A 72,089-nucleotide genomic window follows, 5' to 3' on the forward strand; every position below is an offset into this window, starting at 1 on the left:
GAATCACCACTCCTCAACCTGGTAAAAACTTTCTTTATGTCAGCCATGTGGCAAAAATATGCAACTCCTTGCCCACCTTACTTTTACATTTAAACACTCTCAAACAGTTCAAACGTAATCTAAAATCCTGCCTGAATGATTCATGGTTATACCATTAATCACAACCACTTGACTAAAATGTCATCTGATAAAACTACTTTCCTCATATCATCTGCCCTCTCCCTATCAGGCAATGACCCCTGGCTGACTCCAAACTAGTCTTTTCTGTTGGCTGTTTCTTAAATAACTTAATTAAAAAAAAACAAGTAATCTCCATGGCATCCCCGAAGTCTGAAACAACCCACTAAATAAGTATAATGGGTCCAAAAACATAACAGTGTAAAAAACTTCTCTGTGCAGAAGATTTTCAGTCCATATATCTCTAGAAATACTATAATAAATAATCTCTCTCTTTCTCTCTCTCTCTATATATATACTATGTATATATATATATATATATATATATATATATATATATATATATATATATATATATATAATGGATATACTAAAGATATATGGACTAAAAATCTTCCACCCAGAGAAGTTTCTTACACTGACATACCTTATCAAAGTTCCTGCTTTCACACTGGCGTCAAACCCTTCTCAAACTCTTTTTTTTCACTCATTTAACCACTATGTCCCTAAACCTCCTGTTTCTTCATGTTGATAAATTCAGAGTTCACTTCCAGCTTAAACAAAATCAGTATATTCAGGTCAATCTTACTTATAGTGCAGATGCAGCCCATTTTCAAAGTCTGTTCTAGACATACAACTTCAGATAGTCCACCTCCTTGCTACTCTATCTTATATCAAGCTGCATTGCAATCGTCAGGCACATCGGTAATCATGTTTCTGGTTTTCCTTGAATATCCACAGGTAGACTCCTGGTATTTCTTGAACAAATCCAAAAACAGGTTCCTGATACTCCACAACTCCCGATTGTCAATGTTTCCCAATGACAGTTGTCAAGTTTCGCAGGTGGGGGTTGGCATAATGGTTAAGGTGTTTACCTTACAGACACTAGGTGCAATGTTTGATTCTCAAATGGAGTGATTGCCCAGGCATACAAAGGCAGTTAGCCTAGTACTAACCCCACCGTATTCTGTTCTCTTTAACCTTTTCTGCAATTGGAGTTACTCTGGCTTCTGCTCTTATGTCGCCACTTCTTTGTCTGTCCTAGAGTGTGCATCCTACCACCTGTCTCTGGCACTTCATCTCCTTCAGCTCTGGCTTCCTCAACTGCTCCGCCTTTACTGCCCAGATTTCAACACATATGGTAGCACTGGTTGCACCAAAGGTTTGAATACCTTACTTTTCAGCTTCTTTGGTATTCTTCTGTCATACATTACACCTGACACTCTGTGTCATTTGGCTGCAAACCCTCTGATTCTAGCTTTGACCTCCTTATTCAGACTTCCCATCTGATGTTGCCAATCTTCATTAATTTTTGACTGATGGGTTCGGTACCAAACTTTCAGAACCGACTTGACCATTATACATAGCTCGTGTCAGCCAAAAACTCTCCACGTAAGGCTCTACCCACAATGCCTCTCTTCCCATTACCTCAGATCTCGTTTGCCGCATAGAAAATTGGATGTGTCAGCCGATGCTCTCAGCTAAGTGCTTTAACATTTCTATTTTTCATTGTTGTTTTTAAAAAAATATTTGGTTAAAGCTCTTTATCTCTCTTATTGGATATTTTTATGACCTTGTTTTTGAGCAAGTGACTGTTTTTCTGACTATTTCTACCCACCCCCTTTTACCTTATGGTAACTCTTATTAACAACATTGGTAACAGGCCTCCTTCCTTTCTTTATTACTGTTGGTAGTCTCACATACCATTGTTGGTATCCTGTTTCCCCTTTTCTCCCTTTATTCATTTGGTATTTTCTCTATGCTATTGTTGGTATATCTGTCAAAAAAAGCAATTATTTTCTTTTCTTTCCTCTCTTTTTTTGCATGAGTGTGTGTATCTGTGATCCAACTGACCCAACCATTTTTTAGATATAGCAGAGAAACAAAAGGGGATAACCAAATTCAAGCAGTGTCAGGACTGTGGCAGAAAGATGCCAAATTCTAATGAGCATTTTTATTGCATGTACTGTTTGGGTGCCCCTCACTTGGAAATAACTTGTACTATTTGTCAGGCCTTTAGTACCTGCTATTTAGCAGAAAAGCACAATAAGCTTATATTAAAAGGCTTATTGAAATGTCCTTTTACTGAAGCCCTATCTAAGGCAGAGACTTCAAAATCTCCTAAACCAGATGTGAAGAAAAGAAATCACTCTCTGCCAACCTCCCATATGGCATATGAAGCAAAGTCCCAAAAACTGCAGGTTCCAATGGTTTCTTTGGAACCAAAAGCCAAAGTACCAAAAGTGGCAATATCATCACCTCTAGCACCGAAAATGATTAAATCCACATCAGTGCAGTAAGTCATTGAACTGACTCAGACTCAAACCTCTTCAGCACCAACCATTGCTTTGGTGCTGATGACCTCTTTGGCATCGACAGTAGTTTGTGTTCAACCACAATTATACCCTCATTCAGTTCCACATTCCTCTTCCATACAGCAGCTTATGGTGTCGAAAGCCGATCTGACAATTATTCCCAGGACTAGATATTCCCCTTCAGTAGACCCCTTTTTGGGTTAACAACCAAGACCATTTCTAGATAGACCTGAGTCCCATTTGGGAATGTCAATCTGTACCTCCAGGAGTCTCTCAGAAATAGACATAGTCAGATTAGTGGACCAGCTTTTGGCAGCCAGAGGCCTCCCTGCACCTTCACAAACCTCTGTCCCACCTGGAGCTGAAGCTTATTCTCCAAGGACTCCACCAGTTTTTCCTCCTTCAGCCTCCTTTCAGGGCTTGGAGCTCCCACTTTGACTCTCTTGGTGCCAGATACTTTGGTGGTGACTGTGGATCTCACCTCGGTGCTGGAGTCCACTCTGTGGTCTTTGGCTCCTTTGGATCCATCACACACCTGGGACTGTGGTTTGGCCATCAGTTCTGAGATCCTTGGACTGGTTCTAGTGGCTTCCATGGTGCTATCTATGGTGCTTGGGGCCATGGCAGTTTTGAGTCCTTTCTCGGCTCCTTCTCTGTGTGGCAGCTCATCTGAGCAGGGTGTGACCCCAGTTCCAAGGTTGTCTTTCTTGGTTATGGGCTTCCATCCTTCTTTGGGTGGGCTTGCCTTCCAGATTATGGAGAGAACTTTGGCCTCAGCAGACTCCTAGTTGGTTCCATCCTTGTCAGAGTGCCATATTTTCATTTTCTCTGGTTTGCAGCTGCTGCAATCTGTTAAGTCTGTACAGCAGACACAAGGGCTGCAAGACAGACCAGTTGAGGGTCCCCCCTCTTCAGAGTCCTCCTCAGAACCTGCCCCTGAGAAGCCACCCTGTAAGAGGACATGCAAAAGAAAGCAAGTGGATTGTCCTGAAGAATCTTTCACTGAAAACACAGATTATGATGAAGGGAAAGGGTCCCCATGGTCACCCCCAGAAAATGTCTCCTTTGGAGACATCCTGGAACATTAAAACAGAGGGGTGACTGGAAGCTCTCAAAGCCATCCTCTGAGGAATATATGTTCTTGCAAGCTTTTTGTGCCCACCCTTCGACTTCTTGGGTGACCCCACCTGCTGATGCCCTACTTAAGTTGATCATTCAGTGAGCATGGAAGGCTCCTGACTCCATATGGCCTTTTCCTCAGAGACCAGGTAAGATTATTTCAGCCCCAGAAGATCAGCCCCATTGATCTAAGGGTCTAGCAGTGGATGCCATGGTGGTGGTACCGGCCACCAAAAAGGAACTCACTGAAAAGAGTTCAACTATCCGTCCTCCTAACCAAGAGTCTCAGACAATGGATAGATTTGGGAAGTGGATTTTTGCTTCATCAACCTTTGCTATTCGGTCCTTGAACTTCTTGGTAGACTTTACTAGACTCCAAAAGGATCTGATAAGTGAGCTTTTAGACACCTTTTCAGGAGCAGTATCTGATGATGTTTGAGATAAGGTTGCCTCTCAGTTTGTCACCCTGGAGTCGATTTCAAATTTGTCCATGCAACTTATTGCTCATACAGCCAAAGGGACATATAGAGCATCAGGCACAGGCATTGCCATTAGGCATCATGCCTGGATGCACTTGTGAGATTTCGCAGAACCCTTTAAGTCTTTCATTATCAATGTTCCTGTTAATGGTACTTCCTTGTTTGGCCCAAAAGTCAGAGACACAGTATCCAGGTGTGAAAAAGACAGAAAGACCCTTTGCTGTTTTGCTTAATTTTTCCACTCCACAATGACTTTACTCCAGGAATCAGAAAAGAGATAAAATGTGGCTCAAGAAGACCCAAGGGCCTTTTCAAGACACACATCATGAGTATTCCTCCCGGGACAGAGGAAGAAATTCTTCTGGAAGATGCCCCCTGAGGCAGAAAAGGTCCATGTAACCAGGGCTCCCAAGATTCCTTTCCTGGGCAACCCTATCAGCACTCCTGAATGGAGGCCCAATTGCTTACCTCTGGAAGCAGCCAGGAGAAGATTCTCTTTGTACCAGTCAGCCTGGCGTACAATAACCTTGGACACCTGGGTGCAGAAAATAATTACCAGAGCGTACCAAATTCCCATCAATCTCTTACCAAAATCCCAAGAGTGAATCCCCAATGTTCCACCCAATCAGAGGGATCTAGCAGCAGTAGAGATTCAAAAGCTGCTTCAAAAACACTCATCCACGTAGTCCCACCAGACCAAATAGAATCCAGATTCTACTCAAGATTCTTTTTAGTGCCAAATAAGACAGGGGACTGGAGACCAATCTTGGATCTCAGCCTATTGAAAAAAAATTCCAGATGGTCATGGTTCAGTCAATCCTTCCTCTTCTAGAGAAGGATGATTGGATGTGCTCTATAGATCTTCAGGACGCATATTACAACATAAAAATGGACAAATGCTGCAGAATATTTTTCTACTTTACCAATTTTCAGCGCTGCCCTTCTGTCTCACCACAGCTCTCAGGGTTGTCACCAAATGGATGGCAGTCATAGCAGCTCATTTGAGACTACAGGGATTCCAGGCATTTTCATATCTAAATGACTGGCTCCTCACTGCTCCCTCCTGGCATCTACTGCTTTACACCATAGACTTTGTTCTACATCTTGCCGAAACACTAGGTATTTCAGTCAACAAAGAAAATTCACAACTGACTTCCATGCAGGATCTGGAGTTCATCTGAGCAAGGTTAAATACAGTAGCCTGTGCAGCTTCCATTCCTCTCCACAGAGTGTTGAAACTAAGATCTTCAAGTAATCATCTCCCAAAACAAAGTTCATGCTCATCTGGTAGTACAAGCCCTGGGAACCATGGCAGCAATGATAATATTAGTTCCCCTATGTGCCTGCTTCTGTGGCTCTTGGTGTCACATCCAGTCTTGATAACAAATTGTTACAAAAAGGATTTATCTTGGTGGATGAAGCCATAAGAGAATCTATGGTGTCATCCCTTTTCCCCCTCTATGTCCAAGGCCGTAGTGACCATGGATGCTTCTCAGATAGGGTGGGGGTACATTTTCTGGGAAAGACTGTTCAAGGCACTTGCTCCCCACAAGAGCCCAATTTGCACATCAATATCCTAGAATTGAGGGTGCTGCTTTTAGCGTTGCAAGCATTCTAGTCTATCCTTCCTTTGGGGACAACTGCAATCCAATCAGACAACATGCCAGCAGTCTGATATATGAACAAACAGGGGAGGAACTAGGTCCTACCCTCTATGTTGGGAAGCTCTAAGAATTTGGCAATGGGCAATTGCTTCCAGCTGCTTTCTGACAGTAATGCATATTCTAGGGAACTCCAACATGATTGCGGACAAACTGAGTAGATGTATCCTCCTGCCTCATGAGTGGTCTCTCAATCCCAATGTAGCAACAAAGATCTTTCATCAATGGAGTCAGCCTTGCTATGCACCATTCTCTTCTCTCAAAAACCACAAATGCAGCAGCTACTTTGCCCTAATCCCCCTTGCTGAGAGTCCCCAAGAGACACACTTCTTCTCAATTGGCCCCTGGGTCTCCTGTATGCCTGTCCCCCAATTCCACTGCCCCCAGTTTCTGAGGAAAGACCAACAGTTGAGAGGCAAAGTGACTCTCATTGTACCTTACTGGCCCCATCAAGGCTGGTTCCCCTTTCTTTGGCCTCATCTGGTTCACTGCCCATGAACTCTGGACCCAACTCCAGACCTACTGTCTCACCCTCAGGACCTGGTGTATCCCAATCTTCAAAATCTCAAGCTGATGGATTGGTTTCTCCAATTCCTGTAATTTCCAGTCAAAAGATACTTCTGGCTTCCCATAGACCATACACCAGGAAGCTTTAGCTAAGCAAATGGACAAACTGCATAGACCTTTTCTCAGTGTCATTTGATAAGGTCCTTGAATATTTGGTTACCTTGTTTGAAATGGGGGCCTCTACGTCTGCAACTGAAGTTCATTTGGCTGCCATTTCAAATTTTCATAATGGGTTTGATGACCATTCCTTGATGTCTCATTGTCTATACAAAATTTTTGTTAAAGGCCCTCTGCATTTAAACCCCCTTTCAAAGACCCTGTAGTGCTATGGGATTTGATCTTACCCTTACAATGACTAGTTCAACAGTCATTTGAGCCAGCAGCTACTTGTGACCTCAACTTTCTATCTTGGAAGATCCTCTTCCTAGTAGCTATCACATCTGCTAGGAGAATTTCAGAGTTACTGGCTTTATGTGTGAACCACCCTATATCATTTTTCACAAATAAAATATCACTCACAACCAATCCCATCTTCCTTCCCAAAGTGGTATCAGAGTCTAATATCAACCAGTCCATAGACTTACCAGTCTTCTTCCCAAATTTTTTTTTTTGCTTGGGCAGAACAAAATCTTCTAGAAAATCAGACAAACTATTTCTATCATTTTCAGGACCCAAATTGGGCAAACCTGTATCAAAGGTCACCTTGTCAAAATGGCTAAGAGACTGCATTACCTTTATATACAACTAAAAAAGCTTAAGCTGTCAACTACAGTTAGAGCTCATTCTACCAGATCTGTGTCCACGGCAGCAGTCTTCTATTCCAGGGTTTCTATGGAAGACATATGTGCAGCTGCAACTTGGGCTGCTCCACATACCTTTATCACTCATTACAAATTAGACATGGCCTCCAGGGGAAGAGCATCTTTTGGCTCTATTTTGCTCAGGAATATCCTTCTTTAGGGCTGTCCAGGACCTAAAGTAGCTGGGATCTCTGTCCCATCTCCCAACTGTGTCCCATCAGTCAAGACTGAATGAAGACTGGCAGCATCAGATAAAGAAGTTATGCTCTTACTATAATGTTCCATCTGTGTTGTCAGTCTTCATTCATTCTTGACATCCCACCCTCCTGTGACCCTCCAAAAGACTCCTGGAGGTTTGGACCTAGTCCTGGGATATTATAGGGTTATACGTCAGACAGAGCTTCTGTATTTAATTAACTACTAGGTAAACTCAATCTGAGGTAATGGGAAGTGAGGCATTATGGGTGAAACCTCAGCTTGAGAGTTTTTGGCTGATGCAAACTATGTATAATGGCCGAGTCAGTTCCAAGAGGTCAGAACTGAACCCATCAGTCAAGCATGAATGAAGATCGACAACACAGATGGAAGATTATGGTAAGAAAATAACTACTTTTTCCCCTCAACCAACCCACCCAGACACCTCTCGTTCCACTGTCTTTTCCTTCTATCTCAGTTTTCAGCTTCTTCTGCTTTCCTCTATTTGCTGCCATTACCAGTGTCTTATCTGTACTTAGTTTCATCCCATGTGCTTTCAGTTTTGCATTCCTTTTCCCTATCCTTTGCTGAAGTTCTTGCTCAGATCCTGCATGTAATGCAACATTTTCTGCAAGTCGAGTCATATTTGTGCTGTCTGCACCTATGTCTTTGGGGGCTTTTCAGTTTTACAAAATGTAATAGTGAGTTAGCAAATTAACTATAACTAACACTTTGTCCCCAGTTTGAGCTCAGTGAGTCTTATTATGCACCCCCTGTTACATCTCTTGTCCCCTTTGAATATGCTCCTTAGCTATTGGCATGACAATTTTTAACCAGTCTTGCAACTTTATAAAATGTACTATCATGTTTTTTTAAATAAGAGGTTGTCCTTCTCACAAGTCTCCTTTGCTATATCTAGCAAGCCTTACAGAAACCCACCATATAATAATTCAGATGGTATAAATACTGCTGAGGCTTGGTTCACTTCTCTTACAGCAAAAAAGGACAGACAGAAGTAACTAGTCCTAGTTCTTACAATCTTGTTCTATGGCCTACTTTATCATAGACTTCAGAGCTTTATTAAAGTGTTCCACTAGTCCATTGATTTGAGGGTGGCACTTTGAATTTCTTAATTATTTCACTTTTAAACACTGACAAAACTGGTGCATTGCTCTGAAATGAAAGTCAGAAATCTCAGAAGATGGTACAGCATCCTGGGTTTAGATATCTGGTAATACTTATGCATGTTATGAAAGCCCCATTTGAGAAGAAAGCCATGGATCTTGTAGTTCTGTCTGTCTATCTATCTATCTATCTATCTATCTATCTATCTATCTATCTATCTATCTATCTATCTGTTTATCTATCTATTCATAAATAAATATATTTAGGACTAGGGTATATTTAGGACTATGTGCTCTTAAGAGTGTGCCTGACTGCTGTTTCTACCCTCCTCCATTTTTACTAGAGATATATTCAGCCTGCAGAGTATCTAACTTTGCTCCCTCCCCTTATAATTTCCGCAGTGCCCATGAATGACAGAAGTCTTGACCAATTATCACATTGTGTGTTAAATTAGCTACCACAGCTATAGAATGAAGTACTTACCCAACAGAGTTTGAATTTCTGCATGTCATAGAATAGCCCTTCCTATCCTCATAAACACATATTACTTTGTGCCGCTGTGGCGACCCCTAACCAGGAAAAGCCGAAAGACAACAACAACAACAACTTCTACCTTCCTCTTGACATTTATTTTATGTTGACAAATAATCATTTCTTAAAACCTCCTTGCCATCCAATATACTTGGTTTACTTGACAGTGGTCCAGAGACATTACAGGGATTCTACTCTAGCAGTTACTTTTTCACATTCAACTGGGACATTCCATTTATCTATATATGTTAGCTATCAATCACATTTTTCATACATAAGGCAATTATACTTTAGTAAAATGTTGGTTAAAATTTACATTTTTGCTAGACACAGAATTCTCATTACAACTTAATGTAGCCATCTTCCTATATCTAAAGCAATGTATTTCTGTTTCTGACACTTTTTGTGGGTTCACAGATAGCTATATATTCTTGGCTACATGTTTGGATTGCTCAGTTAGAAACAGTGTTTCATGAGCTAGAAACATTTCAGTTAGCACAATTAATTTATTAATATTCTTGGGGTCACTCTGAAAATCCCCATTAAATAAATCACCCTTTTGAATCCAAGAACTGCAAAAATGTCTGTTATTTTACGTTTGCAGTTCACTTTTGGTTGGAGCTATAAATTTAAGATATAGTTTAGATGAGACATTCGTGATCTTACAATTTTACTTGAATTTAATGACTAGTTATGAAATTTCACTGCTTGTGTTTCAGAAGAGACACGGGCCCTTGGTATCCATTATTTTGCTTTTTTGTTTTTGATATCCTGTACCATCAGCACCTTACATGTTCATATATTTTAAGTGATTTCTCTTTAAGTTGAGACCACAACACTTTAACCCAGTTAGACTAAGCCAATTTCTTCTGGGTGGCATACATCTTGCAAGCAAAAACAAATGTTTCAGTGACATAATCCTTGCTGAATTTCTTCAGTGGTGTGGTGGTATTTGTGTTGGTCTGTTTCTGAAGCATGACTAAATGTCTCTCAGTAGTCTCTCTCTCTCTCTCTCTCTCTCCTTTCCTGAAGAGTCACACTGCTTTCCTGAGCAGCTCTGACACATTGAGTCACATCTGTGCTGGTCTGCATCTAAGTTTCTATGATGTTCGATTTCCAAAAGTGTAAGTCACAGAACTAAAAAAGGAAAAGAAAATATTTTTCTCTCAGTTAAGAGATGGTACAAATGCAAAATAGCATCAGTTTTCTTTTAAAGGTGTTTTAATTAACTCAGACATATTTTGCACTTGCAAATTGTGAGGCAGAAATGAAATATGCAGTGGGATTTCTATTTGTTGACTAAACTATACTCACCAAAACCAGTACTGTAGCAAGTATTGCACCTTGACCACAATGCAGATGCGAGGAGACAGCTGTTCTTAGCATCAAGGTAGAGGACTGACTTTAATTACTTGTTATTTGTTAGCAATGAAAAATAAAAACACTAAAACATTACAATATTAAGCAACAATAATTAACCATCCAAAACTTCAGATGTTAATTCGTCTTCTGTGAAGGTACTGAAGAAACAAACTGAAACAAGTTTAGTTACTGGAATAACTCAGCTTTAATTCATGATAAGTGCTTCTGTTCACCAAATGAACTTCATCGGTTCAATTTTTTAATAACAGCTTTAACCCATAGAAACTCTATGTACATAAAACACAAAGGTTCATAAATCATGACTGACAAACTCATACATAGTAATGAGCCTCGTCTACACCTAAAAGTTAGCCTGATATAACACGTCATTTTTTACAATCCAAACTAAAATATGAAACAGAAAGAGTACTAATAAAACAAAGTCCAGATAAACTGAAGTGCAGAACTATTTATTAATTCCTAGTCTGTCTTCAGACAGGAACAAGGTGTCACAAATTTCCCTTCACTAAAGGCCATTTAGTACCAGGGTGAAAACAAGATCCTTGCAAATGGAGTGATAAACTAAAATAAATATAAATAAACAAAAAAAAAAAAAGATCAGAGATCTGAAGGGAAGAAGTGTGTTTGCATCTATCTGTATATGTAACACATGGCACAAAACAAGCATCAAGAAAACAGCATCTTGAAAAAAATAAAAATGAAACAAAACATCAAAAATAAAATCAAATCAAAATAAAAAAAAAATCATAAGTGTATTAAAAACAACATAAAAAGAAAAGGGCTTTCACCCACAGGGTTTCATCGGATCACTGTTAAAACTTGAGCTACCATAAAAACAATCACACACTAAAAATAGGAAATCAAAAAAAAAACCTCAAAAAAATGTGGTGAAAAAATACAAATGACTATGTATATGTATATTTGTAGCAGAACAGAAAACAAGCAGAAACCACCAAAAATACAGGCATAAAAATGCCCAAGAAAAACGAAGAAAGGAGCAAACATGTCATGTCAAAACCATTAATAAAATAATGTGTAGTTCAGGTTCATAAGCTAAAAAATGCATTTACTTGAACAAGCAGAATTGAGTCCAGGTGATTTGTAGGTGTTAAGGTAAATTTGCCATTCCATAATGTCTAAAATGTGAAAAGTGAAAAAAAGAATGAGCTGGTGATTGAGTGCTCTGCTCGCAAGAGGATTCTTGCTTAATCTATTTCCAAATTAAGATATGTGTTGGGCCATCCTCCTTTTAAACTTAGGCAGGATTTATTAATGCCTACATTAAGTGTACACTGTTCTGAGTGAATACACAACACAAGTATAACTCCCACCTTCCTCCTCCTAATTTTAGCTTTCCTACTGATTTTCTTACCTTAATATCAATGGGGATTCAAAAAAGTTACTACACTGTGTATACTATGTAGTTTAATCTTTCTTTTTTTTTCCTCAAAATTATTTTTTATTTTTCAAATACATTTGAATGAATTCCATAGTATTTATACATAACATCTTAAATAACTATGTACACTATTTACATTAGCCTGACACTATAACAGATCTTAGTGTATGCAGTTACTTTATAAGTATGTTCATTCCAATATCAGAGTATCTGATAAATTATTATATAGTGTCAATCAATGATAAGACTTTTCCCCAAGGGTTGTTGATAAATGGCTTTGGATAAATTCTTAGTTTTTTAATTTTAATTTCCAATAATGTTGTGGTCTTTAGTAGGCTGTAGAGGTCTTCTAAAGTTGGTATTGTGTTTGTATTCCATCCTCTTGTTATACACTTCCTTGAAATTGCAAATATAGTCCATACTAGATACACGCTTGACCTATTCAAATGCGGACCTCGTTCACATATAAGAGCTTTAGTTAAATAGAATGATTCATTAAATAAAACTTGTAGAAAGTTATTAATACCCTTCCAAAATGGCTTAATTTTAACACAATCAAAGAAAATGTGGTTCCAATCTGCATTGTGTACTTGCTCACATCTTCAACATATTCCTTATATGGAAGAACACATTTTATTGATTCTATCTGGGGTTAAAAATGCTCTGTGCAAGCATTTCCAATTAAAAACTTTCCAGTATTGTATAAAGGATGTATATTTTATCAATAATAAGATATTTGTTTTAATATCTTCAGTTAACTGTATTGATAGTCCTTTTGTTATATATTTCCAATATGAGGTTTTGGGTGTTGTTTTATAATTTATCAATATTTTGTAAAATTTTGAAATACTGTTTCCCATGTCAAAGTCATTATGTATGATTTCATATATGTATTTTGTAAATTTAGGTATTTCTTTAAATGAAGAATTGTTAATTATTCTACTTAAATCTTGCAAATATGACAGAATGCTCTGTAAAGTTAGCCATTCCTGTTGTGGAATTTTGTACATTGTTTTTATTACTTGCATATCTAAAACTTTCAGTTCTTTGATACATTGCAGCCAACAAACAAATCCTTTCTGTTCCAAGGAATTAATAATTTCTCTATATAATTTATGTGGAAAGTTCTTTGCGACTGCAAATGGCGTTAAAAGATCAAATCAGATTTTTAAATCTATATTTGCATTAATAATTTTCCTAAATGAGTCAATGTAATAATTAATCATACGACTTTTAGTGGGTTTAGTTATGTTATATTGCGTACTAATACATATGTGTCATGGCAAATTGTTTTTATCTGTTACTTGAAAATTTTTTTTGTAAATCAAGTTCATTTATTGATATTATAGTTAGTAATTCTTTCCAATTTGCAGAGTAATTTGGACTTATCCAATCTGAGATTGTTTTAGATATTGATGCTTTTATATATGTTTCTATATCAGGAAAGTTTAATCCTCCCTGTTTCCATAGTTTGATATAATGTATTAAAGCTATTCTGTTTCTTTTGAGAAACCATAAAATTTTTATTAGCCATGAATTTATTTCTTTAAGTATATTCCTTTCTGGTAACAGTTGTATTGCCAAGCTATATATAGGATCTTGGGCAGTAAAACAATTTTTATTAACTGTAGTCATTCTTCAAGTGTTAATATTATTTTTGATCCATTTTTCCACAGAGATTTTAATTGCATTGATGATATTATTGTAGTTTTTGAGACTAATTCATTATTATCCTTGCATAACTCAATTCCTAGATATTTTAAAGTAGAGTCTTGTTTCCCTATGATGTGATCCCCCTTAGTCTGCAGTTCTTATTTTTTTTATTTAAAAATAAAAATTTTGATTTTGATTTATTAAAATGGAGTTTGGACTTTCACCTGAAGTCATGTGAAATTTGTCAATTACTATATCTAATTCTTCTAATGTCTCTTTTGTATTAGATAATGTTAGTAATATGTCATCAGCAAATAGCATTACTTTAGAATTGTATTGTTCATAAACATCTATGCCTTTAATTTTTATATTGTTACAAATTGAATCTGCCAATATTTCAATAGCCAGAGTGTTTAGTGCCTTTTGTTATATGTATAGATTCAGATGTAAAAGGACCTAACTTGACATATGTTAAATTATTTGTGTATATATATATATATATATATATATATATATATATATATATATATATATATATATATATATATATATATATATTCTTTAGGAGATGAACAAAGGATGCAGGAAATTCAAATAGCATTAGGATTTTGAATAAATAGTCCCAATTTAGGGAATCAAAGGCTTTCTCTATATCTAAGCCAATTATGGGAGTTTCTTTATTTTCTTTATTAACATAATCTATAAGACAAATTTTCCTTTTAATATTGTCATGTGTGTGTTTATGATATATAAATCCAGTGTGATCATTATTTATTGTTTTGGATAGTGGTACTTTCATTCTGTTAGTTAATATTGTCATAAATATCTTATAGCCATTATTTAATAATGATATAGGTCTCTATGAGGTACAGAGGTTTGGGGATTTGTTTTCTTTTAGGATTGGTGCGATTAAGGAATATCTCAAGAGGGTGGTATTAAAGCTTGTGACTGAATTTCTAATAGAGTTTTATGGAAGAGGGATATTATCTTTGAAGGAAAAAGTTTATCTATTTCCATAATTATGCCATCTATAACTGAAACTTTATTATTTTTACCCTCTTTTATTGCATCTGTAATTTTTTTTTGTAGGATATAGATGCTTGCAGGTCTAGTTTTAATTTTTCTGTTTTTTTATATTAAAACATTTTTCATCTAGATTTAATTGATCAATATGTATATTTTCTTTTGGAAATGTTCCATATAGTGATTTCTATAGGCATCAAGAATGTCACCTATATCCAAGACATTTTCCCTTTCTTTTCATGGAAGATACTTTTAATGCTATTTGCTTTTGATCGTATTTTTTATTCTTGCAGATAAATTATGTAAATATTTGGGAGAAGTGGCCAAGGTATTAATTTTTAGTTTTTCTAAAGCTAAACTAGTTAGAATTTCATTATATGTATTGTTTAATACTTCTACTTTCTTTTTCATCTCCAAATGATTTTGATTTTTTTTTCAGCTTTTACTGACAAAAGTTTGGATTATAGATCAATAATTCAGAATCCCATTCTCTGGCCTTTTTATACCAAGTTAGGGTTTTACCATATATGTAAACTTTTAATGTCTCGAATCATTATTTTATTTATCTCTGTGGTGCAATTAATATCTAAGAAGAACTGTAATTCAGATAATAACCAGGGTTTGAACTCTTTAATTTTAGTTATATATCCTGGAATTCTGGAGTTAAAGCTTAATGGTTTGTACCCATTTTGAAGTTTTAGCATAAATTAATTGTGGTCTGTAAAGGGGCAGGGAGTGATTGAGAAATTAATGATTTTAGAGTGTAAGTCATGGGCAGCAAATATTTTATCTATTCTAGTTTGGGTATGAAATCTGTGATCTTGTTGGGAAAACAACAAAGATTTATCATTTTTACATTTGAAAGTATCTACAAGATGAAATGATTCTACCCACTTGTTTAAAGCTTTTGATACAGCAGATGTACACAGCGGTCTTTTATTTGTAGTTTCAGAAATATAAATCTCCTCCTAATATTAAGTTGCCTTTATAATTATTGGAAGTAAAATCCAAGTGTTTTTTTAACAGTTCTGGTTCCAATGCCTGGGGACCAGTATAGATTGGCTAGGATCCATATTCTGTTATTATATTTAACTATTACTAATGCCATAAGGCCTTCTTTATCTTCACACTTATAAATGATTTCTGGGTTAATCACATTTGTTTCCATAAAATTGTTACCTCTTTTGTCTTTGTCTTACAAGTGGATTGCACCAATATCATATATTCCTTAGGATTCCATTTGTAATTGTCATTTTTTTTGAAATTAGTTTCTTGAAGGAAGACAATTTGTGCTTTGTTCAATTTTAAATATTTCAGTAGATTTGATTGTTTAAGCCACTGGTATTTAAAGATAATAAAGTTAAATCCATCTTAGGTTATTTAGACTATGTACTTTTTGTTTTATTGTGACTATTAAACATTTTCCTCTGATAACTATAAAGTATATGTTTGAGCTTTTAAAGGAAAGTATTAGTTTTATACTTTGAGTGTTTACCAATAAAGTAATGTTTTGGTCAGGCATGCTAAAATGTTTTTTTGTGAAATAGCAAATTTAAATTAATAAATGTTAACAAAACTAAGATCCGCACTAGCCATGGAATGAAAATCATTCCTAATCTGATGGATAAACCTAAGTCCATCAGATTATCACTCATACCTTGACAATCCAGAACATCTGAGCTCCATAAATTGAATTATCATATGGATAATATTTGTAATAGGAATAAGCAATATTTATATTATTTTGAACAGATATAGTGCTATTGTAGATTAGAATTCTAATACAATATGGATGTCTACTTATCGTATAAGCAATTAATATTTGCATGAAAGATAGATGACAAGCAATTCAATCATAGTAAAGTAGGATGTATCACATATAAAACCTCAGTAAAAGATTATAGCACACAGTTATTTAACATATTTACCCTTATTGATGAAGTCTTTCAAAACTTATTACTTAATATAAATAGATGGTAATACTATTTATACCTAAGGTATATAACACAATGTATTTTACTGGATACATCAGAAGTTATATTTCATTGTTTGCCAGCATTTAAGTAATCACTTTGTTTGTTGCTAACTTACTTAAAGCATCAAGTTTGTTTTATGTGAACATTGACGAAAGTTAGTGCTTTTTAATTATCAGTGCATCCGTCTTCCCCCGTTTCCTACACATAAGGATTTTCATATCTGTCATTTCTTATTATAAAATGAGTGAAATCATAGGTTAAAAACAAAAAATTCACTTATTGTGATTAATAATTATAAGTTCCCTTTCCATATTTATAAATTGCCATTTTATGGCATATACTGAAAGTTTTTAGATTTAAATGGCAACATTCTATTTCATATAATCAGCAAAGGTTAAACTGAGTGATTATTGTCAATTTAATATGATTTGTTCAGACTGTGATTCTTACATTCTGTGACATTCCTGGTTCAGGCTTCTATTGTTTCCCTTGAACAACTTTGTCAGTTTGTCATGTATAAAACATTAGTTACCTTTGGTAACAGCTTAAGTGTTATGTACGGTCAAGATGGGTTACAAAACCACAATTCAAGTTAAAGCAATTATATGACTTGTTATACACATTTACTCATATGAGAAGATCATTATGCTTTCCCTTGATGTTCAATATAGTGTATGTTATTTATGACAGGTTAAAACAGTAGTGTTATTCTACACAAGCCCATATTATTAAATCCTGTATTTGATATCTAAATTCAGCAGACTGCTTCATTTTATATGACGATTATGCATTTTATGTCTAGATTTACTAAAATCATACATTACATAACTATTGTGTGTATGTTTTTTTTTTGGCTGTTGCTTAGTTATTTGAGAGACCAAAAGCTGTAATGCTTAGTCTTATTATTACTCCTTCCAAGCATGTTTATACAGTCCATAGACTTTAAATAATGAGATCCTTCTAGTTTCTTATTTGTTATAAGTATATTTCTATCCTTACATACACACATATCAGTACTTCAAGCATGGGCAACAATACCCATCCAGTTTCCCAGAATACCATTCTCTAGTTCACGTGGTGTGTTTCCAGGCTGTTCTTAAACATCCAAACCAATATTTGTCCTGTTCCATTTTAACAGCCTGTTCCATGCAGTGGCCACTCTGCCAGTGAACCACTCAACACTCCTTTCATTCCCACAAATATTTCCATGAAGGAAATCTGATGACTCTCTAGCACTTCCCCACAACCCCAAACACCCCTAGAATCAGCTATCCTCATATGCCCAACACATTCGAGCAAGCTCACCTCCCAGACCAATGCAAAGGGTTCTGCACAAGACTAAGTGCTCTTAGTCTTTCACAATAACTCAGATTTCCACTCTTATGTAAGTCCTTAATGTGTTTGGACCAAAATACATTTTAATTATAAAATTGCACTTATTATTTATTTATTTTTTTATCAAGAATCAATGTAATGAGCTAAACAAAGTGTTGGGAGACCATCAATATGTGTACATGTGGTTTAAAACAGCCCTTTTATATATATATATATATATATATATATATATATATATTTTTTTTTTTTTTTTTTTAAACCAAAAACATTGCCAAGAATCATCTCAGAGGCTCCTCAGATCTGTTAAGCATTATCGTCACTCTGTCTCCATTACCACAGCAACCTGGGAGCGTCTGTTTCTGTTAGTGTGTCTGTGTACTGCATACCAGAGGCTCGCGATGCACCAGAAGCAAGGCTTCTCTTCACTGCAACTTCAAGCCTAAATTCCTTCCTTTTCAGAGAGGCAGCAGTCAGGAAAAGAAAGGAGAGCAAACAGATTATTAAAAAAAAAAAAACCTCCCAACAAGCCACCACAACAAGAGATAACACCTTTTTACAGCCTTCCCACCTCTCACTCAGCAGATTTATAAATACACTATTCTCTGCCAAAATATCCCAACTCACAGGTTTATCCACCCCCTTCCCCAGGATCCAGGATAAAACACCAAATGTCTCTTCCTAATACACAAGCATCAGTAACCCTCAATCACAAGCCGCAACCTACAGCTTCCCGGAGACGAAAACTGCAACATACAACTGCTGCCAGACACTGCTGCATCTACACACACCATGTCAGGCTTAATCAAACAGCACTCAAAGCTATGATACCTGCTATAATTGATAGTAACTATGTTTAGACAGCATAATAATGACATTTGTAGTTGCTGCCAGACACAGCTGCATCCACACACACCATATCAGTATTGATCAAACAGCACTCGTAGCTGTTATACCTGCCATAATTGATATTAACTATATTTAGACAGAATAATGATGACATTTGCACTAAGAGCTTGCTACTATTAGTTAACCAGGATATACATGACATTTCTAAATCATACTTTAACTGAAGAAGGCATTAGTCTCCATGACAGCACTTTTTTTCAAAACACTCTACTATTACTGCTATTATATATGATATTAATTTCTTACATTTGAGTCTGAACTCTGATGAATGGCACCTTGTTGAATTAGTTAATTAATTACTTAAGTTATAAGTAAAAACAATGAAAAATGAACAAGATAAGTATTCACGGAGTTCAAGTAGGGGGATAGAAACTTTTATGTTTATATTATATGTTGCTTTGTTTGGCTTATATATATAATGTAAATAATAACCCATCTTGGCCTACCTTTGTTTGTGAAGAATTACTGGACACTTTGAACATTGAGAATAAATCATTACTGTTTCTCAGTTGTTTAAGAAATGCTCCTTTTTTAAAAAATAAGAACAGATGACAAGTGATGGAACATATCAGCTGATACTTTGAGAAATGTAGTTGTAAGAGTTATTTTTTTGGGACAGCTATCTTGGAATCAGTTTTTTTGTTTCTTCTTTCTAGCATCAGTCCAAAGATTTGTTTCTTTTATTCTTTACGAGTTGGGGCCATCCATTCCATTTCTTGTGGGATAGACACTATGTTGTTGTTTTTTGATGAATATGGTAGCTTCTTCTAAGTCATTAAAGGTTCTCATCTCATTGGCAAAAAGTATTTTTATCTTGGCTGGAAAGGCCAGCTGTGTTTTAGTGTTGTTTTGTTTCAACAGTTTTATTATTGGGCAGAATTTTTTCCTTTGTTCTAGTATTCTGAAAGAATAATCATTGTTAAACCTTATCAGGCTTTGATTGTATTTTAAGGGTGATTTTCTTCAAGCAGATTTTAATATTAGTTCCTTGTCCAGAAATGAAATAAATTTTATAACTATGGCTCTAGGTGGAGTATTTGTTGAGTTAGAAGCAGGTTTCCTCAGTGCTCTATGAGCCCTCTCAATTCCAAATGAAAGTCCCTCTTTCAAGTCTAGAAATTCAAGAATCCAGGTTAAGAATTAAATAATGTCTTCACCTTCAGTGTTTTCAGGCAGACCAAAGATCCTTATGTTGTTTCTCCTTTCCCTGTTTTCTAGGTCATTTATTTTGTTAAGCAGACATGTATTCTGTTTAAGCAGAAATTCTTTTTGGAATTCTTCCTCTTTGAGTCTCCCTTCAATGTCATTTAGAGAAGTCTGTATTTTTGTTATTTTTGTATGGTATTGATGTAATAGTTCCTTAAGAGTATCAGTCTATTTTTGAGAATTTAATTTGAAGTTTTCTAAGTCATTTTTAAAGCCATCCATCTTCAAAGATAGTTCCTTTAAGGTAGATGTCCTCAATTGCAGTTCTTTTTTCAAAGCAGCATCTGGATGAGAATTCCTAGAGTTGTTCATATTCAGTGACTCAATATAGCTCCAAGTTACTTGACAGGAAAATTTTTGTATATTTCCACCAAAATTGATATTTATGTAGTTTAGTAGTTTATCTATAGCTGATGTTTTAAACTTGAAAATAATAACATTTTCCTATATTATTATACTAGTTTATGGAGCCCTCAAAATTCACTGCTCTCAGTTGGCCATCTAGGCTATACCCCCTTAATTTAATCTTTCTGAGTGAAAAAACAGCACAGAAAACATTGTAGAGAAGTTCTTGAATACAGATTGTGTACACTTAGTGTTGGTGTTCATGAATCTGATCCTATCTTTCCTATGTAAAATACATGAATCTGATCCTATCTTTCCTATGTAAAATACATGAATCTGATCCTATCTTTCCTATGTAAAATACATGACTCTGATCCTATCTTTTCTATGTAATATACATGACTCTGATCCTATCTTTCCTATGTAATATACATGAATCTGATCCTATCTTTCCTATGTAAAATACATGAATCTGATCCTATCTTTCCTATGTAAAATACATGAATCTGATCCTATCTTTCCTATGTAATATACATGAATCTGATCCTATCTTTCCTATGTAAAATACATGAATCTGATCCTATCTTTCCTATGTAAAATACATGAATCTGATCCTATCTTTCCTATGTAATATACATGAATCTGATCCTATCTTTCCTATGTAATATACATGCATCTGATCCTATCTTTCCTATGTAAAATACATGAATCTGATCCTATCTTTCCTATGTAAAATACATGAATCTGATCCTATCTTTGTTATGTAAAATACATGAATCTGATCCTATCTTTCTTATGTAAAATACATGAATCTGATCCTATCTTTCCTATGTAATATACATGACTCTGATCCTATCTTTCCTATGTAATATACATGAATCTGATCCTATCTTTCCTATGTAAAATACATGAATCTGATCCTATCTTTCCTATGTAAAATACATGAATCTGATCCTATCTTTCCTATGTAATATACATGAATCTGATCCTATCTTTCCTATGTAATATACATGCATCTGATCCTATCTTTCCTATGTAAAATACATGAATCTGATCCTATCTTTCCTATGCAAAATACATGAATCTGATCCTATCTTTGTTATGTAAAATACATGAATCTGATCCTATCTTTCTTATGTAAAATACATGAATCTGATCCTATCTTTCCTATGTAATATACATGAATCTGATCCTATCTTTCCTATGTAAAATACATGAATCTGATCCTATCTTTCCTATGTAATATACATGAATCTGATCCTATCTTTCCTATGTAAAATACATGAATCTGATCCTATCTTTCCCATGTAATATACATGAATCTGATCCTATCTTTCCTATGTAAAATACATGAATCTGATCCTATCTTTCCCATGTAATATACATGAATCTGATCCTATCTTTCCTATGTAAAATACATGAATCTGATCCTATCTTTCCTATGTAAAATACATGAATCTGATCCTATCTTTCCTATGTAATATACATGAATCTGATCCTATCTTTCCTATGTAATATGCATGAATCTGATCCTATCTTTCCTATGTAATATGCATGAATCTGATCCTATCTTTCCTATGTAATATACATGAATCTGATCCTATCTTTTCTATGTAAAATACATGAATCTGATCCTATCTTTCCTATGTAATATACATGAACCTGATCCTATCTTTCCTATGTAAAATACATGAACCTGATCCTATCTTTCCTATGTAAAATACATGAACCTGATCCTATCTTTCCTATGTAATATACATGAATCTGATCCTATCTTTCCTATGTAAAATACATGAATCTGATCCTATCTTTCCTATGTAATATACATGAATCTGATCCTATCTTTCCTATGTAATATACATGAATCTGATCCCATCTTTCCTATGTAAAATACATGAATCTGATCCTATCTTTCCTATAATATACATGAATCTGATCCTATCTTTCCTATGTAATATACATGAATCTGATCCTATCTTTCCTATGTAAAATACATGAATCTGATCCTATCTTTCCTATGTAAAATACATGAATATGATCCTATCTTTCCTATGTAATATACTTGATGCTAGGCATATTGGGCTCTGTAAACACTCTTTTCCCTATTCCCAGTGACCAGCCAGCTTACTGTTACATTTCTTATCCATAGTGGGGCGGTTGAAGAAATCTCTGCAGCTCATGAACTCCCAAAACAGTCAGAAAAGAGGTCCACATTTAAAGGTACCAAGCCTCTCCACACTGTCCTTGTTGAATGTCCCCTCTAAATAACAACTATCATACCTTGGAGACAGTCTCGTTAATTTAAGTGCAGGTTAATTTCCAATGCAAACAAACAAAATCACCCTACATTTACTTAAGAAAGCTCTGGTTACTAACAGTTCAACATCAGCTGTTATGCTGTTTCACCCCCTTCTACTTTCCAACATTTCTGACTAGCTTCAGCATTCCACACCACCTCAATAATTGTAGCATATTTATGTATCCCAGCTATACTACTGTGTTCAGTGACAAGTCTTCTACATCAAAAGACTTACAAAATGGGTTAACTTTCTAAATCTGTTAATATTGAAGCTAATATAAGAATGTAACTGTTATTAATTTTCTGTGATTCTATAGAAGTAGTATCAACACTGTTGTAGGAAATGTATATTATTTTTACTATGTACTACATGAAAATATTTGCTAAATGTTAACATTTCTCATCCTGTTTGCTATGTGTTATCTTTGACATCTTACTGTGGTATAACTGGATATCCATAATCTAAGTCTTGTGGATCTCTTCCTGTTTGATTTATGTATTTTATCCGGAGATTTTTTTCCCCGGGCCTCCAATGTAAATGGACCTGTGTCTGGTCGGACTTTCCCGATAAACAAATGTAAAATAAAATAAAACAAAATAAATAAAAATTTGTCACTTTCTCAACCATGTCTCTGTTTTTTCTTGAGTATGACTGCGGTGGTGGTGCTACGGTAGCATTGTCACCTCACAGTATGACATTGTCCTGTTCGATTCTCAGCTTGAGCATCTTCTGTGTGGAGACATGCATGAATGGGCGTACCGTCGTTGAAGGTTGTGCATCAGGGCCGGCAACTCGGCACGTAAAAATCTACTGCCAATCATTAGTGGACTGGAGTTCCACTGTGGCGATCCCTAACTGGGAAAAAGCCGAAAGACACAACAACATTCACAGCTAGGCTTCTTGTTTGTTTGTATTTTTTTTTTTTTTTGCAGAACCATAGTTAGCTCACCTGTGCAGATCTGAATCTGAATCACTCAGTGTGATAAGAGTGCAGATATCTACAGCTGCAGGAGTGGAGACTAGGGTTATTATATGTTTTTGTTCCTCTGCTTTTAGTTGAGGGGGTACCATTTTGGAGATCTGCCACAGTGGAACTCCAGTCCACTAATGATTGGCAGTAGATTTTTACGTGCCGAGTTGCCAGCCCTGATGCACAACCTTCAACGAAGGTACACCCATTCACGCATGTCTCCACACAGAAGACGCTTTAGCTGAGAATTGAACAGGAAGTCTTAATGTGAGGCGACAACGCTACCGCAGCACCACCACCACAGTTTTTGGGACAACATTAACAATGCATCATTCAAATTAGTCTTAAGAAAACGGCATCAGCTGTAGCTCCTACAGACTTTTGTTCTACCTTTAACCTGCTTGTCAGAGTTTTTTTTTCTAGTAACTCCGTTGAGGTCCTGATAGTTTTGAACACAAACCTGTGATCAATAGAATTTATGTCATGATGATTCCACTAGTACTAACACTTTCAATAAGGTGATGGATATATGTAAAACAAAACCATGCAGATGAAATTGTCAGTATATTTGACCAAAACCAACTTAGAAAAGCAATTCACTGGGTCCACACCATAAGCTCTATACCTCCACAGGAATAACAGGACCAAAATTTGTATGAACACACTTTATTGCAAACACAAAGGAAGTTAAATGCTATTGTCTCCCTCGCCAAAACAGAGACTTCTTCAGAACTAAGTTATTATTCTCATAAGCACCTCTTATATAACAGGTGTCATTTACATTCTAGTTTATTAATTAGACAATTTACAAATTAAAAATTCTGTAATTAAAGTGATCCATGCCGCTCCATAAACTGACAACTTAAAACATTTATGTTAAAAATATAAAATTTTGAAGCGTTGAGAAAAATACTTTGTTACATCCAGAACTCTCTTTTTTAACACTGGAGACAAAGGAATATTCTCATTAATACCTATTTGTTTGGAATAAAGTGTGTTCATAAGACTTTTGGTCCTGTTATTCCTGTGGAGGTGTGAAGCTTATGGTGTGGACCCAGTGAATTGCTTTTCTAAGTTCGTTAAGGTGATGGATGTAATTAGTTGTATTGATTCTGGAAGTATAAGAAAGGTGATAAAGCAAGAATGGAAAATTTAAAAGGGTTTCTTGGGACACCCAGTATAGAGAGGGATATTAAGTTTGTGTACTGTTGAATTAAGGAAGTTGCTCTATAACAGGATTTTTTTTCATGTAATTCCTTCAGTGTAATTTATGTTTTCTGCTGCCCCACTTATTTTGTAGGTAGGGCAACCAGAAACTTATCAAAGTGTATATGTCAACACTTACTTTAGAAAGCAAGGTTGAACACTGCTGACAACGTTTAAAACTTTTATTAATAAAATCACAGGATAAGCGCTTTCGGGATAACCCTTCCTCAGATAAATGAACAAATACAAACACAAACTTTTATAGGAATACCTCCAATAACATTCAATGAAATACATGCCTATTTTTCAATATAGGCTTAATTGGTATCATTTCATTCAATCCTGGCTTCCTATTGGCCATCAGATTAATAATCCATGTAGTTTCCACTAGCTCAGTTTGAAGCTTGATATCACCCCCCCGGTGTTCAATCCAACATTTACAATAACCCTAAATTTAAAAGTGTGTGTAGGGAACAGAGCAACATGTCTACATAAGGCATTTCTCTCATCATTATTTCTAATGCACGAAAGGTGCTGGAGAATCCTGATCTTAAACATATTGTTTGTCTTGCCCACATAAAAACATGGGCATTGACAACATTCTGCTAAATAAACTATGTTGGCAGTACGACATGTAGCTCTACCCTTAAAGTGAAACACTTACCTTATCTAGATTTAATGAGTAATGTCCTGAAAGATACTGCCCATTTTTTAAGGCTTTTGGGTGAAATGAACAATAATGAATGTACAAGGCACCTATTAATGGTCACTATGGATGTTCAAAATTTGTTCACGGTCATTAATAACAACTACGGCATTAATAGTGTAGGTGAACTATTGAATGACCTAGGAGTAAACAGGGATAAAATATCGTTGATTAAGACTATGTTAACTCTTGTTTTAGAAAATAATGTTTTTTTGGGAGGGAACTCCACATACAGACAGGCGCAGGGGGTAGCCATGGGAACCCCCTGCGCCAATACTTATGCTAATTTGGTCCTTTCTCATTGGGAGAGGACCCATGTCATTAATAATGATTTGTGGAAACATCGCATAAAGTTATATCTACGTTTTGTAGATGATGTTTTTCTCCTATGGGATGGGACAGAGCAAGAATTAGGAGATTTTGTGAATTATCTACACACAACTACTACATTTTTCAGGTTTTCCATTAACCATTCATATAATTCTATAGATTTTTTAGATGTATGTATAGAACAGGATATAGAAGGTTTTAGATCTAAATTGTATAAGAAAAACTGTTGGAGAAATTCCCTTTTAATGTATGATAGTATGCATCCTAGGCATACTTATCAAAACATAGTACAAGGACAAGTGAGTAGGGCCTCCAGATTATGTTTTTTAGACTCAGATTTTGAAATAGAGACCAACAAACTTAGGGATAGCTTTCATCACAGAGGCTATAAACAGAATATGATCAACAATGCTATTGACAGAGGCAAATCTAAGAGGATTAATGATTATAAACCATGGATGTCACGCACTAGTAATGAAGTTGATTTAGAAAACAAGGAAGACAAATCACATAAGAGGTTACAACTAATGTTTAATTACAGCAGCAACATTAGTGACATCTGTAACATAGTGAGAAAGAATTGGAATATTTTAACCAGTGACAATAGTTTAAGTGGCATCGTGGGTTCCAAACCTAGTTTCAGATATAGGAGAAATAAAAATCTTAAGGACCTACTTTGTAAGGAACCATCAATTAGGAACATCCAGCATCCTCTTCCACATTCAATAGGGACAAATATTTGTGGCCTATGTAAAGCATGTGCCTATATCAACAAGGAGACTGACTTTACACATCCCATTACCAATAAAGTGTTTCACTTTAAGGGTAGAGCTACATGTCGTACTGCCAATATAGTTTATTTAGCAGAATGTTGTCAATGCCCATGTTTTTATGTGGGCAAGACAAACAATATGTTTAAGATCAGGATTCTCCAGCACCTTTCGTGCATTAGAAATAATGATGAGAGAAATGCCTTATGTAGACATGTTGCTCTGTTCCCTACACACACTTTTAAATTTAGGGTTATTGTAAATGTTGGATTGAACACCAGGGGGGGTGATATCAAGCTTCAAACTGAGCTAGTGGAAACTACATGGATTATTAATCTGATGGCCAATAGGAAGCCAGGATTGAATGAAATGATACCAATTAAGCCTATATTGAAAAATAGGCGTGTATTTCATTGAATGTTATTGGAGGCATTCCTATAAAAGTTTGTGTTTGTATTTGTTTATTTATCTGAAGAAGGGTTATCCCGAAAGCGCTTATCCTGTGATTTTATTAATAAAAGTTTTAAACGTTGTCAGCAGTGTTCAACCTTGCTTTCTAAAATATTTCGTTCTATTTTGCTTTGGTTGGATTTTAGCACTTTACTGTTTATTGGACTATTTGATTTGTATATGTCAACACATATATGCCATTAACAGGATGGATGCCGTATGTGCTTTATCTTGATATACTTTGGAATATAAAAAAAATTTTAATGTTTGATGTTATTGAAGAAGCCACTAAAGAATTCTGTACTGAACGAATATATTTGGCAGGTCAAGTTGAATTCCTATATTAAACTAGGCTTACATGATATGGAAAACTTCAAAATCTTTTTAAAAAGGGGCTTAGCTCATTAACATTTTCGTCACTTGATGCAATATGCATTTATTTAACTCTTTAAAATGTGTCTTTTAGTTACAGTTGCTACGTGAGGAAAACCTCATGACATGCATGCAAATGATTCCTGTAATTTCTAACATATACCTCAATTAGTGACAAAACCTGTGAATAAAATGGATATTTCTGGCTGAAACTGAGTGAAAGTGTTGATTTTCTCAAAAAAGTCAATGGCAACAGAAGATAACCTGCATATAATTTAGCTCACCAATGAATGACAGCAGAAAAAGTATAAAGCAGACCCTTTAGAATAGTCAAAGCCTAACACAGTCAAGCATGAATCATACTTTAATCTTACATATACATCAAAGAAATTTGGCTTCAAAAAGAAAACAAAACCAAGTTCTGTATTTCACTTCAACCTGTAGTTAGATTGACTGCTAGACTACATACAACATTCATAAATTCTAACATCTTTTAACTGAGAAATAAGGACAACATATACATACGCCACTGCAGCTAGAAAAGGTGTAACTGTATGTTGCCAGGGTGTCCTAAACAGCCACAGATGAACACAGCTGGGATAAGGATCTGTTGTCTGAAATGGAAGTACTATTCTGTGGAGTGGAAACAACCTCATTACGTTATTAACAGGCTTACAATCTCATTACGTTATTAACAGGCTTATGCTTTTATTTTACAATAACAGTGTGGTGAAAACTGTCGCTAAAACACATAAGAATTTTATAGTCTACTAATGCAACTAGAAAGTAAGAACAGAAAGTAAGAAAACATTTCAGGAAGAAGAGAAAATTATTCATACAGCTATCAGCACCGCAAGCCCCATTTCTGAAGAGCAGAATTTGGGCTGTGCTGTGACTGCATCGGTAACAACTTAAGGTAAGTTGTACACACCTCAAAAATCAAACATAAATCAGGGTTTTACTAAAATTAATTGATGTTTATGCCTAATTACTTCATGACCAGAAGTTCATTTCAACCTCTGTTGTCTGTTTTTACTGAGTTTGCATGTTCTCGGTATCCATGTGAGTTTTCTCTGATTATTCTAGTTAATTTCTACCTCCCAAAGTCATTCTGGCTGAAGGCTACATGTTAAATTGTTCATGGTCTTGCCATTGTTGCTGAGATCATTGCTAAAAAATCCACAGAGGCATCACTTCTTTTATCCTGTTAAACAAATAACAAATTCAACATGAAGGCAGAACTGTTTGGTTGCTTCTGCCAAAGTGATAGCCTTTAAATGCATTTAGACAGTGAAAAAAGAGGCACACATTCTGGGTCTTTTTAGGCATTGTGAACTTTATACTGCATAATGTTCTTTTTACATGTTACATTTACTCCATAATAATACGTTTGAAATTTTAGTGATGCAGACTTCTTTATTTATTAATAGTGCTTTTGGGATAGGAAACTGCTGTTTCATCAGCACTCTATTTCTTAGTCGTTTTCCCTAATGTTAAGACCCTCATTTTCATAGGTTCATAGGTTCATACTAGGCTATCTGCCCTAGGGCATTTATAAGCCTAGCCAGAGTGTGCTTGGCTTTTGCCACCCATTTTAAATTAATTTTGCTATGCCTTTTTTTGAGGTTAGTATACTGTGCCTCTGTCTAACAGTGACACAGAAGTGATAGCCGGGGTAAACCTACGATCTCCCATCCACTCATCAAGATTCCTCTTGAAGAGAGTCAATGTGGGACTCTGCCTAACCTGGACTGGGATTTTATTCCAGAGTGAAGGGACCCTCTGGGTTATGAATCTGTCCCTCCAGCATGTCCAATTTATTTCAGTGCTGCGGTTCAAGTCTCTTGAGCGCGTAGCTCGATGGGATTTGGATTTTCTGAGGTGCAGCATGTCCATTAATTCCGGGTTGGACATGGCTTTATACATCAAGCACAGATCGCCTCTGAGCAGGTGGTATGCCACTGAGTAGAGCTGGAGTTTCTTTAACTGGGCAGCATATGGCATCTGTTTGAGCCCTTTGATCCTCTTGGTGAGGTACTTTTGGGGTCTTTCCAATTGCTGCAGGTGTCTGGTAAGGTACATCCCAAAAGGGGCATTGTACTCAATTATGGGCCTGATGAGGGATGAGTAAAGAGGCACGATGACCTCCCCTGATCTAGATGTGAATCCCTTCATGATTAGGTGGGCTATATAAAATGTTTTTCTAACCACTTTGGCCACGTGGTTGTCAAATGAGAGATTGAAATCAACTTGGGTCCCTAATGACTTCTTCTGTACTTAATGGATTACCACCTATGTGGTAATTTGTGGGCACTTTGTTTTTGCCAAAGGGGATGACTATACACTTTTTGGCGTTTAGCTTGAGGCCATGGCTCTGGCACCAGTTGTCTGTTTCTATGAGGCCCTTTTGGAGGATGCTTGTGTCGGCTGGAGAGTTGATTATGGTGCCCAGTTTGCAGTCATCTGCGAACTTGGTCAGCCACAGTCCTTCCGTGTTGGCCTGTACTGCCGAGAAATATATACCGAACAAGAGAGGTCCCAGGACTGAGCCTTGTGGGACGCCACTTGTAACTGGTTTGGAGTCTGACATGGCTCCAGCAATTCTAACCATGTGGGTTCTGTCCTTGAGCCAGTTTGCAACCCATCTAGTGACATAGGGGTTTATATTTAAGCTGGTGAGCTTATCTATAATGCCCGAGTGGGGTATTGTATCGAAGGCTTTTGCGAGGTCCAGGTAGGCTGTGTGGACCACCTTCCCTCATCAATGGCCTTGGTGACTGTTTCAAAGAAATCGACCAGGTTTAAGAGGCAGGATCTGCCCTTAACAAAGCCAAACTGGGTAGGATCCAATGTCTGTAGGTCCCCAATATCTTTATTTATGAGGTCCATGATGATCCTTTCCATAGCTTTGCAGACCAAGCTAGTCAGGCTTATGGGGTGATAGTTTCCAGGATCCGTTGAGGCACCACCTTTGTGGAGAGGGACCACTGTTGCTGTACGCCACTCTTTGGGTACATATCCTGTAGTAAGGCTAAGATTGAACAGTAGTTTTATGTTTGGGTTTAGCTCTTCTTGGAGTTCATGTAGGACGCAGCCCGGGACACCATCTGGTCCCATTGATGCTGTGTTTTTTGCTTTGGAGAGGGCAGCTCTTACCTGAGCATCTGAGATGTCAGGGGGGCAGCACTCTGTTGGGATAGATATTTGCCCTTTTGGTGGGGAGAAGTTTGCACTGAACCTGTCAGCTAGGATGTTGGCAATGTCTGTGGGCTCGGTGTATTTTTTGTCGTTTTGGACTAATTCTGAGCATATCTGGGAATTCCCACCCAGGTTCCTAACATAACTAAAGAAAGCCTTGTGATTATCCTTAGTGTCCTGTGCAAATTTTCTCTCGAAGCTGGCCTTAGACGATTTTATGAGTTTTTTTGCTAATACTGATCAGAGATGCCTTCCCTTTTTGGGATTTTGCTCTATCATGTAGTAGCTTCCTCCTTCTATTGTATAGTTTGTTTATGGCTGGGGTCCACCAGACAGGACGTCTGCCTTTGGAGGATTGGGTCTTGGTTTTATTTGGGATTACATGATCCATGCATTCCTGTAGGTGTTCATAGAATGCGTTTAGAAAGGATTCTGCGGTCTGGGCCGTATATTCCACAGGCCCGGGGGCTTTGAAGGATTTCGCCTCGGTTTTGAGGCATGTGAAATTTGCTTTAGAGAAGTTTTTCACTGTGGTTTTCTGGGCAGGGGGGTGGGGTCGGGATGTGAATATCCAGTGAGATTAGTTTATGGTCTGATCTTACCAGTGAGGGATACACTTCTGGTCTGGAGCATAGTGTCCCCATGATGGTGATGATCAGGTCCAATATGTTTTCCCCTCTTGTGGGAGTGGTAACAAGTTGTTCCATAGCATTTGAGTTTATAAATTCTAGGAACCTTTGGGCTAGGTTGTTGGAGCTAGAGTAATGCTCCCAGTCTATGTTTGGGTAGTTGAAGTCACCCAATATAATGGTGTTTGGAGAGACCTTCATATTTTCCAGTATTCTCAGGAAGGCTGAGTGGGGTTCCTGTGTTTGGGAGGGTGGTCTGTAGCAGGCTATAAACTGGAAGGCAGTTTTACCCACAGTTAGTTGCACATGGATAGTCTCTGATGCTTCGTGCTGTGCCACCAACCTGGAGGTGTGGGTATCTTTGACGATTATTGATACTCCCCCTCCTTTTGTGGTTCGGTCCAAGTTTTGTGGCCGAAAAGCATGGTATGAGGTATAACCTGGTAGTGCTGGGGTGCTCTCGGGAGCCTTGAACCAGGTTCCTGTTACTGCACAGATATCGATGTTCTCCATGCTAAGGAGAGTTTCGAGTGTGTGCATCTTGAGGTTTAGACTTCTGGCGTTGAGTAGCATTACTCTTAGTTTCTTATCCCTTGTGATACCTATGGAGGTGGGTTTGTCTTTTGAGCCTTGCCTAAAAAAGGCACTATGGGGGTAGCAAGAGCCTTTGCCAATATCTGAAAGCCCAGGGCTGACAGGTGCAAGCCGTCCCTAGCGAAGCATCGTGGCTTGTCGAGCATGTCATCCCAGGCTGACAGGCATTGGATCCCCTTTGAATGACACCAACACTTAAGCCAATTGTTGAAATTGATCATCTTGGCTTCATACTGTGGCATCATTCTTGGTGAGGGTAAGATGCTACTCAAGGTCAGGGTCATACTGGCCTGGGCTACATGCTCAGAGAGCTCCTCTATGTCTCTTTTCATGTAGTCCAGGGAGGTACGTCTCAGGTCATTCACTCCAGCATGGACAATGACTGAGTCATATTTGTACTTGCCTTGGAGTGACCTGAGTGCTTGTGTTATGTGGCGGATCCTAGCGCCTGACAGGCATCTCACCGTGACCTTCTCCTTGTTCAGCCTGGTGAGCGGGATGTCAGTGTGCCTGATGATAGAGTCACCTATTACAAGTGTATCAGGTGTGTTGTTTAGCCTTAAGGGCTGTGACTGTTCAGCACACTGGCTTTGTGAGCTATGTGTTGCACGTGTTTTGTTTTGGGGTAGCGGTTGCTTGGGTGTCTGCTTTGGAGGTGTCTGCTGCTTAGGCAGATTTTTATTTAGAGCCTCCGAGTATGTTTTTGTGTGTTTATGTGTTTGGTTTGTTGTCGTGGTAGGTCTATGTGAGACTGGAATTGTAGTGAGTGTGGTTTCCTTCTCCTCCTGACTGGTTACGCCAGTACTGAGCTGAGAGAGCTTAGCCTCCAGTTTGGCTATATGGTTGCATCTCTCACATGTGTTGGAATTTGTTGGGAGGAGGAGAGGGTTGTCTGTGTACATGAGGCAGTTGTAACATTGCCTCAAGATTCCCAGATTCACCAGCTGGACCAGAGAGGAGATTGACAACTGACCTTTGGACATGCTAGAATAGTACTGGGAATTCCTTTATAATTGAAAAAAAGGGGAACAAGGTACTCAAGGGGAGTTTGTGAGGGTGTAGTGCTTTTAATTTGTTAGTGCTGGCATATATAAATGCTTTAGTGAGCAAGTGCCAGGTAACTCAAATGCAATGTGTTACAGGTAACTTAAATGCAAAAATGACAAACAGTAACTTTTTTCAGACTATACTCCATTTCATTCAATTAAAGTCAGTTTACCTCTATTATCTAATGCGGGTTGTAAGCTGAATATAAAATTAGCCAGCTGGTGAAGATGAATAAGTTATTCAGTTGCCAAAGATGTTTTTCCATGTTATATTTATACATGCATTTCATAAAATGTAGCAACTTCAAGTACATTTTATGTAACTGAGTAAAGGAAATTACAACTGATTTGTGCATGAATTAGAAATTATAATGTGAATGGATGGTTATGTGTTACATGGTAGGCATAGATCACAAAACAGCTTCTGCTTACAAATTCTGCTGAGAATGTTTTTTGCTACATATTATTTTTTATTGTGCTGTGTAACTATACATCTTTAGTTAGTAATCGTCCATGTATGTGTACATCTTCTTCTTTTGGCTGCTCCCATCAGGGGTCACCACAGCAGATCAACTGTTTCCATTTCTTCCTGTCCTCTGCATCTTGCTTTGTCACACCAACCACCTGCATGTCCTCTCTCACCACATCCATAAACCTTATCTTAGGCCTTCCTCTTTTCCTGTTACCTGGCAGCTTCATCCTTAGCATCTTTTTCCCAATTTACTCTGCATCCCTCCTCAGCATATGTCCAAACCAATGTAATCTTGCCTCTTTGGCTTTGTCTCCAAACCTTCCAACCTGGGCTGACCGTCTAATATACTTATTCCTAATCCTGTCCATCCTCGTCATACCCAGTCTAAATCTTAACATCTTCAACTCTGCCACGTCAAGCTCTGACTCCTGCCTTTTTGTCAATGACACTCTATCCAACCCCTATAACATAGCTGGTCTCACTACCCTTTTGTAGACCTTCCCTTTCACTCTTACTGGTACTCGTCTGTCACAAATCACTCCTGACACTCTTCTCCACCCACTTCATCCTGCCTGTACTCTCTTCTTCACCTCTCTTCCATACTCACCATTACTCTGAACTGTTGATCCCAAGTATTTAAAGTTATCCACCTTCGCCACCTCTACTCCCTGATCCTCAGCATTCTTCTATCCTCCCTCTCATTCACACACATATATTCTGTCTTAGTCTTGCTGACCTTCATTCCTCTTCTCTTTAGAGCATATCTCCACCTCTCCAGGGTCTCCTCCACCTGTTCCCTACTCTCACTACAGATCACAATGTCATCTGCAAACATCATAGTCCACAGGGACTCCTGTCTGGTCTCGTCTGTCAACCTGTCCATCACCATTATAAATAAGAAAGGGCTCAGAGCTGAACCTTGATGTAATCTCACCTCCGCCTTAAACGCCTCCGTCACTCCCACTGCACACCTCACCACTGTCACACTACCCTCGTACATATCCTGTTCCACTCTTACATACTTCTCTGACACTCCCGACTTCCTCATACAATACCACAACTCCTCTCTAGGCACCCTGTCATATGCTTTCTCTAAATCCACAAAGACACAATGCAACTCCTTCTGACATTCTCGGCAATGAAACTATGTAATACAACCTGGCATATTCTACCTACATAATAAACACAATTTGATAGCGATCGCCAGGGTCCTTTGAGTAAGACAAATAGCATTTATGACATATGAAATAATTCAGGGAAAAATGTATTACACCTAGTAAAAGTACTGGGTAGTCTAGGTAATTTTTATTTATTTCATCCCTGAATAATAACCATGGCATATACTTCTCTGAAGTCAAGGCCCATTGCAAGGGCCTCTAGATGAAAAAAATTGCAGATGATTGCAAATTAGGAACAATCATAGAAATCTCCACAGATGTTAATGTTCTCCAAGAAGGGCTGACACAGACAAATAACTGGTGTTAGAGCCATGGACTAAATCTAAATGCCAAGAAATGCATAGCAGTATTCTTTGGGAAGTCATCCACCCCTGGTAACTACCATATTGACAACACCACCCCTAAGCATTGACCCAATAGTTAGGAACTTGAGGACACACATAGACAGTAATCTAGCATTTAGCCCTCATGTGTCTGCAGTACTGAAGAAAGTTTTCTATGTTGTGCAGCTCATAAACAAGGTATACTGTCGAGGTCCAAGGAGGTTATTGTGCCACTGTATTTGGCATTCATCAGACCTATCACTGAGTACAGTGCCCCCTTTGGTATGTACCTAACCAGGCACATTCAACAACTGGAGTGTCCACAGAGATTATTCACTAAAAGAATACAGGGAATAAATAAATAACATGTCCTATGTAGATTATCTCAAAGATCCATGCCTCTGTTTTGTGTTTTGAAGTTAGTTCTATGCCTGGCATACAAGGCATCTTCGAGCCCTACTCTGATGGACTTCCTGCATATCTACAAAGCACACAGCAGCAGAATTACCCATTTTAAGCACTTAAACATTGCCTGTCATATAAATAAGATTTCACAGAGAGACAGGTACGTATCCCACAAACTATGCCTTCCCTGGAACAGGCTCCCCATCCATGTGAAGCATAGTTCCTCCCTTACCCAATTCAAGTGTTACTCGGACAACTGGATGAGAAACTGGAAATTTACCCCTGGTTTGGTGCCTATGTCTCTAATGAACACAATCATCATGTAAATGGTTTGTCTCTCAGGCCCCCACTTGTAAATGATGTATCTCCCAAGTCCCTGCTTGCACTACCAAGGGTACCAGAATGCATCAGATAGTTGGGATGCATAGCTAGATTTAAAATGGCCCCAGTAAATTGTTCACCTTGTAAACACCTATGAACCTGCTTTTACAATAGCTTTAAACTCTGATGTATTTATTATATATTAACCTCAACATTTCACTAACTTTATACCTATACATCTTGATATCCTGAAATGTCATAAACACCAGGTGTGTTTGACAGCATTTTCACTACCACCTGATGCAAAAAGGTGCCAAACAAATGTCTTCGCTATCACAACTCTGTCACTTAGCTTCCGTGGATTATACTGCATTTTACACGTTATTCAACATATAACAGAATGCCATCCTAAAGACTAACTTTGGATTACTTACATTTAAATAACAAAACATCCTCATGGGTATAATTGACTCTAATACCTCATATTCTCACACTAAGCATGATCTTTTATATACCTATAACTCTTTCTATTCTAATCTCTTTAACTGTACTTACAAATTCCCACCATCTTCTATACATACAGTAGCAATGTAAAACTACTTACACACATCACACTGCCCTCCCAACTCAAAAAATATAATAATAAAAGCTGACCTCTTTTCTGCCATTGATACCAGTCAATATAAAATAACATAGATCTCAATTCCACAATTCCACAAACCAGAAATAAAAGCATCTCTATTTTAGTAGAAAAGCTACAGGAACAACTACTAAGACATTAGTTACCACCAGTTATTAACCTCACTCTTAGTGATTACATTGTGACAAATCCTGGACCCACCTACTTCAGCAGAACCATTCACCAAACTCTCCTTCAAATACATCTTATAAATGTTAGAAGTATCTGCAAAAAGATTCCTGAACTACACATTTGGATAGCTCGTATAAACCAGACATAATTGTAACCTTGGAAACCTGGTTACACTCTTCAATCTCAGATGAAAAAAAATTCTATCATCAGGCTATTGACATACTCTGTGCAAGCAGGGGAAAAAGCAGCAGGTGACATTTACCTACTGACTACCTGTACTAAAAACTGCTAAGAGTTACCATAACCAGTATAACAATTCCTCACTTTAATAAATCAGAAACACTATTTACTACTTCATATTAACAAAATCAAATAGCTATTTATAACTATCATTTACATACCTCCAAATTGCTTGAATATTAACATTTAGTCACTTGAAATACTACCACTAAAAAAATAATATCATTCTAGGAGACACTGACATAGACTGGAATGACCTCAAAAAAAAACTAATAAATACAAATCTTTTTTGGACTCAACCACACCAACAGAGCACTTAAATCTACTCAAAAAGAAACCACTCCAGCCTGGATTGTTCTATCCAAAACAAGTAATCTTGCCAAGATAGGCATCTTCTCAGACAGTCTAACTGACCACAGTTCAAATATCCTAATTTTGAAATACAAAAAAATAAATAAAATTATCTCATATAACTGCATATACTCAAAACATTACTTTCAATATAATTATTCCCCTCTATGCCTAACCAATGCAATTAGATGCCCCTTAAATACTTCCCACTAAATAACGCAGTTACCTACTTAAAAGAATGTATTCTTAGACATTCTAAATTTCTTTGCACTAATCTAAAGGAAAGGAGAAAAACAGAGTTTTGGGATGTCTGTCAAAAGAAAGGAAGCAAAACAATTATCTTAAAAGATAAAGTATGCAAACATGAGGAAAAAAATCAATACAGCTACCACCCTCCAGCACAGCAAAGCCCTCAGAAACAGTGTACAGAAGCTGTGATACTGACTTAAAAATACTTTATTACTCTTCAATCTCTCAACAAAATATGACACAATTATTGCTCCAAATGGTTCTGGCCTTCCACAAATAGACGAATAATTCCAGGTTAAATAAATTCAAACAATTTCACTTCCAAAAGAAGAAGATTATAACACAGTCTGTGTAATGAATATTCACTTTATGGAAATCTGCTTCCTCTTTAAGTAAGCATGGTACACAGTCCAATTTAGATTACAGCAATGAGCCTATATAACTTTCATGTTGAATATTTCACCTTATTTCCTAGAGCAACTGCTTACCATGTTGCAATTCTAATAACAAGCTTATATTACAACCATTGATAAAACAGGATCCAAAATTTGGCATATCCTATTTCGGACTCATCACAGTATTATTTTCCCCATCCATGACCATAGACAGATGTATACATAGTGAACCTATGGATTACCTAATAAAAAACAACCTACACTCTCCCATCCAACATGGCTTCTACCCAGGTTACAGTAAAGAAATAGCACGTCTTAGCTCTCCAAAATACAGTAAACAAGCAAAGAAACTAAGGAAACAGTGGCATTGTTTCTGGACCTATCACACTATGTCACATCAATGACTCTTAAAAAGGTTAGCTACTCTTGATATCAGTAGAAACACCATCGCTGGAAAACTAGTTACTTACAAGACAGGTCACAATCTGTACAATGTGAAAACACATTCTCCTTTTTTAAGCCCATAGGACCAGTAGTCCCTCAAGGATCAAGCCTGTGTCCACTTTTATCCAACATATTCATTAAGTATAATATGCAGATGACCCCATCATCATCTGTGCCGGTAAAACAATTACCCCAAATCAAACTACTACTCCTGAAGCCCTTCACCACATTAAGAATTATACCAAAGACTTCTAGCTAACCCTAAATAAAATAAAAACCTAAACTTGTGATATAGGGAAATATTGCCAGCCCAGCTATTTAGAATTTTGTAAATAATTCTGTGTCATTTGTGAATATTGATATGATTTATACAGAACTGTATGTTGTGTACTGAGCTAAAATGTAACCACAGCATGCCCTGCTGACTTAGAACAGAAATGCTTATAAACTATATACCTGTGCAAATCTATGTTTTAACATTAGAAACTAGAACATAAAAGGGTTAACTTGCAAGACTTCAAGAAAATAAGTTGAAATTAGACTGTTTTATGATTGTGCTATAAATGTTCTCCCTCAGTTTCAGTGTAGCAGACACAATGTCTAGAGCTATACGTTTTTGTATTGTCTTGAAGAGAAGTAATTACTAGGTTTAAAATGTAAAAGTGCTTTATTGTTTTATGACTTCCAAGATCTGCAAACATCTGAGAGATACGTATTTTTCACACAGAGATGTTATATTTTGTTAGCTTCTGTTTAGCCTGGGAACTGAAGTCAGGTGGCAAAAAGTGATGTCATCCAAGCTAACCCAGCAGTAATATTTAATATTAATGTAAGAACTCTCTCAGAGAGAGAGACTGTGCATTTTGTATTTTGTCTTGGACCTAGCAAGAACATCCACTCATCATCATAATCTGCACTTACCTTCCTGTAAGTAATATTTATGGCATAGGATCTCTTTTAGATATAGATAGGAATACAGTAAAGATTAATTTAGATGATTTCTGTATTTATTTGAGACTGTCCTGGAAAGTTGTTTTAAAATATTTCCTATGATTTTGAACCCTGAAGTAACTGTGTTTGTTTTCTGGGTATTGACTTGTTCTTCTATTATTTATTATTAAATGTATTTAAACCTGTCTTTGTGGGAGATATGTGTGAGACATATTTAAGATCTTAGGGTAATTGCATATGTATTTGGTGACACAGTACAGTCCACTCCTAAATAGCCTTGCACGTCTTGGTCAGACTACCATTTGGATTATTAGTAACATTACACAGTAAGATTGGAACCCTTTGTTAAGGGCCTTAGAATAGCTGATAAGTAGTGGTTGGTATCAGTGGAAACTACCTTATAGTCTAGGCATAAGGTGACATAGCTAGTAAACCTGTGCCAGCCTTTCCCAGGTGTGTTCATGTGTCTGAATATAAATCAAATCTCAAAGTGTGTGTGTGTGTGTGTGTGTGTCAGCTACATGGGCAGGGACATGAAGCACTGGTTGGACAGAGAGGGTGCTGGTGGTTTTGGCTTGGCTACTCAGCTGAGATCTCGGCCCTAAAACTGTGCCAATGGGGAGTCTTACTGGGGATCTGAAGAAAGAGAAACCAACCCCAAACTAACTGTGATCTCTGTGTGCTCTTAAGGGGAAAAGGCACTTTGCTGTGTGTGTGTACTTGTCATCCTCCCAGGGTGCACATCCCCTAGCTGTTGCCAGTGGTAAGGATTGAGGCTCCTTGATTACTGGAACAGTGCAGGAGTGTGACATATTAATTGGTGAAAAGTGGTGGGATATCCGCATCACATATTAATTCTGTGGTAAGGATTGAGCCACATTACATATTAATGGCTTGTAGTGGTGTGGATATTGAATTCCTGTAGCTTGTGTACAGTGGTCACTAAAGGTGTTTGTACTCTCAATCAACCACACAGTGAACATTCAGAGTTTTCACATGACAATTGTTTTTTTGTTTTTTTTTTGTTAGCTTTATTAGTCAGGGAGAGCAGATAAGCATGTAAGGAGAGGAGTATGGCAAGCTGATAAAGAGCCAGTTGGCTGAGATGTGCCAGGTAAAGGACTGGTGCATGCCAGCCTGACTAAGGCAGAAATGACTGTAGCTTTGGGTACAGCTGCATCACAGACCAGTGATCAAAAGGACAACCAGGCTGGCCTTGGAGATGTATAAATCTCAGAAAATGGACAGCTCAACCTTTCCACGGAGGACTTAAAAATCCATCTGGAGTTAAACAGACTTGAGCTGGAGGTCAAGCATTTGGTAAAAGAAGTAGCAGATAGACTGAGATGTCTAGAGGCTGAGGAAAATGAGAAACTGAGATGTCTTGAGGCTGAGGAAATGAGAAACTGAGACTCTAGAGGCTGAGGAAAATGAGAAACTGTGATGTCTAGAGGCTGAGGAGAAGGAGAGGCAGAGGCAACATAAAAAGGAGATGCTGACTCTTCGCCAGAGTCATGGAGGTAATGGGGACGGGAGTAACTGAACCCCAGAAGCAACAAAGGTCAGTAAATTACTTCTACAATTTACAGAGGGGGATAATTTTGATAGCTTCATTCATATGTTTGAAAGGGTATATAAACAGTATAATGGTGACCAAGGGCTCTGGGTACAGCTCCTGTCCCCCTTACTCCGTGGTATAGCTGTAACTGCTATTTCTAAATTGTCTGATACTGATTGCTTAAATTATAATATTGTAAAAAACAGTATTTTAGAATGCTTCAAGTTAACACCTGAAGCTTATTGGAAAAAGTTTTGTGAACATAGACGCAAGGCAGATGAAAGTGTGTGTAAATATATGGCTGAACTGAGCACTTATTTTCATAGATGGGTGAGTGGATGTCAGGTCACCACATTTGAAGGGCTGGCAGACATTTTGATGAGGGAACAAGCCCTTAGCACTTTGCCTGAGGACATGAGAATCTGGTTAGCTGATAGACAATGCACGACTACAGATGAGTTGGGGAAGAAGGGAGACCTATACCTAGCAAGCAGGGCATCACTGCACAGGAAAGGGACACCAAGTGCTGCTCATGGGCCTAAGGGAAGCCATTGTGGGCAGCCCAGACTGCCCAAACAGAGTCCGACAGTAGCAGGGGAAGCCACTAGTCCAGGTACTCCTCCAGTACCGAGGGTTAAATGTTTTAAATGCAACTAGTGGGGGCATGTAACATTTAGATGTCCACAGAGTCAAGGTAGGGAACAAAAGGAGGGAGAGACAGTAACTGGCAATGACAAAATGCCAGCGGTAAGTTATCTCGAGACAACAAGGGTACCAAACTACCACAAGAGGTTATATCCTGCCTTAGTGGATGGGAAAGAGGCCAATGCTAAGAGAGACACAGCCTCTGATCTAAACAATGTGAAGCCTGTAATGTTTATAGAGGAGTACAACTTGCCTGGGCAGTCTACTCCAGTCAGAGCTTTAGGGGGGACCCCATTCCAAATACCTTTGGCTAGGGTTCATCTTGACTGGGAGGGTGGAAAAGGAAGCCAGGAAGTAGGTGTGTTTGAGGATATCCCTACAGATGTCCTGATAGGGAATGATTCTGATAATGCAGTACCCTGTGTGCATGCAATTACACGCAGTCAGGACCTAGCAAGAACATCCACTCATCATTGTCATCTGTACTTGCCTTGCTGTAAGTAAGATTTAGGGCATATCATCTTTTAGATATAGATAGGAATATAGTAAAGATTAGTTTAGATGTTTTCTGTATTTATTTGAGACTGTCCTGCAATGTTGTTTTAAAATATTTTCTGTGATTTTGAACTCTGAAGTAACTGTTTGTTTTCTGAATATTATCTTGTTCTTTTATTATTTATTATTAAATATATTTAAACTTATCTTTGTGGATGATATTTGTGAGACATATTTAAGCTCTTTGACTACTTGCATATGTATTTGGTGACACTGTACAGGGCACTCCTAAAAAGCCTTGCAAGTCTTGGTCAGGCTACCATTATTAGTAACATTACACAGTAGGCTTGGACACCCTTTGTTAAGGGCCTTAGAGTAGCTGATAAGTAGTGGTTGGTGGCAGTGGAAACTACCTTATAATCTGGGCATAGCAACTAAACCTGTGCCAGCCTTTCCCAGTTGTGGGCATGTGTCTGAATATAAATCAGATCTCAAAGTGTGTGTGTGTGTGTGTGTGTGTGTGTCAGCTACTTGGGCAGGGGCACAATGCACTGGTTAGACATAGAGGGTGCTAGATGTTTTGGTGTGGCCACTCAGCTGAGATCTCAACCCTATAGCTGTGCCAGTAGGGAGTCTTATTGGGCATCTGGATAAAGAGTAAGAAACCAGCCCCAAGACTGACTGTGATCTCTGTGTGCTATTAAGGGAAACTGCACTTTACTGTGTTTCTACTTGTCATCCTCTCAGTGTGTATGTCCCCTAACTGTTGCCAGTAGTGAGGATTGTGGCTCCTTGATTACTGGGCCAGTGCAGGGGTATCACACTTGTATTGCTGATTGCCATATCTCAGTGATGCCATACTGACAACTATTAGCATCTCCAAAATAACGCATACCACTGTAGAACAGGTAACCCAAACCAAACTGCTAGGAGTTATCACTGACCAACAGCTAAGATTTGATTAACACAGACAGTATGCTGTAGCTACGACGGTTAAAAACTAGGAATGATATACAAATCTAAATTTTATGTATACAAGTATGCTTGACATACTACAGCCAAAACACTCTTGTTTTCTGCCCTCCTTTACATATTATCACTTCTAATCAACCTAAACAAAGCCCATACAAGTAAGTTTGAGAAAACCTATAGTAAATTATCCAATGTTGCGGTGAATCTTTCAAACAAAACACACCATTGCCATACATTAAGTAAACTAAATTGGCTAGACCTAAAAAAAAAAAAAACATTATTCTCAAACAGCTCAAACGTATATATAATATTATACACCAGCATTACAAACACCCAGCTATATAGCAATTTGTCCAGAAATGCAAACCTCTAAAACCTTCATGATATTAACAAAACTCCTGCTATACATCCAGTTCTCACAATCACTCTGCTGACTTCCTTGTTTAATCTATGAAACTAAACAATGGAACTCCATGCCATTAGAAATTATATGACTATATATTTAATTGAATTTTTTACTTGGGATCTAAATAATTGCTTAATAAACTACAAAACCTGCTCTTGCATGCAGTGTTGAATCACAATCTCAGAAAATCTAATAAGCAATCTACACTCAGCCTTATTTCAAAACTATAGATATAGCTATAACTCATATGTTTACTATCTTACATACTTAAACTTCTCCCTTCCTCTTATCATTCTTCTCCTATTACTAATCCCTCTTTGTATGCAGACCTCTCTATCATCTCTCACTACCACTCCTCATAAGTCTTATCCTGTATATCCCACTCTCCACTGAGTGCCGTCCTAACACTTACCTTGTTAATGCCAAATGGAGTCTCCCATTTTCTTTCTACAAACACACTTTCTCATCTCAGCTGAAGATGTTCATGAAAATATATTTGCCAGAACTATTCAGTTCTCACCTCCATATTTTACTGGTCCACCAACTTTTCAGTAAAATATCAACATAACTCTGAGAATATCAAATTAATAACTGTATTTTAACCCTAGCCATGCTTACCAAATATATCTCACAAGTTTTGATACCCTGTGGTTATTTTAAGGGGTATATGTAGGCTTGGACATGGGTGTTCAAGTATTAACAGACTGCCTTTATCTAATGGAAAGATATGTGCCACACCAGGGAAAATTTCTGATTTCCCATTCACTGCTACAAGATAAACTTCAGTTGGGTTACGGACAAATTCTGCTTCACATGGGTAAGAAACCTTTTCAATCAAAGAGAAAGGGTAGTCTCTGAGACAACGTGCACCCTATTTATCTTGCAAGTGAGGTTTTGGTCCTTAAATTGAATAATTCTGATGTTATTTGTTTTGTGAATGTGCAATGGGTCTACCAGAGTGTGATCAGAGGATGCTTTGTTGGTACAGATCACTTCTTAGCAGACTGTAAGAGACTGAGTACAGAGATAAGTCTTTGAGATGAACCATGTAGAACATGTTGTTTATGCCCTGTATTCCTTTTGTGAGGAACCTCTGTGGATGCTGTACGAGGGCATGGAACTCAATGACTGGTTTGATGAGGACTAAGTACAATGGAACAAGAACATCCTTGAACCTAGTTGTCATACATTTGCTTATAAGTTGTGCAGCATAGAATGATTTCCTTACTACTGTAGACACTCGGTCAAAAGCCAGGTTGTGATCTATATGTGTTCTCAAATCCATGACAACTGGATCTACTGTTAGGGAAGTATTGTCAATGAGGTAGTTTCCAGGGGTAGCCACCTTCCTGAAGGATACTACTGTGCATTTCTTGACACTGGGTTTTAGACCATGGCTCTGGCATCAGTTATTGATCTCTGTCAGGTCTTCTTAGAGGGTATTTGCGCCTTTAGGTGATTCTATAACTGTGCCTAGTTTGCAATTGTCTCCAAACTTAATCAGTCAAAGGCTCTTGAGAATGCCTCTAACATCAGAGAAGTAGATGCCAAAAAGAACCATCCCCAACACCAAGACTTGAGGGATTCTGCTGTTATTGGCCTTTTTGTGGAGGTAAACTCCCGTATCCTAACTTCTAGGTTTCATACCGCACAACTGCTTAGAGCAAGAAATCTGGACAAATCCATAAATAAAAGTGGGACAAAGGACCAAAAATAGGGAGGATTTTTAAATATTGTTCTTACAAACTTAGAAAGTTGATAGAATAACAGGTTTTGCATCAGCATGAATTTTCTGAAGGGTATGAAGTCTGAAACTTAAATACCTGTAATTATTTTCTAAATAGTCTTTAATGATTTGCCATTAATTTTCCAGAAAAACACAATTTTAGGAAAAATAGACCAAAAATATGAGGCAAATATCTGGACATTCTGGTGAAAATCTGTACAGTTAAGAGGTATGCTAGGACTGTATTTTTTAGCCAGCTTGCTATCTAGCAGGTGACACATGGGTAAATATTTAATTTTGTGAGTTTGTCTAAAATGCCTGAGTGGGTATTGAGTCAAATGCTTTGAGCAGGCCAAGGTAAGCAGTATGTACTGTGTTGCCCTCATCTATTACTTTGGTGACTCTTTCAAAGAAGTACACCGGGCTGAGTAGATATGACCTATAGTTTCCAAGTATGTGATATGGAACTTTGCCTTTCGAAATCTGGATATGAAAAAGCTCAAGAGAGTAATCCAGTTTGACTAGTCCTACTACTAAGTGATAACCTATCAAAATTTCAAGCTACCTCCAAACCCTTGACAAAACCAGACTGGGTTGGATCCAGTGTCTGAAGGTTTCCGATGTCATTGTTTTTCATTTCCATGACAATTCTTTCCATGGCTTTGCATATGAGACTAGTTGGACTTATGGCTCTGCAGTTGCCTGGGTGCATAGATGGCCCACCCTTGTAAAGAGGGATGAAAGATGCATCCTCCATTCACTTGACATAAAGCCTGTCTAGAGGTTACAGTTAAATAGTGATTCTAGTGGTCCTAAGATGTTGTGTTTCATGCTATTAAGGCGACATTCTGGGATATTACTGGGCCACATTATGCAGTATTCTTGGCACTGGTGAGTGCATTGAGGAAATGTACCCTAGTGGTAGTTTTGGAAGATTTGGTTGAGGGTATTTCTTGAAACATATCTTGGGGGGATGGGGGAAAAGTAAAATGGGAGCTAATTTTGGTGACCAGTAGATTTGCTATATCTTCCAGATCAATGCAGAAGGCTCCATTTACAATTACTTTAGCACATTGTTGTGCATTGAGCATTGACTTTGAGATTGCAGACACAGATGATGAATGCCTTGTGCTTGTTCTTGGCCTGGGAAGCTTATTTTTACCTCAGAATTGGCTTTGGTAGATTAATTAGCCCCCTGAGTTACTTGTTTAGATTGATGAGAGAGTTTTTACCTTGCTGGGCATTGCACTTAGAAATATTTGCCATGTTTTTCTTAATTTTGTTATGTCTCCCTCTAATATAGATGACAAGCAGGCGGGGTGTTTTGTTAAGATGCTTTAATACATAGAAACACATCAGGATGGATAGCAGCATCATACAATATAAACAAACTGGTTAACAGACAGACCTTACATACATACATGCTTAGATCTCAACAGCTAACTACAAAATGGCAGTCAGACTTGCACATGTGCTGTATTTATACACTTGTGAAAGCCCTTGGATAGCTTCTTAAAGGTACATACACACACACACATTGATCTACAAATAGGTGCTTACTAAGCTATTCCGAGAGAATCTTAAGAAGCCTAACCTTACACTCCCCCTGGTATTTTATAGCCCTGCACTGCCAGGGTTCTCCCATATTTTTGCCTATGAATAACCCAGAGATGGGCTGAACAAGGATATGTTAGCACTATATGGATGGGGACATTATGGAGCTCTCAGACTAGTTATCCCAGAATGGTATGTGTCTAGGATTGAACAGCATTCTACCTTCACCAAGGATGATGCTGATATATCAGCAAAAAATTATGACTTCAGTAATTGGCTTAGGTATCATTATGAGGAAGTACAATATTGCACAGCATGGAAGGATATGATCTACAGACCACATTGCTTTGCCAAGGATAGTCTACACCTGTCTCATGTAGGTATTCTAATATTGTCTAAACATTAGTAATTCCATAATGCCTTATTTAGGCAATGACAAATTCACAAATCTTCCAACATGGCAAAACCAAGTCAAAGGAATCTAAAGGCATTACTGCTCTATGCCAGGAGACTAAACAAAAAATTCCACTTCCTCCAGGCTTTTGCCAGCCTGTGGAAATCCGTGCAGTTACTGAGACATGATTTGATGTCACAGAGAGTGCCCAGATTTCCATAGGTAAAGTCCCATATCATATCTTTGCAAGGTATAGGTTACCGTCTCTGATCCAAGAAACCCATAAATGGTACTTGCACTTTCTGGAGGCTCTCTCACCATTCTACCCAATACCATATTCATGGGTGACTTCAACTACCCCACTATAAACTGGGATACTTAGATAACCTCAGATATACAGGCCCAGAAGTTCTTGGACTTTGTAAATACAAACAGTTTGGACTAGATATGCCCACTAGGGGTGCAAATATACTAGGGCTGGTACACAGAGACATGGGAGAATGCTGTACCCCCCCCCCACACCGAGTACTGCCCTTCATAATAAATATCAATTCTGTGAGCCTGGATAACCCCATAACATTATTCTAAGACAAACATCCTACTTCTAAGTGTCAAGCTCCCCCTAAAACGCTGAGAACACAACTGCCCGTGCAGCGTTATTTACAAAAACCCTACACAATCATGTGAATAGGTGCAGAGAGACAGCTGTACCTACTAGAAATAAGCTCAGAACTACCTCAAAAAAGCAAACCACCATGGTGGAATCCAAACATAACCAAGTTGTAAAAAGAAAAGAAAAAAGTCATAGCCGAGATTTGGGAGTGCTATGCCCATCATAATAAAAACACCCTCATCAATCTAAATAAACAACTAAAGGACAGATTAAGTCTACTAAAGCCAAATTTGGGGTAAAGATACACTCCCAGGCAAAGAACATCCTCAAGGTTTCCTTTAGCTATGTCCAAAACCTCAAAGGTACATATCTCTCAACCTGGAAACATCAAAAATCTGGACAAAAGCCCATGGAAAAAGAGGTACAGATCTGTATGGTGATTAACATAACATTTGCATACATAATTATGTAACCCCACCCACTTCAATGGAATTGTGGGGTACCAACTTTTAAACACAAACTGAAGAATACACAAGCAAAATATGATCATGAAACACAAAATAAGCAGAAAAACAATAATGTTTTATTTATATTAATATTTGAACTTGTGCAAAACTAAAATACAATTTTCCTTTATAAAAATAAAATTAACTGTGGCTGCACTTCAGCCTTCTTCATTAAATAACACAAACTATAAGCCAGAACAAAACTATTTTATTTATATTATTAACATCTGTACTTGTATAAAACTAAAATACAATTCTCTTATATAAAAATAAATTAACTTGTATTAGGCCACTAACCTAATATGACTAGCCCAGTCAGTGAAGGATAAATAAATAAGTGAAATAAATAAATTATAACACTTTAAATGTTACTTAAGGACAATTTAGATTTGGTTTGATGTTGTATCACTGTTCTGAAAGGCATTGCCAAAAGCAGCATCAGGAAGGTAAAGAGGAGACTGTTAAGCAGGGGATGGAATAGGAAGAGAGAGAGAGAGAGAGAGAGAGAGAGAACGAGTAGACAAGAAATTAGCAATCCAATATTTATTTATTTAGTTTACTGGGGTAGTGCACTGATCACAGCACAACATTTGCAGGCACAGCCTGGATAAAGAGAAAAGAACAGAAACAAGTGGACATAGGAAGTGGAGAAGCAGAAGACAGTATAAGGACTATATCAAACAGCTACTCATACAAGTTAACATCTTCCTGTGCTAAACCCTTCATTAATAAAAATTCAATCACTCACTGAATTCCTATATTCTGGGATATGGCTGAATATAAATCTTTAACATCAATAGACAAAAATATATCATTAGCTCTAAAATCCAACTGGTTAATCATGCTTAGAAAAACTCCAGAAGTCTTCACAAATTTGTTTTTTATCCTTTAACAGACCTTTCTAGTTATAATACAAGTATTTAGCACAAGAATAAGTAAATTAATTTCTCTCATCCACAATAGGACACTTGGGCGGATTATTTAAATCCTTGTGGAGTTTAGGAACTCCAAAAATAACAGGAGTCATCGGGGCTGCCATATATAAATAATTATAAAGCCTGGACAGATCTCCCCTAGTAGTATAAATACCTCCTTGGGTCTCCACTGAAAAGAAGCTACTAGTCTAGTGGGACTAACCCGGTCGTCAAAAAGGAAAAAAAAATTACCACTTACTATCCCCAAACACCTGCAAATCTATTGCCAAAAATATTCTCTTTTCTAAGCTAAAATATGCACTACCACTACTCAGCATGCACTCCATCTATAATTGTCAAAAACTACAAACAGCAGAATTAAAGACTGGTAAGCTCGGAGATAAACATGTACCTAAGAAAACCCCATCGTGATGTACCCACTAGTATTTATAGCAAAGCATGTGTTTATAGGCTTGAAAGACTCAAGGAAACATTTACAAGAAAGATGACAGTCTTAGTGGTCTGCTACATAATGCTGGATTAAAGGCATTAAATTTACAGTTTGCTGTATACAGACAAACAAAGCAGAATAATATTTGTTTACTGAAAATATAAGATTGGCGAATGGCGCTACATTCATGACCACTGTAGCAACATTAGGACTAGAATGTATTACCCACTGCTTCTACAAATTAAGAAAATAGCAGCATTATTTACAGGAGTAACACACTGTGGAATGCCTGGTTACATTACACAGAGTATCTTCCTCTCTTGCCTTTTTTTCTTTACAAGTTTAGATAATAAGGTGTGCCAAAACCAGTACACTGACCAGTGGTCACACACACACATGGGGAGGGGGGTCTGCAAATCTCTAAATTACAAATATGAAAGTCTTGCATACAATTCAATAATTTTCTTACACCCATCTCACAGATGACTTACTAACAATTACTACACATTGCTTTTGAAGACAGAACAATTAAATTTTACAAGGCACACAGGTACACTAAACATCACACAAGTGAGAACAGTCGCTACACGCACACAAAAGAACTCCTCTCTTCTTAAGAAACAGACCTACATGATCCACCTACCACAGTACACTGCAAGTGACTAATAAGGAAAGGATGCAGGCAGTCTATTTTCCTCCTGTAAAGTAACAATCAATTCAGGAAAGGGGGAAAACACTACATAAGCGCCATTACAAAAATAAGGATCTTTTGGAAGTTGGGGGCCCCCTAAAAGAAGTGGCATCAAATATTTTCTATCAAATGAAGTTTGAATTCACGATAAGCTCACAAGAAAGAAAAAAAAAACAACTTCCGTTAAGCTGTGTTCTTTAACAGATGGTAAGAGACGAGGTGCTTATAACCCTCCTAAACGTTTAAGGAGCAGCACACACTGCAGCCTTTTACATTTACAGTGTGCTGTCTGTGAAAGTAGCCAATGGCTTAAAATAGTGCTGCCACAGTACTACAGTTCAGATCCAAAACTGTGAACTATGAATACAAAAAGTGTTTCACTACATCACCAATACATATCTATTTTTTCCCTTTGATGAAATAACATCAGTCATGCACTACAGAAGAAACCTGTTAAAATATAACTTATCCATCCAAAGAACCACAATACAAGTTAAATATGTTAACTGTACATCAGAAACCAACTACACAGCAGGGTCACACCATGATAATGTCACAGTTACACTGGCCTAGAGGGTACTTCAATCACTATTAAGTCAATAAATTTGGCAGGTTTCCTCACCTTTATTTTTGAGCATGTTGTGATACTGTGGTACGCCTTCACTTCACAGTGTATATCCTGAACAATCGGAAAGATAATGCTGCAGTAAGTGCTCGAGAATGATTAAGCCCAGTTAAAAATACAGCACACAGGAAATAGTTACTGTAGCTGTACCTCTCCCACTTTAAAGGCCAGCTGCACTACAAAGTCCATGCACTTTTGCCATGCCATTGATCTTGGAAGTCATCCCTTTTTTCTCAGTAGCCTCTTGGCTGGACAATCCACTGACTGACTCGTGTGTGTGTGTGTGTGTGTGTGTGTGTGTGTGTGTGTGTGTGTGTGTGTGTGTGTGTGTGTCCCTGTGCGGCCATCCCTCTCTCTTGATTCTCTCTGGGAAGAGCTGTTGCAGCATGCAAGACGTGACTCCGGCTGACATAAACAGACACTCACCCATTCAGCCACCCTCAACTGAATTCCGACAGGCTGGCAGTCTGCTTACAAAGCTGATGTCATCATGCATGCCTCTGCAAGTGATGACATCAGCCAAAAAAAAAAAGAGGAAAAAAGTTTTAAAAAAAGCTGGGAAATTCGGGAATTAAGTGGGCCACTCAGGAAGTCATGGCACCCCATTTTTTTGACCTCAAAGCTGGTAAAAAATGAGGAATTCGGTATGGTTGAGAGGTATGGAAAGGCATCACACAGCAATATGCAGAAGTAATAGTAAATGGATCTACCTACACAGAGCTAGAAGATACAGCATATCATCTGTCCAAAAACTTTGGCTCCAATTGTATCCCCTCTCTCCCCTGACTGACTCCCAGGAAATACCATCAAACAATTCCTCCCATCTATCCCTAGAGAGTAGGTATTAGATGCATTCTCTAATGCCAGAAAACAATGCATCGATGGGACATGATAATATCCCAGGATGCCTCCTGAATATCCCAAAACATGACCTATTGGGAACTGCAACAGTCATCCTCTGCACAAGGGCAGGCCAACAATGGACCATAAGAACTACAGATCTGTAAGTCTGACTTTCCAAAACTGTGGCAATGTGAGTTATAAGGTATCAAACCTGAGAAGACATGCAAGAATCATGCTAGAAAGGACGTGCTCTGTTTATTACCTCCTCTGGAAGGTCAAGACTTGTGACCCTACAAGACATTGTTTATGCAGAACACTACTGCAGAGATCTTATGTCACCTTAAAGGGATCTGAGAAGATGGTAGCTTTTGTGTACAGCACAGAGCAGGCCTCAGTGCCATCTGGGTTCAGAAGGGCCTGGAAGTTTAATAAGCTATCGTTCAGTATGAGGTAATTGGCCTTAGCAAAGTGCTTAACAGGCTTGGAGTTTGATGGGATTCTAGGTTAGTTTTAATACTAAAGGAGATAATTTAGTGGTCAGATCTTACCAAGGAGGAGTTAATGCACAGGATGAAGCAGCATCCCCCCAAGTTTGTGAGTAAAAGGTGTAGGATATCTGTACATCTAGTTGGGGAGATAACTAGTTGCTCCAGGGAGTTTGCATTGACAAAATCCAGAAATTTTTGAGCAAGTGAATTATGTGTGGTATAAGTCTCCCAGTTTAATTAGGGGTACTTGAAATCACCCATAAGTATGGTGTTAGGCTAAATGTTAAGAGATTCCAGTAAGTTTGGGTAGGCAGTGTGGTTTTCAGACTCAAGTTAGGGGATCTGTATCTACCAAGGATATGATAGGGGGTCACACCTATGGTTAGTTGGGCATGGAGCAGCAAATCATGTTGTTGGGCCAGTCTAGCAGGGTACTTGTCATTTATGAACACTGTGACACCTCCTCCGTTTGTTTCATCCTGAGCTGAGGGGGATCAAAATGTATAAAAGGTATTGTAGCCTTTGATAGTTGGAGTGCTCTATATAGTTCTGAGCCATGTTTCCATGACTGCACATATATCTGCATTCTCCATGGTGAGGAGTGCTTTCAGGGAGTGCAGTTTTTTATTTAAACTCCTAGTGTTACGCAGCAGTACCTTAAGGTGACTGTGAGTGATTTTTATTATGTTGGAGGGTTTACCAACTTGGCACAGCCTAAAAAAGGCACTGTGGGAATAGATAAAGTTTTTGCTAGTATCCAGAAGCCAAGGGGTAATGAGTGTAAAACATGTCTGGCAAAGCATCACGGTTTGTAGATCATGTCTGCCAAGGTCGACAGATATTGGAACCCATTTGTTCTGACACCAGATACTAAGCCAATTGCTGAAATCAATAATTTTTTGCTGGTACTATGGCATCATCATTGGTTAATGCAGGATACCATTCATGGCTAGATTCCTACGCACCTGGGATGCATATTCAGAGAGCTGCTCCACCTTTTTCTGCATATAGTCCAGTACATCATAGGTTGTTTACACCCACATGGACTATGACCATGTCATAGTGCTACTTGTGGTTTAACTACCTACGTACATGCGTAATCTGGTGGAGTCTGACTTCAGACAGACAGCTCACTGTAATCTTTTCTTTGTTTAGCCTGGTAACGGGGACATCAGTATGTCTTACAATGGAATCCCTAATAACTAGAATGTTTGGCTGTGTGGTGTTTTGCCTTATGGACTTGGAAGCGAGGCTATGATTGTCAGAGGTATGTGTTGTATGAGGCATTTTCATTTTTGAGTGTGTACAGGGTCACTGAAAGATGCTTTTATGAGGTCTTGCAGGTTTGGGTACATTATATGTGAGTACCTCCGAATATGTGGGTCTATGTGTTTGTTCCATAGTGTTGGTAGTGAGTGTTTGGAGTGTAAAGCTGACAACCTGGTTTGCAATTTTTGTGTGTGCATGTGAGAGTTTTGGCTCCAATTACACTGTGTACCTACATCTCTCACATACTGTGTTTGTCTCCTCTAAAATTAAGTGTTTGTCAGCATACCTCTCAACCGTACTTAATTCCTTGGTATTTACCAGTTTTGAGGGCAAAATAATGGGGTGCCACAAATTCCTGAGTGGGCCTTTTTTATTATTTTTTTTCTTTATATATACAGCTTTAAATTTATGGCTGACATCACTTCTCATCGCCAGCCTACAGGGGTGTGCATGATGGCATCAGCTTCATGTGAATGACTCAGTTAGATAAACCGTTTTAGAGGGAAATAGGGAATATAGCAGCACGGCATCATGTGGAGCAGAGTTGTGCTATTGTGCACAATTTAAATTCTTCAGAGTCCACCCAGCACCAGGATGAGAAAGCCTCCGGGTAAGAGAATACAAACTGCAGTTTGTTATTTGTAGGTAGTGCGTGCATAGCTGGGGGGGTAGCTCACATCCGTCCACCGCATAATTTTAAACCATTTTTTGCTAGTGCATGAGTGCTGTGTTCAGATAAGGGATTGCTGTTTTCTAAGTAAGTCTGTGTTGCATTGCATTTGCTGCTCTAACATGTTCTTCCAGGAGATATTTCAGGGATGTGTGTGTGTGTGTGTGTGTGTGTGTGTGTGTGTGTGTGTGTGTGTGTGTGTGTGTGTGTGTGTGTGTGTGAGTGTGTGTGTGTGTGTGTGTGTGTGTGTGTGTGTGTGTGTGTGTGTGTGTGTGTGTGTGTATGTGTGTGATTGCTTTACTTCATCAGAAATGTTTTTTGCTGCTTAAGTCCATATTCAGGGTGAATTCAGTTCAAATGTTTTTGCTGCTGTGTGTGTGTTTGTGTTTGTGTGTGTGTGTGTGTGTGTGTGTGTGTGTGTGTAAATGCCCCAGTTAAGTATACCTGGTGGTTAGTATTACTCAGTCTAGAACCCTGTAGCTTAGGTACAAGAAGCAAAAGCCTGAACTCTCCACCCATACCACTTCATAGCTATGGGCCCAGTGCCTCAGAATGTCTGGAATAGTTTTGGTCTGTTCTCTTAAAATTTGTGGTTTTCTGGCAAATCAGTGAAAACTGAATTAACGAATGAAAGCCATTTAAGTTTCAGTCTTCCTATCTTTCAGGAAATGCATGGTAACACAAAACATTTTATTCTAGAAACTTTCCAAGATTGTACAAGCAATGTTTAAAATGTCTCCCGAGTTTTGGGGCCCACCCCCCCAATAAATTTTGACTTTTTGCAGATTTCATGTGCTGCAAAGCTGAAATATAGTTGTGTGTCAAGTGGATTTTACAAGCAGCTGAGAGCTTCAGGGGAAGACAAGTTTAGTGCCGCTTATCCCAAGTCTGTTTGCATTGGTAGTAGCACAACAGGTAATATACTTCCTTTTAATGCATAAGTCTGTGGGTTCTACTCCCACAATATGTAGATGGATTACTGATACTGCACTGCATTGTGCTTTTAAAGGGGGTGGATGCGGCAGTCCTGAGAATGTCCTCCTTTGGAGGAGATACCTAGTAACTATGAACCTGTTATCAGTTTGCCATCCATTCCCTGTTGCAATATTACTAGCTTAGCATTTATTTAATGTAACTTAGGCAATTTATTCTTCAAGGGCAACAGGCACTTTATTTGCAGATTAAACGATAAAATATAAAGTTCCATGCTCAACCCCCACTTTTTTTCTGATTTTCTACATGGGGTCTGCTGTTGCTTGTCACCTGTCAAAATATCTCTTGATTCAATGCAGTTAATTTTATTTTTATAAAAGAAAATTATATTTTAGTTTTATACAAGTTCAAAAAAGTTTGATACACATTCAAATGTTTATATAAATAAAACAGTATTGTTCTGGTTATATTGTGTTTTTAATATTCTGTTTGTTCTTCAATTTGTATTTGAATGCTGGTATCCCACAATTGTATTGGAGTGGGTGGGGTTACATAATTATACATGTAAATTTTATGTTAATCAGCGTACACATTTTTGGTCAGTTGTACCTACTTTTCTTGGGGCTTTGTTGAGATTTTTGATGTTTCCAGGTTGAGGGGTATGTTCATCAGTGGACATGAGAAAGTTACTACACTGCCTCAGGATGCCCATATCCACCAGGCCGCAAACAGAGGTGACAGGGAAGCACCTATGCATTGCACCATATCCTTAGTAGGTGGGAAGGAGTAGGGGTGAATCACTTAAAAGTCTAAGTGAGAGTGTTTATATACTATAGGACAACCTGCAGTGGTGCTGTCCTCATGCTCAAACTGGCAGTTCTTCAAGCAGCTATGAACAATGGGTGACTGGAGATGATTGTGTTATACAAGGCATGAGTAACTGCATTTGTGCATCATGCAAATGCAAGGCTTTTATATCAGCAGGATGAAAGACTTTTACACAGTAAAGACCTCATGCCAATCAGATAAACACACAATAAGCCTTCTACCAGCTATTCCCATGTTGGATGGGTGGAATCAGCCCTCTTCTCCCACCAGAGTTCAGAATAATACCCTGTCCATTTAAAATGAATTAGTTTTGAGCTCAAGTGCAGTAACAAATGCTTTACAATAAAAGGTAAACCTCCTGTATTATCACACATCCTCAGAAATAAGTTCACAAAGCCTGAGAAATGTTCCCAAAAACAGAAAAATGTGTGCAAACATAGGAAAACTTCTTGAAATACAGAACAACTTTGCAAAAGATGGAAATATTTTAGCAAACTCAGGGCAGCTTTTGCAGTATCAAAGGAGGTTAGCAAATATCAGCAAATGCAAGAAAAATACTTATATCAGCTTTGTAGAACCATGGATGTCTTTAAAAGCAATCCAAGGTTCTTGTAGTCACAGGTATCCAAGCCAGGCACAGGGAAGTTCTGAACAAATAGGTTACATTTGGCAGTCTTGTACCTAAACATAACATTCCTTTAGTTGCAACATGCCTCTTGTTCACACCTTTTGCAAACACCCTAATACTGGGTGATTTTAACTATCCTGCCATTAACTGGGAAAACTACTCATGTCCCAACACCTTTGCGCAACAGTTCTTGGAATTCATAAATTCCAACACCCTGGATCAACTAATCCATAGTCCCACCAGGGGCTCCAATATCCTAGACCTGGTCATTACCAACATGGGAAATCAATGCTCCATACCTATGGTCACCCCCTCGTTAGTCAGGTCTGACCATAAGCTAATCACCCTTAACATCCACATCCCACCCCCACCCCCCAGTAAAGAAACCACCATAAAAAACTTCTCCAAAGCCAACTTCATGCTACTCAAGTCAGAAGTGACAAACTTCATGACACCCATGCAGACGGGAACTGAAAGTTCAACTGCTGAATCCTACACTAAGGCACTGTACGAGCACATCCACTCATGCATGAATCGTGCCATCCCAAATAGAATCAAAATGCTCTTGCAAATGCAAGGAAGCCAATCTGGTGGTCCCCTGCCATAAACAAACTTTACAACAAAAGGAAGAAACTTTTGCAGAAAAGAAGAAAATCCCAGAATGCAAAAAACTCCCTTACTAGCCTCAGTAAGAAACTGAGATGCCTCATAAAATCCTCCAAAGCTAGTTACGAAAATAAAATTGCCAAAGATTACAAAGACAACCACAAAGCATTCTATAACTATGTCAAGAATCTAAATGGCAATGCTCAGATCTGCTCTGAGCTAAAACAGAATGGCATTAAATATACTGATCCGAAGGATATTGCCAATATCCTGGCAGATCGATTCAATGCCAACTTCACCCCCCTCTCACCCCCTAAATGGCCCATCTCAATACCAGAAGATTGCCAAATTCCAGTAATAATGGCCACACAGGTACAAAACGCACTCTCTAAAGCCAAGAATACAGCATCCATGGGACCAGATGACATCCCAGGCTGTGTACTACATGAACTACAATATGAACTGGCACCTCACCTAAGTGTTATGTTTAATCATAGCCTCACCTCAGGTTTCATGCCCACTGAGTGGCGCAGAGCTACAGTTAACCCAATCCACAAGGGGGGATCCACCTTGGATCCCGGAAACTACCATCCCATCAGTCTGACAAGCCTTATCTGCAAGGCCATGGAGCGTATTATCATGGAACTTATAAACAAAGACATTGGCAACCTTCAAACACTGCACCACACCCAGTTTGGGTTTGTGAAGGGCTGATCTTGTCTCCTAAACCTGATTGACTTCTTTGAATCTGTCTCCAGAGCCATGGACAAGGGTAAGGTGGTCCACACAGCCTATCTAGACCTTGCCAAGGCCTTTGACACCATCCCCCACTCTGGAATCATAGATAAACTTACTAAGTTGGGCATTAATCCCTATGTCACCCAATGGGTTGCTAAATGGCTTACTGACAGAACCCACACTGTAAAAGTAGCCGACTCCAAATCCATCTCCAGACAAGTGACAAGTGAAGTACCTCAGGGTTCAGTCCTGAGGCCGCTCTTGTTTGGCATCTACTTCTCTGAAGTACAGGTCAACACTAAGGGACTCTGGCTAACAAAGTTTGCAGATGACTGCAAACTGGGAGCCATTATTGAATACCCAAATGATGTAGATACTCTACAAAAGGGCCTTACAGAAACAGATGCTTGGTGCCAGAGCCATGGGCTCAAGCTCAATGCCAAGAAATGTATTGCTATCCCCTTTGGGAAAAAACATGTATCCATGAATTACCATATAGGTGGCAGTACACTAAACACAGAAAGTGTGATAAGAGACTTAGGGACACAGATGGACAGTGGTCTCACCTTCGACAACCACATCGCCACAACAGTCAGGAAATCCTTCTATGTGGCACACCTCATCACGAAGGGCTTTTCATCCAGAAAAAAGGAGGTCATTGTCCCACTATACTCATCCCTCATTAGACCCATTATAGAATACAACGCCCCATTTGGTATGTACCTCTCAAGACATCTGCAACAACTGGAAAGGCCTCAGAAATACCTCACTAAAAGAATCACAGGCCCAAAGCAGATGCCCTATGCTGACCGCCTTAAAAAACTCCAGCTATACTCTGTCGCATATCGTCTACTCAGAGGCGATCTCTGCTTAACATACAAGGCCATGTCAAACCCAGAGCTGTTGGACATGCTACACTTAAAGAAATCCCAATCCCTCAGAGCTACACGCTCCAGGGATCTAAACCTTGTCATCACAATAAACAAAACATGCTGGAGGGATAGGTTCCTGACCCAGAGACTTCCCAGACTCTGGAATAGATTGCCCATACATGTAAAGCAGAGTGCCTCTTTGGACCTCTTCAAGAGGAACCTTGACGATTGGATGGGAGAAAGGAAATTCACCCCAGGGATCACGTCAGTCGCCCTGCTAGACAGGGGTCCAGGAAAGTAAATAATGTGGGAAGAAATAGCCAGGGAATTGTTATGGCTAGGCTTGTATAGGCCCTAGGGCTGATAGCCTAGTACCAACCTATGAACCTATGAACCTATGAACCTTTTTGAACCTTATTTGGCCATGCCCATGACCTTCACTCTCCATTTTGCTCCTAAATGCACATAAAATATACTTTAACCCAAAGTCCATTAGCATCTTGCATGGCTCTGTGCTAGACTAACTGACTTTATGCACACAAATGGTTACAGAAGCCATTCTTTACTGCAACATGTAAAAACTCAGGAAAAGTGCTCCAAGTTCAGGTACACTGATATTCTTGGGGAGAATAAAGCCCTTATTCATTACATTAATATTGCACTACAATTTTTGATGTCAGAAGAAGGCAATAAGCATATCTAGGTGGCACTTTGAGTGAATTTCACATTCTGTCTCATCTTCACATACCTTACTCATCATCCACATGTCTAGGTGCCCAGAATGTTGTGCTGTCTGTCCTTGGTAACTACAACTTTTCATGTGTATTGATCAGTAAGTATTTTTTAGCTGGGTCCTAGCATTTTGCTCTCAAAGCAGGCTAATGACTACTTGGACAGGTAATAAAAGTGACCACATGTCTATGTCTTACAGCCTCCCTGTATTTTGTCCCCTCAGTTAGTATATTGGACACAGTGGTATTAAAATACATAGCTCTGAACTATTCCTGCATTAAGTCTTTACACATGATAAAAGATAATCTGATCTTTTTCTGCCCGAAGTTTCTTGGAGTTGTAGATAGATAGGATGCAGACAAAACTTACGCATGATAGTGGGTTACAGTTTCCTTTCCTCTCCAAATGAAGATTCTAATCTGGACATGTAGCATACTGTAAGACTAATTCATTGATTTCACTATTCTGCCTAAGTGGGGCAGCCACAAAGAACATAAAATGCCTGCAACAGTTACAACAGGAATTACGTTTATTCGCTATTAGTCTTTGCACAGGTGAACATATTAGCCCCACAAAAACTCATTATTTAATGTGTAGCAAGCATCACTTTTTCTACTCTCCAGTGCTTCTACTTCCCAAATGCCTGTTGGATGGACATCACATTTGGTAGGTTCATTCAGTTGTATACTTTGAGAAATCATCTTTCCCAAGGAACTATTACATTAACAATATGCCCCTGGGACATGACTCAGTTGTTCGGGATTTGAGAATTTATGTGGGCAATGACCTAACTTTTGACCAACATGTGTCAGTTATTGTAAGAAAGTCCTTCTATATTGAGCAGCTTATAAAAAGGTATTGCGTCTAGATCTAGGGGTGTCATTATTCCCCTTTACTCAGCCCTTATTTGATAGGAATATAATGCCCCCTTCATCATGTACCTGTCTGGAGACATGCAACAGCCAGAACACCCACAGAGATGCCTTACTAAAAGGATACAATGCCTAAACAACATGTCCTACATGGACTAACTCCCTGTCGCTATACTCAATATCGCATAGACTGCTAAGAGATGACCTGTATCTGGCATACAAGGCATCATCCAACCCATTACTGATGGATTAACTGCACATCAGAAAGTCAAATGGCATCATAAATACTCAATCTAGGCATCTAAACCTCTTATGCAACATCAACAGAATGATTTGGAGAGACAGGTGTGTCTCAGAGAGGATACCTCTGCTCTAGAACAGACTCCCCATCCACATAAAACAAATTTAATTCCTGTCCATATTCAAGTGCAACTTGGATCTATGAATGGCAATCAGAAAATGTACCCCAGTACTGGCCCCTGTACTACTAATGGACAGAGGCAGCCCCTAAATGTTTTATCCCATGCATGTATTCTCTCAAATGTTCTATGGTATGTTCCCAGTTATTCTCATTAGGGGTGATATATAAATATCGACCATGTGATGGGTAAAGCCAGTCTCTAACCAAATTGGTTAAGTTCATTTGAGCACAAAAAGGGAAACTGGAAAGTATTAAAATGGCCCTCAAGGGCAGCTAGCCTAGTACTGACCTATGAACCCATGATCATGCCATGATGAATATTCTGCAATTAACAAAATCTTATAAACAAGTTTTATAGCCCCTAAGGGTTCCTGGCAACACAACCCTGAAATCTTATCCAGTAGTTAGGGACCTGGAATCCTATGCAGTCAATGGACTGTTCTTCAATAACCTTCAATCCTCTATTGAATGAATGTTTATTTTCATTGCACGGCTTGTTACTAAGGGTAGGGAGTCCAGGTCCAGGGGTGTGATTATCCTACTGTATTCTGAACTCATCAGGCCAGTCAATGATTATAATGTCCCCTTAGGAATGTAACTATCCAAACATTTGACGCAGCTTGAGTGCCCTAAGAAAATCATGGGTCTAAGTCATACAAACTATGCAAACTGTGTCAAAGTTTTGCCCCTTTTTTGGTATCATACAGGCTTTTGAGGGGTGGCCAATGCCTTGTGCACAGAGCCACAACAGATCCTATCCTATCAGACCTACTGCACATTCAGAAGTTTATTGAGGACATAAACACCCACTTAAAATATCTCAATCTTTTTTTTCAACATAAATAGAACATGTTGGAGGAATAGATATGGATCACAATGAATAAACACTTATTTGAAATTAGCTTCCTCTCCACATAAAGCAGAGCACTGATCTTACACTATTCAGTTGTAATCTGGATGAATGGATGGGTAACCACAAATTCATCCCTGATTTAGTGCCCTTATCCCTCATGGATAAAAGCAACATATAAATGTTCTGATCATCTATGGGGTTTTCATACTTAAAATATAAGGGATATAAACTTCATGAAAATGTATGACTAAGCTTCTACAGATCCTCACATTGCGATAGCCTAGTGAGTACCTGTGAACCTATGGATTCCTGCCCTGTAGATCAGTTAAACTAAGAGACAGAGATTGACAGAGAGAGAGAGAGAGAGAGAGAGAGAGAGAGAGAGAGAGCAATAGATGGTAATTCTCAAATGTCTTCTGAAAAGGGCCTCCATTCCTTCTATGGAAGCAGCATGCAGTCTGCTGCATAAACCACTTAACATTAGCTGCTTGGTTATTGTCCAGTTAGATAACTTGACTGATAAATCAGTGACTTTTACAAGTTTTTTCTCAGGTGTGAAAGGGTTTTGTATTTCCCTACACAATTATGTGGCTACTAATAATTTACATTAATACTGACTTCTGTCACAATTTATCTGAATTGCCAAGACAGAACCTAGTGTCCTCCTGAATCAGCCAGCACACTTTCTGTAGTTTTTTTTTGTTCTAAGTGCCACACATGGGGCCTGTGTCCATGTCTTCCTTGGAGATAACACAGCTACTCTTCTGCTAGCTGATAAACACCTAAAAGTAATGAATATGGGATGATGGGTACTTCACCAATGATGCCTTTCTATACCTTCCTGGTACTTTTGGGACCAGTAACCACTTCTTCTTGAGAAACATCTGTCCAACTAAATGGCCGTAGCACATAGTAAGTAGCTCAATCTCTAATTTGAAGCTACATGCAGACTGTAAAACTGATGCAATCATCTCCCACTACAGTTCTATCTGCTCACAGAAGCACCACAGCAGTCTGCCTTCATGCCATTTCCCTTTCATATACTATTTATGATTTTGCTAGTACTGCTTGGAGTTATACAGCTATGCTGATGATATAGCTTTTCATAGTACTGAGTTATATGAAAATGCTTTCTACATCTTTGAGTTTACAGTGGTTGTGGGTTGGATTACTTCCATCAGTTTGTGCTTAATCTCTAAGTAAGCCAATGAAGTTCTGCTTGTAAATAAAACTTGAAGTGATAATCAGTCATATTTGGAAATGAACATCCTACTCAGGACTTATTTTTTTAAATTATATATCGTGATACTTCACTTAATCAAAACCTCATTTTATTTATGAATGTAATGCAAAATAAGAATAAAGTATTGTCAAAAGACTGAATAATGTGTTGCATATTTTGCTCCAGGGTATGAAACCTGCAGTAGCTAGTGATATAGTAAATGGATGCCACTGTCCAGAAATATTCAACAACAGTGTCTGGGCATTTCCTGTCAGCATTTTCAACTTCTGCCACAACCCTTTCTGGTAAAGGACTTGTGTACTGTTAGTTAAGCAATCAGGTCATTGACTCCATCCAGGACTCCTCAGCCAGTAGCATACTATAGACTAGCTGCAATAGCCACCCACCCTCTTTGCCTAAACTTGCATTTTAGTTGCATTTGCAATGCCCACAATTCCCTGCATGCTGCTTAGGGCTCAATGACTTGTTACTTGGCATATGAACTGGCAATTAATATTTCTGCCACATCATCCCAGATTTTACAGGACTCCCCTCAACTCCTAGTGACCAAATAATTCCCAACAAACGCAGCCTTTGCTATTACCTCTGTTGTATGTTAGTATTTCAATCATTACTCCAGTGCCCACTAGCCTATCTTGTTTTCTGTGTTTGGGATTAAATATAAATGTTGTTGTCTAAAGGCTATTTATACTACACTGTTAATTAGTTCAGCTACAATAGTCACACATGTCACTGGTATATCTTAACTGCTGTATCTAGAATCATTTTTCTCCTTTTTACTTTTTTTACTTTTTTTTTTTTTTACTTTTCTCCTACCCCCTTCTACTGCTCTCAAATCCTTACTAACCTACAGTCATCTCTGCTATCTAAACTGGAAACCACATCCAATAAGGTCGCTAGATTCACAGCTAACATGCCACCTAAATCTCACCATCTTGCTCTTAAAACTCTTAATTGGTTAAAATATCCCAACCACCTTTTACTTACTTTACTTATCATCCACTCTATCCTAAACAAACCATCCTCCTGCCCTAGCCTATCCTCTATCATCTCTCTCTCTATAACCCACTATGTTCCCTTAGGAGCTCTGACGTAGGGCTCCTACAAGTCTACAAACCCAAAAAATCACTTGGACAAAACCTCTACAGCTACCTTCCAGCTCTATCATGGAATAAACATAACCCATACACATTTTCAATACTTCCCTCAAAAATCATCTAATTTCTGCCTGGAAATGTAACTGCAAACACCCCACTTAATATTTTCTCATCATTTCCCCCTCCCTCTCTTCTCACTCCCCCCTCACTTTCCACCACTTCCTCTCCATATTACTTACTACCTGCTTCATTTCTCTGCTTGGTGCTATTTTTACTTCCTACTTCTCAACTTTACCCCTGCCAACCCTTACCCTCTATACTAGCTAACGCTTGACCTAGACATAAATCCAATTCCTCATCTCTCCTTCCTCTTGCTAACCACATCTTTACTTACTTCTCATCTTCTTCTGCCCTACTTACAGAGTTCTTTTTTATTACTATGTAAATTTTGTTCTTCGGAGATTTTCCCCCTGGGCCTCTGCTGAAAAAGGATGCAAGCTCAGACGGACTAACCCGGTCAACAAATGTCAAATAAATAAATAAATTATGTATCCAACCATATAGAAAGGCTTATTCTTTGCATTTTAATAGACCTACATCCATGCTTTATGAGGTCCGTCTACAGCACCATTTACTCTTTTCTGTCTCATTTCTAAGATTTTCTTTAAAATCCCTGTGCAGTGGTTTTTCTGACAAGACATGAAACTACAACTCACCCTATTTTTGGTTGGTATTATCTAATGCTGACACCCTTGTGTAATGTCTCTGAAGGATTTTTTATTAATTCTGCAACTGCTCTTGCAGGCAGTGTCCCTCCCCATTCACAGAGTGCAGTTCTTATGATTATCTCTAATGTCAGATGCCTATACAAGCAGACAAATTCATTTCTTAAGTGTGTAGTCAATAAAAATATAACATATTGAGAGGATTACAACCTACTTGCTCTGTTATACAGTGCTGCAAGCTGTCACATATAAGGTGTAAGGGGCATGGCCTCTGACAATCCTGTATAAGATTACCCTTGTCGTCCAGTCTTGTGGCAACACATGGGATACACTTTAGTTACATTTTAAGTGAAGTACATCTTTCATCCCGCTAAACTCTCTCACTAGAGCATTCAGTTACACTGTGCTTTCCGTCTCTGTCTTTAAACCCTTCTTCCACCATCAGAAGGCATGGGCAGGCACTGAATAACTAAATAAGGAAATCAAAATAGGTAGGGAAACAATGGCTTACACTACAACTGCAATACTGCTCCAATCATCAGGTGTATAGTGACTATAATCCAAGTCATATGATTAACAATCATGTTCTTCATGACTCAGCTGTGACACTGTGGTTTACCTCTTCTGACCTAACAACTACTGAACTTTCAAAAAACAGGAACAAACACAAACTAAGAATCGTGTTTACTCGGGATAAAGGAAACAGGAGAATAATCCATGCTACTTCACACTACAAATAATTTGATTAATGAAGAGTTAATCGCTTAACTGTTCATTAATAAAATTATTTGTAGTGTGAGCTGGCATGGATTATTCTCCTATTTCCTTTATCCTGGGGAAGCATAGTTCTTAACTATTGAACTTTAATGCAGGGAGCATCTGCACTAAGAGAGACTGGCCAGCTCTGCTCTACTCTCAGGTCGGCATCTAATATAGCAATAACCCACGCCTGGGTGTGGATAATGCTGGATTTACCCATGGTTGGTGTGGCTTGGTCACAAGGGTGAAGCCTGAGTGGCCAAACAAAGACAACCGTGGGTAAATCCAGCATTACCCACACCCAGAAGTGGGTTATTGCTATTATACAATGACATTATTTAAGAAAAAAAATAATTGCTTTTCTTAAATAATGGCATCGTATAATGCCTCCTTGGTGCCCTTCCGCAGCTGTCTGGTATTCTGTGGCAGTTCTGATGTACTGCACATGCATATGCTTACGTAGTACATCAGAGCTATGGGTGGAAGCAACGGAGAAAGCAAGATCTCTGTTATTTTTTACAAACTGTCTCGCTATGTTAAAGAAGTTTAACATAGCAAGACAGCTTTAACAAAGCAACGGAGAATCTCTGTTGCTTTTTTTTAAAGCTGTCTCGCTATGTTAAACTAGTGTAAAAAGCAAGGGAGATCTTGCATTCTCCGTTGCTGTAAAAAAAGACTTACTAATGGAAAAAGTCTGGGCGACCAGACTTTTTTCCATTAGCATAAGTCTAATTTACAACGTGCACGCTGACAAATCAGCGTGCACGTTTTGGAATATTAATGGGGGGGTCGTTGTATAATTACCTTTTGCTACCTGCATCACAGAAACAGGGCTGAAGCTGCATAAAGGTCATGATGAGCTTACCCAAGCAGGTTGTTATAGTTTTAGTCCAGACTACAGCTACAAAAACTGCTGTCAGCAAATCTGACAAATCTGTTGCCTTGCTATTACTCCCACAAGTAGTGAGCCTTGAAGTTACTGCTATTAGCCTTTATCTAGCTACTTGAAATCCATCATTAAGAGTTACTACCAAATATATCCTTCCAGAATTTGCCAATAAATGAACATTTGTTATCTCCTGATTATCTCCTGATTAAATGGCTCATGTCATTCAAATGGGTAAGTCATTAATAGTAGATCACAGATAGTACACAGATCCTCACTGACATGAATTCCCATGCCTACATGACCTAGCCTCAGTGATTCAGTAATCAATTTGTCTCAACTCTTCTACTAATAAAGGCAATACAGGAGTCCTGGCATTCTTGTCCAGTTTATAGAACACATCAGCAGCAGGCATACTGGCTGGGTCAACCAAAAAAAATGTGTAAAAAAGTCCTGGACGCCACGTAGGTTAAAAATCTTTATAATCTTCACAAAACACAGAGGATGAGCGCTTTCGTCTAATGACTAGAGTTCATCAGATAAAAGCACTGGTACAAATTGCAACTTTTATACACCAATTCAAATCAAGTTAATTACACTCAATCAACTTTTAAAGAAACATGCTTATTATTTGGATGTTACTATTTCTAAGACCCCTATAGGTTTTAAATCAAACATTTTCAGGAAACCTACTTTTTTACACTATAGTAGTCATCACCCGTTAGCACAAAAGAAAAGCTTGATCAAAGGTCAAGCAGTTAGGATAGCCAGGATGACTTCTGACTTTTGTGATCTAGAAAGGGAAATGAATTTCCTAGGCAAATGTTTTATTGAAAGAGAATATCCCTTAGAAATGGTCACTGAAATTCTAAAAGAAGTTACAAAAAATGGGGTACTAAATATAAAGCTTTATTAGGTCAACCGCTTCAGATCTCTCAAGGTGTTAAATTGGAAAGGAACAAATACAATGCAGCATGTATAATTCAATACAACACGTTATCAGAGTTATTTTTAGACATTATTAAAAACAACTGGAATTTAATGAAAATTGATAAGGAAATACATAAGTTAGTGGGAGAGCAACCTATTTTTACATATAAGGTGGGAAACAATTTTAAGAGAACTTTTGAAAAAGGAAACAAGGAATTTATTCAGTATAGGGCTACTAATCCTTGTGGAGCATGTAGTGTTTGTGCATATATATACACTGAGGCAAGTGTTACACTAAACAATAGCCTGAAAAGTGTGGTGAGATTTATTAAAGGTAGTTGTAAATCTAAAATGTTGGTCTATATGGCTTTATGCACTTCATGTAGTGCATACTACATAGGTAAAACTGAGAGGGCATTTAAGGACCGCATTTATGAACACTTATATGACATCAGGACTCACAAAGAAACTAGTGCTTTGTACAAACATAGTGTAGCTTGCCCTTTCACATTCATAAGATTTAAATTTGGCATCATTGATCTAGTTCAAAGGGACTTTTCCAAGGGAGGGGGTGATATAAAGAATGTTTTGTTACACAAGGAATTGTTATGGCAGCTTAGGTGTAAATCAAATACCCCACTTGGCTTAAATGACTATATTAGTATAAAACCTGTTTTGTCTAAAAAAGCAGAAAATGTTTAAATCAAACAAACATATATAAATACATTTGTACACAAATTCATGATTAAAATATTTATATATTCATATATTTATATATTTTTATACATAAAATTGATCAATTGATTATAATATTAAATATAAATTCTTTTGGTTATTTTATAAGATATTTTATTGTGTAAAAATGTTTACAAGAAAAATAAGAAAAACATGATTAAGTTGTATTAGCAATACAAGTTTTATTTATTTAGGGCAGTATTTGGGTTATAAGCATGTTTCTTTAAAAGTTGATTGAGTGTAATTAACTTGATTTGAATTGGTGTATAAAAGTTGTAATTTGTACCAGTGCTTTTATCTGATGAAGTCTAGTCATTAGACGAAAGCGCTCATCCTCTGTGTTTTGTGAAGATTATAAAGATTTTTAACCTACGTGGCGTCCAGGACTTTTTTACACATTTTTTTTGGTTGATTTAGTACAATTTATTACAGTTTCATACTGGCTGGGTCACCCAGTATCATATGCCCATCATTCTTTGTTACCCCACAGGAAGATACATCATGTTTATAGATATATAAAGGTCAAACCAATGAGAAACTTTCACCCTCAAGTTTTTCTAAAGTTGCTGAATAATGTAAGTTGAGCCCATATCAGCTGCATTTTCTTTTTTTCCCTTTTCATTCTGCCATAGAGTTCTTCAATGATTCTCTTCTTCATGTTGTGGACCAAGATGTACCAGTCAAGTGCTAAAATGTTAATCACTTTTCACTTTCAATGTGACAAAGGATATGAGACATGTTGTATCTTAACATAGCAGTTAGTGGAAGCAAATTGAATAGAAGTAAAAATGTAAAGAGAGTGGGACTGTGACTGGAGGTATAATCTTGTAAATAAAACTGCATTTGTTTACACAACATTTACCATCATTGTCAAAGGATTGATATATATATATATACCTATTCTACATGCCGATGCTTGTACGATTTCTGAAGCATTCAAAGCTGTGCATACATTACCTATTTGTTTCAACATACATGGTGATTTTACAGAAACTTTGCTTACTTTGAGAAGCATCTGTTCAAAACTGTTTAACAGGCATCGGGTATAGAAATGACTACATCAGCTTAAAACTCTGACACTCCATCCAAAGTCAATATTCTTACAAAATTCATACATCTGGGCTTCCTGCTTTGCCACTTCTAACTATACTGCTTATTACAAAAGCACTGGGGAAGGGAAACGCACAAGGTAGAGTCCAAAAGATGTTTTTCCAGTTACAGGCCTATTCCTGTTCTGTCAGCCTTAACGAGGCTATTTGAAAGAAGTGCACATGAGCAACAAACTGTTCTAGAATATTATCACTTTCTCGCAGATGTCCACAATGGCTTCCATTAACGTTATGGGGAGATCATGTAAAAGTGGGGAGAGCATGGAAAGATCAGCACTGTAGCTCTTTCAAACGGGGTTCATCTAAACTAATCAGTGACTAAAATAAATTAGCTGCTGCCTGCACATAAACTAGATCACACCTCAGCATGGCCACTGTAATCCTTGTAACTGCTCTAGTGAATCCCAGGATTCACTGGGATAGATATGAATAATTTCAGAGTGATTTTGACACTATTCTTTTAGAGGCATTTAACATTGCAGCTCACTCTCTTCTCTGGCTGAAATATCAAATGGCTCATCTCGCATCAACAGCACTGGAACATATTCACAGATAGCTGATAAACAGATAGCAGTCACTGAAATATGATGACATCTTCTCAACTCATTTTAGTGTGAATAGTGATATTCTGAGTATTCTGTATTAGAACCTCTTTAATACTCTTTTTAGTACATGCTATAACAGTGGATGTTTTTGAAATATGTTGTGTCATAATACTAAATATTAAAAGACTGACTGTATTTTAACCAAAATGAAATGGCCAAAAGCATCCTACCTGAAAATATCTTGATGTAGTTCTAGTCCCCTTAGACCTCAGACACCCCTCTAGTAATATTATTTAACTTCAAGATCTTGTAGACATTAAGCAAAAGAAAAACACATGGCTTTGCACAAGTGCTATTTCTCTCTTGCTTTAAGATTTTGTGACCTTACAGTTAGACTATATTATTGCTAAGTAGGGTTTCAACCTCTACATACGGGCGCAAGGAAGACTTGCCACTGAAACTCCTGTATAAGATTACCCCATTTAGAGATACATCAATGTTGGTGTTGATTTCTACCAAAATGGTGTTGGACATTGGGTTTTGGTCAAAATGCCATAATTTACTAGACCCTCAATATTTTGGTATGACACCTGTCATGAATTAATTCAATATGTGGATGATTCTATCCTTCTTGCCAGTGGGGACAGTAAAATAATGCAGCTATCAATACAGTGTGGATTCTATCTTCTTGGAAATGGCTTACAAAATCCAGATTGTTATTTACTGTTTAAATATACAAGTCAGTTTATATTTCCAAGCAGACAATATCAACAATATGCCATGTTGTGGTCTTAGAAAATGAATAAACATAGACCTCTATATTCATACCAAAATTAAAAACCTCAAATTTGTTTCTCAGAAAGGGATATACTGTGCAAAACTGTTCTTGAGTCCAGACTACAAATTCTTAATTAGTCATTGCCCTACTGATGTCTAAATTGCTTAGCGGCTCATTACCATCACCAGTGACTGTGAATTTAATGGCCAAACTGGAAGACACATATCATTCTACATTGAAATTTAGGATACGTTCAGCATTTATTTATTTTATTTTACATTTGTTTATAGGGAAAGTCCAACTGGAACTAGGTCCATTTACAGCGGAGGCCTGGGGAGAAAAGCTCCACATCAAACAATTATTACAGTGGTATATAAAATCAAGATATATCATACAATAGTTTGCTCCAGGAACGCGTACTTTATACAGTGTTGGACCCTGGATATTGGTATTTGGTAAAAAAAGCACACATTGACTGATGCAATCAAAGAGACATCTCACAAGACATAATGGTAGCAAATAGTAGGCCCTGTCTGGCTGTTACTGAGTGCTGTGTCTTAGACATGGTAAGCAGTGACAGAGAGGAGGTTAGCGAGAGAGTGGAGGAGACCAGCAAAGCATTTATGTGATGCAAGGACAGAGCCAGGACTGCAAGAGGTGTGGCTTGAGTGACTTTTTGAACAATGAAATAGTTGTTGCTGATGAGATGTTTTGGGGAGATCATATAAAAGTGGGGAGAGCATGGAAAGATCAGCACTGCAGCTCTTTCAAACTGGGTTCACCTAAACTAACCAGTGACTAAAATAAATTAGCTTCTGCCTGCACATAAACTAGTTCACACCTCAGCATGGCCACTGTAATCCCTGTCATACAGATAGCATAACAGAGACTTATCAGCTCATTGCTATCATAGGGATTTATTTACAGATGGTCCAGTAAATGAACAAACTTCTGAAAAGGTCAGAAGAATAAGAAAAGGATTCTTTTATGCAGGCTCTCCTCGTTGTTGTCTCAGCAGATAAGGTTTTACTTGTTGGGTTTAATTTGTTGATCTCACTGATCTCTGCTCCCTATATGAATTCACTGCCAGTATGTTTCATTTTCATGTACCGGCAGAGATTTAATTGGAGTGAGCATTTGTCTTTCCTCTGTGGTTATGGAACCATGACGTTGATGTTCATAATTAAGGAGTGTGTGTGTGTGTGTGTGTGTGTGTGTGTGTATGACGTTAATATTCATAATTAAGGAGTGTGTGTGTGTGTGTGTGTATGATGTTAATATTCATAATTAAGGAGTGTGTGTGTGTGTGTGTGTGTGTGTGTGTGTGTGTGTGTGTGTGTGTGTGTGTGTTTGTGTAGACGTTTTATCAAGGATTAAGTAGCAGCTGGTATAACCTTCAGGGAATTTAAGCTTGATGAAATATAGGAACTACTTTTGCAGATCATATTAAATCATGGTTTCAGGATCAATGTCCACATAGTTGTGACATCACACAACTAGTAAGAGCTAGTATGCAGCATCTGCAATGACAATTTGTAATGTTTCTACTCAAAATTATGCCAACTGAAATACAAACTACTTATTGCATGGAGCTGTTAATACAACCCTACCTTTTACGCTGATTGTCCACCCTCCTTAGTTCACCTATTCAAACTTTCTTATATAGGCTTTCCGAGGAAATAATATATAACTTTACAAATCTGTATGCTGCCCTAACCTAAAATAATTATTACACTGCTGCCAGTTCTTTCATGGTTTGATTAGTTCTTTAATTATCTTTCTGTATGCTGTACTCTCCGTGATGTTTAAATAGACACTTACTAATTTTCAGTTTACCCAACCAATCTGCTACTGATTCTCATGATATTCAGAATAATGTAATTATAGCAGAGACATTTGTCTGTCATAAACTGTTTTAAAATACTGTGTCTATTGCTGCTACTTAACATGAGGTCTGTATTGCCTGCTCGACTGTTTCGCAACCCTAGCCTCTTTGAATGACATGATAGGTATAAAGCACTGCTAACTTATTATGTTTATGCTCTTTTTCATGGTTTAACTGCTGACATTTTT

Source organism: Protopterus annectens, chromosome 2.part0 (genome assembly GCF_019279795.1).
Source record: "Protopterus annectens isolate FY-2018-M chromosome 2.part0, PAN1.0, whole genome shotgun sequence".
In the NCBI taxonomy this organism is placed as follows: domain Eukaryota; kingdom Metazoa; phylum Chordata; order Ceratodontiformes; family Protopteridae; genus Protopterus; species Protopterus annectens.